Genomic DNA, 71039 nt, shown 5'->3' on the forward strand with positions numbered 1-71039 from the left:
AAGCAAACTGAACCTTAAACTTGCAATTAAGTGGCTAAAACACCAGACCAAACTTGATCTGCAACACCTACTACCTGGAAGAAATTACCCCCCCCTTTTCCCCCAATTCCTTTGAATGCACCCTTAGTGACAGACACTGTGTTCGACATGTCAGTGACGTGGATGGATGCGTATCTGACGGTGAGAGGACGCCATGAACGCACGCACGCACACCCAACCGGGGGCGCACCGCCACCGCCATGGTGTCACCTCCCCTAAAATAATACAGCGGACGCATCAGGAAGATCGCGACTCCCATGATTAGACGAGTAAGATTGTTTGTCGATCAGGTTCTGCTGGCGGGGAGCTGCGATGTCCATTTGTTTACGCTGTTCACGCACTGAAGAAGTAGAAGAAGGAGCTTTGTTTCGTGAACAATAGAGATTGTTGAGGCACTGATCAGTCTGACGAGTATTATTGGCTAGCACGAACAGGACGAGATCAGCTGATGAAACGAATGAGCAACCTACCTCCATGGTTAGGTCAATGCGGAGCTGTCGAGGGAACGAAACTCTATCGGCTAAGCCCCGATATCTCGTTGAGCCAATGGAAAACTTAGGGACAGCACGAGCCACTGGTGATTTTCAGCGACAGGACCTTTTGACTAGCAAATGGATGCTTCAGGACCAGAGCCTGACTTTGCTGATGACAAAAGGAGCTATGAAACTGTTGCCATACAGTATATGAACCGTATGGATCATTTTTCTTTTTCCAGTAGCATCAGGTAGGCGCCAGTAGAATCACATTCTTCAGTTGGATTTCTTTTCTCCTCTCCAAAGAGATGCATGAACATCCGAGAAATCCAGTCCATGTGCATGATTTCATTCTCCTGGACGGAAAGGAATAAGATGGGAACTATGATTACAAATGCTTCAGATGCAGGCTTTTCTCTGTGGCTGTGTTTAGATGCGAAGAGTGAAGCTGAAAAGCATTATAGTACTTTTCGTTTGTATGTGGTAAATATTGTCCTATCATGAGCTAACTAAGTTCAAAAGATTCATCTCGCAACGTACATCCAAACTGTGCAATAAGTTGTTTTGTTTACTCACATTTAGTGTTCCATGCATGCATCATTTGCTATATTTAATATTTCGATGTGACGGAAAGTTTGGAAAATTTGATGGAACTAAACACAGCCTGTAAAGAAAAAGAGAGAGAAAAAGGAACATCCCATGATACCGGCATGTCAATCAGCACAGCACTGCTCCAAATTTTAGAAAAGCAATGAAAGTTACTACTAGTGCTGAGATGAATGATTTCACAGCTTTGTTTCCCTGACATTTGTACGCACTGACATGGTCATGTCGAACCACTCTTCAGAACCACGCAATGGAAACCATCAGCATGCATGTGAGCCGAGTTGCTCAAAAGATAGCATTAAAAACGCCAGGAGCTGTTAAACTTGGAGTTTTTTTTCGAACCAAGATGCAGATTATATTAATTCAGTGGGAACACAGTACATCTTAGTTTTAGCAGAAACAATCCTGATGAAAAGCATAAATTACAACCAAGTCCCTGCTAGTTGTCTTCCACCTCCAGACAGAGGAGCTCGACAGCCTCCATGGCCTCCATGCATCGCCCAAGATCTTGAAGCCACCCAACGAACCGAAGCAAATCGAGAGGTGGACACCAACCGGTAAACTGCATGAGATCCGTGAGAAGAGAACTTCAGCCGTCGACCTCATCGATTTGACCCACCAGCCATCATCTTCCGCCTCAACCCGAGAAGATCCGAAGCAACCCAGAAGAACACGAAGAACCACCGCCACATGCTCCGTCATAGAGTCCAACCCCAAAGACGAGATCCATTCGCAAGGAAACGAAAGGACCCGACCCAATCTCACAGAGGATTTAAAGCGAGCGAACTCACTGGAAATCATCTGGAGAACCAAAATCCACCTCGCCGAATCGCTGTCACCAGCCATCAGCAAGAGGAGAACAAGCTGCAACAGCTCAGACTCCATCTCCTCCAGCCGACCGCAAGAGGAATCGACGGATTGAGACCGCCGGCACAACTTAGCTCCGCCACCCGACGGCGACGAGCAGTTATTAGGTCTAGATATGTAACTATCTAACCTATTTACAGCCGCACAGCGATTCCGCGGTCCATCTCCCTCTCTGACGCTCGGCCGGCCGTCGGAGAGGAAGAAGACCGGCGGAATCCCCGCGCAGCAATGGCCTCCGCCTCGCAGTCGCCCTGTTTTCGCCTCAGGACACTGTAGCGAGAGGATAAAAACGAGAGTAACAGAGAGCATTAATTGATGCTATGGTGCTGTTTGCCGTTTCTTAGGGGGCGTTTAGTTCCAAAAACAAAATTTTTTGGGTGTCACATCAGCGTTTGACCAGATGTCGGGAGGGCTTTTCGAACACTAATTAAAAAACTAATTTCAGAACTCACTTGGAAACCGCAAGACGAATCTTTTGAGGCCTTTGACCGCATCATTAGCACATGTGGGTCACTGTAGCACTTATGTCTAATGATGCCCTAATTAGGCTCAAAAGATTCGTCTCGTCGTGTACATCTAAACTGTGTAATTAGTTTTGTTATTTAATTACATTTAGTGCTTCATACATGTGTTTAAAGGGGAGGTGAAAATTTTTGGGTGAAAATTTTTGGGAACTAAACGGGCCCTTAAACTTGGAGTTGTCAACAGACATGGAGCAGGCAAATGGACGCCTGATACATGCAGATGCAGGCAGTACACACCGAACAGACCCTGATAAGTTTAGGCCGTGTTTAGTTCCGTTGCAAAAAATTTTATTAATTTGAAGTACTAAATAAAGTCTATTTATAAAATTTTTTGTACAAATGGGTTGTAAATCGCGAGACGAATATAATGATGCTAATTAATCCATGATTAATTAATAAGTAACAGATGGTTACTGTAGCATCACTGTTGCAAATCATGGATTAAATAGGCTCATTAGATTCGTCTAGCGATTTACAGCTCATCCATGCAAAAAGTTTTGTAAATAAATTTCATTTAGTACTCCATGCATGTGTCGAAACATTCGATGTGACATTTTTTTTCATTTACGGGGTTTACGGGGTCGGATCTAAACAGATCCTAGGAGCAGACGCTGATGAACACCAACCGCTGTAGGACCTGGCGATCTACTACAGTTTGGAGCAATTTGTCATCTGTCAACTAATCTCGATTTGGATCGGTGACGCCAAAAGCGCATTGTTAATCCAGAAATGACTAGACGCTTTTTGTACGAAACTGGATTAGGTTCCAGACAATGCTGCAAAGGTTAAGGCTTTACAAATAACAGGTGCAGTAGCAACAAACGGGAGGAGCCAAGCGCGTTTGCGCCAATGCTGGGACTGTTATTTGACAAAGCCCTGACATCAGGTGAGTTGTTAAATTTGACTGCATAACCAGAAGCATCACCAGTCCTCTCATGAAAGCAACCCTGCAGGTAAAGTGTACACAGCCCAATTGGTACTGCATCGTCCAGCATCCTGTCCATGTCGACCATAGCATAATTGATGAATATAGAAGCCATTGTTCGGTCACAAAATGCTAAAATCCCCTGGTCTGTTCATCAGGACCATGTGTCAGCTGTCTGATTGCGGCAAATGTGCTTTCCATGCTGAACAAGCATGGAAAACAACAAGGGCAGCTACCCATGGTTAGAGTATAGACCCCAGACCTAACACAACACCTACTTCTTACATCCGAATTCCTACCACTGTACCGCAAATATATAGGTTTGTGTTTCAAAATGTCTTGTCATTACAGTCTGATTCTGCATTATTGAATCAGTGATAGGCTCATATAGGTTGCAGTGTTGCACACGTTGAAATCCTTGCCCAGAACATGCCATTTTTTGAAGTTACAGACAGAATAGGATGCTGATGCCTTCTACTCTTCCTTCCAGCCCTAGAATTAGTGGAGGCATAAGTTCTTATAGCAACCTGAAGATCGATTATTAGGTGCTGATCTATTGTCTTTCGAAAAAAAAGGTGCTGATCGATTGATCGAGGTACATATGCTCTCTACCGATCAAGAACAGATGCATGCTCGACACACACATCTATGGAAAATTCCCAACACTCAACTAGCATAAGAACAAATACTCTTTTACAGGAAGGTTTCCCTTTGTGTTCTCTGAAAAAACAATTACAGCAAAAGGTTAGATATTGGCCGTGTTTGGTTACCCATCAAATCAAGTTTACACAAAAAGACGAACGTCCGCATGGAGTACTAAATGAAGTCTATTTGCAAAACCTTTTCAGGAATGAGTGTAACTTTCCGAGACGAATCTAATGACAGTAATTAATTGATGATTTGCTACAGTGATGCTACAGTACCATCCTCGAATCACGCGGTCAAAGGCCTCATTAGATTCGTCTCGCGATTTACACGGGGGTTGTGGAGGTGGTTTTGTAATTAGACTTCATTTGATACTCTAAATTAGCGGTCAAAGCATGCTACAGTAATTTCATGAAAAAACCCAAACACGGCCATTAACAGTGCAATACGTCCAGGACAAGAGACGATAGAAAAGACGTCGTTCCGACAATGCTGACTGTACACTGGGCACTTTGCAGTTCCCTGACAGCAACCCTATTGGTATTTTTAGCCGGACGGTTGAGTGCCCGGCGAGTCTACCGCTGGTCAACGGCAGCCGCGATGAGCTCTCCCGGCAGGCACCGCCATGGTGTCACGTCGGAGTAAAATAATGGGGAACTGATTAGAAGCGGCGTGGGCTGCATGATTAGGGCAAGCGATGATCGAGTCAAACACTGTTGCCGGCCGGATGGGTTAGCGTGAGGGGGAGGGAAAGCACGTACAATTAAGATCGGCCTGGCGCTAATCTGGCCATTAGCGGACGAGGAGCTAGCTAGCTTGATCTAGTCGCTGTGTCTTTCTGTACTACATTATTAGATTAGATGGATGAACACAACTTTTTTTTTTGAAGAGTCTTCATTTCTTTTTGCAGTGGTGCGGTGCATGCAGGTCGCTTGTTTTTGTTCTTCGATCGGTGGCGTATAGCTTGCAGTTGCAGTTGCAGGGGTTTGTGTGTCAGTCGTGGACAGTTGTGTGCAATGCATATGCCTTGCTTGTGGGTTTGGAAAGTGTGCTATTTTATTTTCAAAAAAGAAAGTGTGCTAAGAAATCATTGAGGTGCTCATTTAATTAGTTTTTAAAGTTTGTTTGAGGGGCAGCAAGGGTTGGAGAAAATATGTTTTGTATATTGCTTGATATTTTGCAAGGTGTATAGGCTTAGGGGGTGTTTAGAAACAGGGACTTCAAAAAAGTCCTAGGGACTTTTTAGTATTTAGAAGTATTAAATAAATATTAATTATAAAACTAACTGCAGAACCCTGGGGCTAAACCGCGAGACGAATCTAATGAGGTATCTTAATCTATGATTACCGAATGGTTACTGTAGCATCAATGTAGCAAATTATGAATTAATTAGGCTCATTAGATTCGTCTCGCGAAAAAGCACTCAGCTGTCAAAAAACATTTATAAACAGATTTTATTTAATACTATAAAATAGTAAGATTTCTTTTGATGTGATAGGGACTTCTGAAAAAAGTCCTGGAGCCAAACAAGGCCCTAGATAGTTTGTTTCAGTTTGTGAACTGAAGGTCCACTGAATATAAAAATTCGTTCTTAGTTTATGGAGAGACTCTTTTTCAGGTCAATGCTATTACGAAACTCAAACCTTTTAAAAATAGAAAGAACAACGAGCAGTGGCGTATTGGTCTTTTAGTGGCACATTGGTCTTGGTGGGGATAGAGTAGGACTGTAGAACACTAGAACGTGCCGCGCCGCGCGGGTTCATAATGGACGCATGTGTAAGTTTACAGGCTAAAAAAGGATGTTGAGAGAAAATTCCAATCCACTTGATGATATTGAGAAATCCACTCAATGGATAGATGTCGAGTTCAGATAAACAACATACAACAACGATGCCGTTGCCTGACCAACAAAGGTAGTTACTGCTCACAATCTCGCATCTAGAAGTTGCTTTCATGAGCTAATCAGCCTCGTCGTGCACAAGACCTACCCGCTTATTTTGTGAAGATGGTGCAGAGGAAACTAATACTCCATGCGGTCTGTATATTTGTAAAATCAAGTCATGGAAGAAAAAAAAACTATCGGTTACCATGTGGTTGTAAATTCTGTGATTCTTCTTGGATGTCTTAAATGGGATGGGAGATGAACTCAAAACAAAAGGAAAAAGAAAAGAGAGGGCGGGAGTAGGAGTGGTAACGGATCATGGTCTAGTGGTCTCTTCACAATTCAACTTAGCCTCAAAATTGTATTAAATTGAGCTGGCCTTTCATCTGCCACTTAGATTATTATCTAGTCTAAATTTTAAGATCCTTTACCACCCTGGGTGGGAAATTGGAAGCAGGAGCCAAAGCCCACCTCCACTTCTGAGCCTTACTAATCATGGCAGCCCATCCAAGTTGGGCTTCCATATAGAGCACCGCAACAAAGTAGACCTCTCTTCCTGTAAAAACAAAAAATAAAAAACAAAAACGACCTCTGAGCTGCCTCCGAGCAACAAAGAGCTGTATGTTTGAAGAAATAGTGCTGCTCCCCCCTAGATTCATCCTGTACACATCAGTCCATATACTCCAAATTATCCACTGTATGTTTGAAGAAAAGAATCGCCGTCCTCTCAGTTAACCACATCAAGCGCCAGATAGCACAGCTAGCGGGACTTGAACACTTGGAGGGTCATTTGTCATGTCATCACAATTTTGCACTGATCCAGCAAGATTTTGCTAATGAACCATGCAATGGCATCACCGACTGACCTCGTTGAGAATTTCATGAGCATTCTGTCAACGCAGCTGTGCCTTCCAGCAACAATTCTACATGTGTCCTCGGCAAAATTTTCCAGGTTCTGAAACATGGCATTGCAACAATAAGTTATGTCAGACTCCAACATGATAGATGGAGCTCACAATTGGAATAAGCGAGTCAGTCAGTAGTACTGTAGTGGCCACCATACATTAGTGCATTACTACCCTCAGAGTCCAGGACAACATCGTTCTCGTACATCACGGGACCAATTCACTTTCTGTTCTCCAAAAGCACACATCTGAGCTCTCCACAACAGATAACTAGGAGCTGACTACTTGATGGATCATTTCATAAACTGCACTTGTTGATAACCTTGATGTGTACGCCTTATTCTACCCGTATGTTATTTCAAGGGAATTTGAGGGAGAGAAATATTAGCAGATAAAAATAAATGCCCCAGCAGGATGGTTGATAATCCTAGTAAGACTAAGATAGCTGATTGGTAGTTTAATTGGAAGAAAGCTATAAAAACAACAGCGTGTACAGTAAAATAACTGGCTTAATGTTATAGCAGGCATTGGATAAATAGCAGCCAAGTCTTGTTCAGTATTTTCTTCAGGGTAGCTGCTTTCTCTATCTGGGTTAAAAAATACAGACTGAATCAGAACAAATAGACATGGTAATGTCAATCCATATTGAGCAAACAACTAAGACAAACTTTGATGCAAGGCATTTACAAATTTAATCTATGCATATTACTTATATTACACGATCTGCAGTTACTATGATGCGGTGCTTTCCTTAATGAACACAAATATGTTAGAACAAGTACCAGAATCGACGCTTGCAGATGGGTGACGACGAAGTGCTTTCTTCAAGAGCTAGCTGATGATGCCCCTCCCGGCAGCCATCTGTGATGCTGTATGTAACATCCCAGATTGGGTGTCAAATTTTAAGGATTGCAGATCGACTCGCAGCACGATAATAATTATCTTGGCTTTAAAGCGTGAGGATCAGTACTGAGGGAGTCCTTACTGAGAAATAAAGAAATCAATTGAAGTACTGAGGGATCCCCACTCCACTCCGGCAGCAGGTCCCGCCGTTCCAGTGCCGGAGCCCGTCGTCGAGGCGCTGGCGGAACCGGATCCTGGTGTAATGCCCCAAGTGCCGGTGACAAAGGGGGCTTGAAGGCGTACACAGAGAAGCCGTGTTCAGTAGGCGTGAGCGTGTGTCTTGCGTGCGTGGGGCCTACGGGTCAGGGTCGGCAAGGAAGGGTTATCACCCCGTGTCGTGTAAGAAGGAGAGACTACTTCTGAATCTGAAATCGAACTCCGAGTTCATCGGGCGACAGGGTCCTCCGCCCGTCCCCGTCCGAATCTGCACTCCCTTTTGTGATTTCTCACGTCGTGATTCGGTTGCGGCCACGGGGCATTACAATTGGTATCAGATTCAGGTTATCCTCGCCACACTACCGCTCAATTCGCCTGTGTTTATCCCGTTTCCCCGATCGGTTCTTCCTTCGATTTGAGTCCGATCCGCTCCGCCGAGTTTTCTCTTCCGATCTCGGCGTCCACTGCCAAGCGACGGTTAACTGCTCCTGCGCCGTCGCCCACAGAGTTGATTTCGCCGCTTAGGGTTCTAGTTTGGGGAATTGGGGGCTCTCGCAGAGAGCGCTTTCGTGAATTGGGTCTAGATCTGCGGCGTTGCGTCGAACTCCTCGGCGCGGTTCGTGGGTTCCGGCGTGTGACCGCTGCATCCCGTCGGCTTAGTGACGCTCTCGAGCCCCTCGGGGTAACATCAATTCGAGTTGCGCTCGCTTTGCTTCCGGTGTGGTCACCACGGCGCCCCCCAAGCCTTCGGTTCAGACTCAGTTTGTGCTTTCGGCGATGGAGCAATCGGCGCTGCGGGCGCAGGAACGCTGGGATCAGGTCGCAAATAACTTCGATCTGCTGTTCGCCAGGGTCGACGACATCCTCGGCACTCAGATCAAGTTAGAAGCGCAGTACGATATGACAACCAAGGTGGTCGAACAGATGATGAAGGATCAACAGGTGTTGGCACAACAAGTCGAGATTACGGGACAAGCAGTGGCTCGATTGACGCTGAACTCCACAAGGCCGCCCGTCGGCGAGCCACCAAGCCCCACGGCCTCTGAAGCTTCCACAGGCAACCCGTTTCATCACGGTCCCCAAGGTACATCTCATACTGCCCTTCCCCAGCGCCAGGATAGAGGTGGTCATCGTGGTGGTGCTGATGCGACACATCATCTCAAGCACGCTCTCCCTAAGATAAGTTTCCCATGTTTCACTGGCTCCAACCCACGGGTGTGGCGTTCCAAGTGTTAAGATTACTTTCAGTTGTACAATGTTCCGCCTGCGATGCAAGCCACTTTTGCTTCTCTCCATATGGATGACAATGCTGGGAAATGGTTGCAACTGTTTAAGAGGAAGTATGGTCTCACTGATTGGGCATCTTTTATTTCTGCAGTGGAGGAAAAGTTTGGGGCTGCTGATTACAGGGATGCTATGGGGGAACTGCTTGAGCTGACTCAGACAACCACTGTAGAGCAGTATGCTGCTGATTTTGAAAACTTGCAGTATGAAATCTGCATGCACAATGAATGGTTTGATGATTTGTTCTTTGTGTCTCAATTTGTTAAAGGCCTCAAGTATGAAATTGGAGCTGTGGTCCAGTCACAACTTCCTCAGACCATGGATAGAGCAATTTTGTTGGCTAAAGTGCAACAGCAAGTTCTGGAAAAGGGCAAGACTAGACTTCAGAAATCTTCTATTCCTACCAGGCAACATTCTTGGTCACCTAGACAAGAGTCTAAGACCAATGTTCCTACCCCATCTATGTCTAAGGAAAGAGTACTGCTGAATTACAGAAAATCCAACAATCTCTGTTATTATTGTGGAGAGAAATATGATCCTGCACATGCTGCTACCTGCGCCCAAAGGCCCAAAGCTCAAGTCAATGCACTTGTGGTGAATGATCTAGATATGCCCCTCTCTGAGGAAGTGGTTGCCCAGCTGGAGTTAGAAGATTCTCTCACCAGTGAATTTGGGCAGTTATCCCTAAATGCTTTAGCTGGGACAGATCAAGGGCAGACACTGAAACTTAGAGCTCTGGTGAAAAAACAAAGTCATGCTTGCTTTGGTGGACAGTGGGAGTACACACAGTTTTGTCAGCTCCCAATTCTTGCAGCAAGTTGGGATTACACCTATTCCAACAGTTCCTACTTCAGTAAAATTAGCTAATGGCTAGGTGCTGATTTCAGATCACTGGGTTCCACAACTTTCTTGGTGGTGTGATGGTTTCACTTTACATACTGATATGAAAGTGCTGGACATAGGTGCTTTTGATGCTATATTGGGCTTTGATTGGTTACAGAAAAACAGTCCTATGACTTATGATTGGGAGAACAAACTCATTCAGTTCACACAAGGAGGTCATGATATCAGGTTGCAGGGCATTAAACGACAAGATTCTGAGATTTCACAATTACCTGCTGATAAATTGTTTAAGTGGTGGAAGGGCAATGATGTTTGGGCTATGGTGATGCTAGTTCCTGAGGTTCAACCTATCCATTCAGATGTTTGTCACCAGGTGGAAAAGCTGTTGGATAGATATCAGGAGATATTTCAGGACCCCAAGAAGTTACCTCCTGAGAGAGCTTATGATCACACTATACCATTGCTTCCCATGGCTATTCCAGTTAATGCTCGGCCATATAGGTACTCTCCTTTGCATAAGGATGAGATTGAGAGACAGGTGAGAGAAATGTTGGATGCTGGGTTGATAATCCCGAGTACCAGTCCTTTTGCATCTCCTGTACTATTGATTCAGAAGAAAGATGGGAGTTGGAGGTTTTGTGTGGATTACAGACGGTTGAATGACATGACCATTAAGAATAGATTTCCTATGCCTCTTATTGAAGAAATCATAGAGGAGTTGGCTGGGAGCTACTACTTCACCAAGTTAGACATGAAATCTGGTTATCACCAAGTTAGAATGAAACAAGGAGATGAATATAAGACAGCTTTCAAAACCCATCATGGTCATTATCAGTTCAAAGTCATGCCATTTGGTTTGACCAATGCCCCAGCAACCTTTCAGTGCATCATGAATGACGTGCTGGCCCCTTTCCTGAGAAAATTTGTAATGGTATTCCTAGATGATATATTGATATACAGCCCAGACTTGGATAGCCACTTGGCTCACCTGGAGCAGGTGCTAGAGAATTTGAAAACCAACCAACTTTACTTGAAGAAAATCAAATGTTCTTTTTCTCAAGAACAAGTGGAATATCTTGGACATGTGATTTCAGGGAGAGGAGTTGCTACTGCTAGTGACAAAATAGAAGCCATGCTGCAATGGCCTGTTCCCAAAACTGTCACTGATGTGCGAGCATTTCTGGGATTAACTAGGTATTACAGACGATTTGTTAAGGATTATGGTTGCATTGCTAAACCATTAACTCAGTTGTTGAAGCACAAACAGTTTCAGTGGTCTCCTGCTGCCCATGTTGCTTTTGAACAACTGAAACAAGCTATGGTTAGTGCCCCGGTCTTAGCCCTGCCTGATTTTAAGGAGATTTTTGTGGTAGAAACAGATGCATCAGACATTGGAATTGGTGCCGTACTTATGCAAAAAGACAGACCAATTGCTTTCTTGAGTAAGGCTTTTGGTGGCTCACACAAGCATAAATCCATCTATGAAAAGGAGTTCCTTGCCCTGATCATGGCAGTAGAGAAGTGGAGGCAATACTTACAACGGCAAGAATTCATCATTAGAACAGATCATCAAAGTTTAGCTTATTTGACTGAGCAGAATCTACATTTTGAGTTGCAAAGAAAGGCGATGACACGTCTTATGGGGCTACAATTCAAGGTGTTGTACCGCAAAGGCAAGGACAATTCAGCCGCGGATGCACTTTCTAGGGTGGGTCATTTGATGGCCATACAGGCCATGTCTTCTGTTCAACCACAATGGATACAAGAAGTAACAAATTCTTATGTTACTGACAAGGAAGCACAAGATTTATTAGCTCGTTTGACCTTGGTCAATCCTGATATTCATGGATTTTCCTTGGATCATGGGATCATTAGGCAACATGGCAAGATTTGGGTAGGGCACAACTCAGCTGTTCAGACCAGGATCATAGCTGCTATGCATGCAAGTCCTGTGGGGGGACATTCGGGACAGAAAGCCACCTTCCATAGGGTCAGCAATATGTTTGCTTGGAAAGGGCTGAAGCGAGATGTGGTCAATTTTGTGCAACAATGTGGTGTTTGTCAACAAGCCAAGCATACTCACACTCATCCAGCGGGTCTATTACAACCTCTTCCTATTCCTGAAGGAGTCTGGAGGGACATTTCATTGGATTTTGTGGAAGGTTTGCCAAAGGTCGATGGTTACAGTGTAATTCTGGTGGTGGTGGATCGATTCACAAAGTATACCCACTTTCTCGCTCTTAAACATCCGTATACTGCCCTTTCAGTTGCCAAGGTACTGTATGATCAAGTGATCAAGTTACACGGTATGCCGCAATCTATGATCTCAGACCGTGACAAGGTGTTCACTAGTACAGTTTGGACAGAGTTATTCAAGATGGAAGGTGTTCAACTTAAGTATAGTACAGCGTATCATCCTCAAACGGACGGCCAAACGGAATGAGTCAATCAATGTTTGGAGATGTACCTTCGGTGTGCAGTCAGTCAATCTCCCAGACAATGGAAGGCATGGTTACCTCAAGCCGAATTCTGGTACAATACGACTTTCCACTCCTCTCTGGGCTATTCTCCATTCCGAGCCCTTTATGGGTATGATCCTATGGTGGGGGCTATGTTGGATGCTACTGTCAAACCTCCGGCCTCCATTGCAGAGTTTGTTATTGATCGTCAGTTGCAGTGTGGGTTACTGCGCGACCAACTGGCGCGTGCTCAACTTCGCATGAAGCAAAATGCAGATCGCAAACGCACAGATGTGGAGTTTTCGGTGGGCGACCAAGCTTTGCTGAAGTTGCAACCGTATGTTCAGACCTCAGTTGCCAGTCGTCCATTCCCAAAGTTGGCACTGAAGTACTACGGCCCCTTCGAGGTTCTGGAGCGAGTAGGCGCGGCAGCTTACAAGCTAGCACTTCCACCTGACAGTCTCATCCACCCTACCTTCCATGTGTCGCAACTTAAACCTTTTCGTCCAGATTTCACACCAGTATACTCTACTCTTCCTTCTTCTGTGGATTTACATTCTATTGAATTAGAACCTGAGCAGGTATTGGAGCGCCGACTGGTGAAGAAAGGCAATGCAGCAATTCCACAAGTGTTGATCAAATGGGCTCGACTACCTGCAGCTTCTGCTACTTGGGAAGACTACAATGTTGTCAAGGCGCGCTTCCCGGCTGCACCGGCTTGGGGTCAAGCCAGTTCTCCAGCGGGGGGAGATGTAATGCCCCAAGTGCCGGTGACAAAGGGGGCTTGAAGGCGTACACAGAGAAGCCGTGTTTAGTAGGCGTGAGCGTGTGTCTTGCGTGTGTGGGGCCTACGGGTCAGGGTCGGCAAGGAAGGGTTATCACCCCGTGCCGTGTAAGAAGGAGAGACTACTTCTGAATCTGAAATCGAACTCCGAGTTCATCGGGCGACAGGGTCCTCCGCCCGTCCCCGTTCGAATATGCACTCCCTTTTGTGATTTCTCACGTCGTGATTCGGTTGCGGCCACGGGCAGGGGCGGAGCCAGGATTGTGTTTTTTTCAGTGTTAGGGGGGCCAACCATATAATTTTTTATAAAAATTTAATTAAAATTTAAAATTGTAGTGTAAATTTGGGGATGATAGGGGGGCAGGCCCCTGCCCGCCCCCCGTCTCCGCCCCTGGCCACGGGGCATTACACCTGGAGAAGACCACCGTCATCGCCGACGGCACGGCAACCATCAGGGTCGGTAGCCAGCTCTTCGCTTCCTGATCTGGACGACGACATAAGTCCAACGAACGGCGGAGCGGAGCGGTACAGCACCGCAGAGGCGAGAGAGACGACCCTCTCAATGGCTCCGGCATGCGCCATCGACGTCCGGTGTCGGCCGCCGGCAATAATATTTTTCAGAAAGGCCCCTGCAATGGATCACGATCTAAATATTTTCAGAAAACTCCCAAGCGATTGTATCTGCTTCTCCGTCCGCTCATCCATGTCCGGCTGGCCGCTGGCGGCTGTCCGGCTGATGCCGCGGATTTACCTTTCCTGAACGGGATGATCGGTTCATTTATAACAAGAGTTCAGTGTTGAGGCTTCCATTGGTCGATTCAGAAAATATGAATGGAACGTCAGATAGCAAACGAAGTACTAGCATAAACAATTTGATTCCCCAATGAACACTGAACATTGCAAGAGTTCAAAAGCACAAAATATCATGTATACATACTTTCTGTTATATGCTTGCTGGTACCATTATCCGGCAAAATCTGAAAACAGCAACCCCACAGGCCACAGCTGAGGCATGACTAGTGCAAAATGTACATTTCAGGCATGGGTACCATGCCTGTTGCAAAATGTACATCATGTACGGATTATTCCATACACTTCATGCTTGATAAAATGAGGCATTAGTCCTCAGGAAACTAATGTATGGGTATGGATACAACTATTGGCAGATCGCTTGTGTTCTTAGGCCCGTTTGGAGGGTTGCCTAGGAGGGCGGAGCCGGAGCTGGAGCAGGCAAAGCCACGTTTTGTGGCTCCGCCAGAGCACCGCACAAAAGGGCTCCGCCGGCTCTCCTGCGTGACCGTGTGGTGCGGTTCGGGTTGGAGCTGTTGGCGGAGCCCTCCCAAACGGGACCTTATATGTAGGCGACACCTTTAGGTTCTAGTTCACTTCCTAGTTCTTCATTAGGAATTTTGGACAAAGTAGCATGCATAATGAACTCGGTGAAAGTTAAAAAAAAAATCTTTCTTTATCTCAAGTTAAAAATTCTCTATTTGTCTCTTTAGAGAAATTCCACCAAACAAATGCTTAAGGAACCTCCATAGTGCAGACTAGTGGCATCTACATTCAACATTTTGTTTATCCAAGGTACTAGTAATTATTTAACCTTCAAACAAGTCACTGAGTTTGCTCTTCAGGTTCAGCTCCAAGTCCTCAAGATCACCTCTCACAGACTCTTGCAGGCTGTCCCGGTATGCTCGGTATGCTTGGACAACATACTCTATGACATTTGTGCGAAGCTCGACGCGAAGAACTGGGCTACACACCTTCCAGTGCAGCTGGGATTTGCATACTTTGTTGAGAACCGACTCAAAATTCCGTAGGGGACTGGGCGTGGGGTAGAAGATCTTGAGGAAGCTGTTCTTGAGCCTCTTTTGGGAACTGGTAGTTGCAGTCTCCAGAGGATGGACTACCTGTTTCCATGATGAGGATAGGTAATCCCTCATGTACTGTTTTACTTTGTTGTGACGCTTATTGATCCACTGGGCTCCTACCATCAGGCGCACATCCGATTCTTCAACTTGTCGCAATACAAAATCTGTGTTGTTCACCAGAAATAGAAACTTCAGTCCTTCAGATACATATGAGCTACATTCCTGAACCACTGATTCCAGATCAGCGATGACCCCGGATACTAGACGACCTGTCAGATTCACGCCCTCAATGTTCAACAGATCATCAGCCTGGCCTTGACATAGAATGGGATCAAGGTTTCCAGTGTGATTTACCAGTAACTTGATGTATTTCATCAGGAATTCAGTTATTGTTAGAACGCTGCCTTGCGTTAGTTCGTGCTGTGGTCTGTAAGTCTGAACCAAGATTTTCAGCTCAAGAAGCATTCCCTTTGCAGAGTCCTTCAATGCTGCAACTACTCCCCCGACCTCTATCTTCACAAATTCTGCACCAAACACTCTTGTGAGGATTGGGGTGGCGTCAAACAGTGCTCTGTGCATGTTTAATATGCAAAAGAGCTTCTCAGGTGATTTCTTCACCTTAGCAACTTTGGAAGCAAGACTGAGAAGGAGACGAATGGGTTCCTTGACTGCCTCTGAAATATGATTCTGCTTGGATTCCGTAAGTATTGCATCAAGAACCCTGATTGTAAACAACAGCACCCGATGCCATCTATAGATGGGCAACCATTGTTTCTTTTGAAAATTCTTGCAATCTAATCTGAGAACTGATTCGATACCCATCTCGACACATTTGGTGTGAAATGCCTGGTGGAATTCTTGTGATTGGCCAGCCACATTCAGATCGCTAGCTGTTCCCCCCTTAAAAGTGCTGAGTGACTCGTGATCGAAGACAGCACTGAACCTAGTGTCATGCAACATGGAAGTGGTGTTTTCCAGAGAAAGATTATCTAGCAGTGCGACATCAAATCTGCTGCCTGTGCTACACGAATCCCTGAACAATGAAGACGAGGTATCACTGGTGTTATTGCTGCTACCCGAGAGGCTCTGGGAGGTTCCGGAAGAAGCAGGTAAGTCGTATGTTCCAGCCGCATACACATTGGCATGCTCCCGCCTGTTTATGCATACAAAAGTATGTCTTAGATATTGTAATTCCATTTTGAACTATTTTGGGTGCATTTGAAGTTCTGCAAACATAGATACAACACTAAGGTTAAAGAACTACTGGTTAGATGACTAATATTCTTTTTGCTTTTTAAGAAAATTGTAGTAAAATGCATTAGCACAACCAGATTAAGAAAAACGGTCACTGTTGTTGTTATTACTGGATAAAACCAAGAAGAAAGTATACTCTCAGATGGTGCATGGTTCGCTCAAGGTACGGGAATCTAGCAAATTAGTTTGTTTGGATTGGAGGTAGTGAAACTAATTTGCTGCTACATAGAAATTATCACCATGTCAAGACATATTTTGGGATGACCTTTTTTTTTAACCGAAAAACCCGGGTGTGGTGATAAATGGGCAAGGGCCGGGTCGCCATCCCCCCAAGGGCGCGTCGTATCATGACCTGGGTACGATGATAAGTGAGCAAGGGTCGGGTCGTCACCTGAATGGCGCGCTACATCTACGCCCGGGTGTAGTGAAAAATGAGCAAGGGTCTTTGCACTTCCCTCGACGGGTGCGAAGGGTAAGGAAGCTAGCCGAGCCAACTAGGATTCGTATAGGTAGCTGGAACGTAGGGTCCCTAACGGGTAAGTTGCGAGAGCTAGTTGATGTAGTAATTAGGAGGCGTGTAAATATTCTATGCGTTCAAGAGACTAAATGGAAGGGCCAGAAGGCGAAGGAGGTTGAGGATACTGGCTTCAAGCTTTGGTACACGGGAGCAACTCCGGGTAGGAATGGTGTAGGCATCTTGATTGATAGGAACCTTAAGGATGGAGTCGTAGAGGTTAGAAGGCAAGGCGACCGGATTATCCTAATCCGGTTGGTAGTTGGAGATTCGGTTTTGAATGTGATCAGTGCCTATGCCCCTCAGGTAGGCCTTAGTGAGAGCACCAAGATACAGTTCTGGGAAGATCTAGATAGCATGGTTAGTACCGTGTCTACCAGCGAGAAACTCTTCATAGGAGGAGATCTCAACGGCCATGTGGGTGCGACTAATGTAGGGTTCGAGCGAGTGCACGGGGGTTTTGGGTATGGTAGCAGGAGTCAAGAGGGGGAGGATGTGTTGAATTTCGCGTTAGCCTACGACTTGTTGATAGCGAATACCGTGTTTAAGAAGAGGGAATCCCATCTTGTGACTTTTCGTAGTGGACAACACTCGAGCCAGATCGACTTTATCCTTACTAGGAGGGAGGATAGACGTGATTGCTTAGATTGTAAGGTGATACCTGGGGAGTGTGTTGTCCCTCAACACAAGCTTGTGGTGGCGGACTTTCATCTTCGGGTACGTATCCACCGGGACAAATGTACTAAGATTGCGAGAACAAAGTGGTGGAAGCTTACAGGGGAAGCGGCACAAGCGTTTAAGGAAAGGATGCTAGGTGAGGGGCCTTGGGAAGAAGGAGAAGACGCAGATGACATGTGGCTAAAGATGGCAACATGTGTTCGGAAGGTGGCCTCAGAGGTGTTTGGCGTGAGTAAGGGAGGCAAACAGGAGGGGAAAGACACCTGGTGGTGGAACGACGAGGTGCAAAAGGCTATTAAGGAGAAGAAGGAGTGTTTCAAGCGCCTCCACCTTGACAAGAGTGCAGCCAACATCGAGGGCTATAAATTAGCGAAGAGGGTTGCAAAGCGAGCTGTGAGTGTAGCAAAGGGTAAGGCGTATGATGACCTGTATCAGCGGCTAGGCACGAAAGAAGGGGAGAAGGACATTTATAGGATGGCTAGGATCCGCGAGCGGAAGACAAGGGACATCAACCAAATCAAATGCATTAAGGATGGGACAGATCGACTGCTAGTGAAGGATGAGGAGATCATGGATAGATGGAGAGAGTACTTCGACAAGTTGTTTAATGGAGAGAGTGAGAGCCCTACCCTTGAGTTAGATGACTCTTTTGACGATACCAACAGACGTTTTGTGAGGAGAATTCAGGAGGTAGAGATCGGGGAGGCTTTGAAGATGATGAAGAGAGGTAAAGCGATGGGTCCTGATGGTATTCCCATTGAGGTGTGGAGATGCCTAGGAGATAGAGCAATAGTTTGGTTAACTAAGCTTTTTAATCTTATTTTTCGGTCAAACAAGATGCCGGAAGAATGGAGGAGAAGTATATTAGTACCTATCTTCAAAAACAAGGGCGATGTTCAAAGTTGTACTAACTACCGTGGGATTAAGCTGATGAGCCATACGATGAAGCTTTGGGAGAGGGTTATCGAGCATCGCCTAAGAAGAGGGACAAGTGTGACCCAAAACCAATTTGGGTTCATGCCTGGAAGGTCAACCATGGAGGCGATTTTCTTAATACGACAATTGATGGAGAGATATAGGGAGCAGAAGAAGGACTTGCACATGGTCTTCATTGACCTTGAGAAGACATATGACAAAGTACCGAGAAATGTCATGTGGTGGGCTTTGGAGAAGCACAAAGTCCCAACTAAGTACATTACCCTCATTAAGGATATGTACAAGGATGCGACGACGTTTGTCCGGACATGTGATGTCAACACCACTGACTTTCCTATTAACATAGGCCTACATCAGGGGTCAGCATTGAGCCCTTATTTATTTGCTTTAGTGATGGATGAGGTCACAAGGGATATACAAGGTGATGCCGCGACCTTATACAAATCTCTCACTTTCTCTCCGGGATAAATGCATTATAAGGCTGTCTCCAACAGCTCACCTAAAGCACGACCTAAATGCAAAATAGGTCATGCACAGTGCTTTGCGTTCCAAAAACGCGCTCCAACAGAAGACACAAACGGAGTACCCATTTTGGGTACGAGGCGAGCCGGAACGCAAATATGCGTCTCTCTCTCCACGACGCAATTCTCTGGCAGTGGTGGGCCCGTAGGAGGTGTTGGGGTGGAGCGGCCGGCGCGGCGAGGAGCAGCCGCGGCGGGGAGCGGCCGGCTCAGCGAGGAGCAGCCGCGGCGGGGAGCGGCCGTCTCGGTGAGGAGCTGCCGCGCCGGGGCGAGGCGGATTCGTGGCGGCGAGGCGAGGAGCTGCCGCGCCGGGCGAGGCGGATTCGCAGCGACGGCCGGCCCGGACCCCGCTTCTCTTCTTCCTCATCGTCGGCAATCACTCCCTTCTTCCTCAAGATCCTCCTCGGACGACGGCCACGACACACTTCGCGGCCATCGCTCCGACGCCCACGGAAGGCGGCCAGCGGCGAGGCTGCGCGGCGGGCGGCGGGCCGCGGTCGAGCGAGGAGCAGCGGCTGGTGGTCGGCGAGGAGCGGCAGCCGGCGGCCAGCGTGGCAACCCCACAGCAAGGCAGCGCGACGGGGAGGCAGCGCAGCGGGCGGCGGGCTGCGGCCGGGCGAGGAGCAGTGGGCGGGGGTCGGCGAGGAGCGGCGGGCCACGGCCGGCGGCGCTTGGCTGGGTGGAATGGGTGCCCTTGTTGGAGAAGGAAGATTTTAGGTGAGAGACTTGTGAACTGTAGCACTAACTAAACCATGAAATAGGTTTGGTTTTTGAGTGTTCTTGTTGGAGATAGTCTAAGATGCTGCACTGCCTGTAAGAACATGAACAGTGTAATACACGCCGGGAATTTGAATTGGTGAGCTGACTGCGTTCTTTACGAAACGACAATGGCTATTGGGATCGGACCAATGCGACCATTGCGACGTCATTTGGGATCGAAGCTATGCAAGCCGTGCTGTCTGCTAGAAAACAATCAGCTAGCTACCTGCAAAAACTATGCAAGTCTTTGGTATTTTGTTGCTTGCATTGTCCCGGATATCCCAATGGAGAGATCGACATGCTCTATGCATGCAAGCAGCTGAATATTCACCAATCTTCTCCGCCCAGAAATGTATGACAGGAACCTGAACACTTACTTATCCCGTACATTCTTCTGACCGGAGACGGTGCTTTGTCCTATCCTAGTACAAATACAAATACTAACAACATACGTGTTAAAAAGGAAACTGATTGGGTCCCAACTCCCAACATCCACAGGGACAGGAATAGGTGTATGAAAAAAAAAACAAAAAAAAACCTAGAAACAGGTGCATGCGAATTTGCATTGTTTAGCTTTTTATTCGCAGGATGGTAGGGATTTTATTCAACCTTTGGACATTGTTCCACTACAATCAGTTACAGAGGGGGGGGGGGGGGGGGGGGGGGGACGCACACAGTTACACCAGTGAAGTCTGGAGCACAGTTTACTCTGAAGTCTGAACTATCATCATTAAAATAAAAATGGTAGGGAAGCGACGAAAGGACTGGGGCTTCGATTCCTCGTCTTCAGATCTTGTTGAAACTGCGATATCTGCTCACCCTTCAAACAGTTCGCTAACTTTGCTCCTAAAATTCCTACCAACGCCCGCCGAAGACTGTCTCAGCGTTTCCAAATACGCCTTGCAGGCTTGAGCAACATGCTCCGAGATGTTATCACGGAGCTTGGACCGAAGAACTGGACACGGCACCTTCCAGTTCATCTGAGAGTTGCAGGTTTCCTTGAAAGCAGAATGGAAACTATGCAAGGGGCCTGCGTTTGTGTGGAAGATACCGAGGAGCCCAGGCCGAAGTCTTTTACGAGGGGGGCTTGCTGCAGTCGTCAGATAATACGTGACCTGTTCCCATGTCGAGGACATGTAATCCCTCATGTGCATATCAAACTCATCCCTGCGCTGCTTAAGCCACTCAGATCCGACGACCAGCTTTATATCCGAATGCTCCATCTCCTGGATTATGAAGTTGCCATTGTTCATCAAGAACAAACACCGGAGTCCCACAGAAGCATATAATCTAGACTTTTGTTCAATAACTTTATTCAGGTCACCAACAAGCCCACATACCAGACGACCTGTCAAGCTTATTCCCTCAAACAACAGACCGGTGTTCCCCTTTGAGAAAAACAGATCACTGTTCTGACGATAGTCCAAAATGGTATCAAGTGAACCAGCATGATTTATCAGCATTTTGATGTATCTCATGACGTAACTGGTTATCAGTAAGATGCTTCCGTCCTGTGCTACCTTCTGTGAGCTGTAGTTCTTGATCAACTCTTTAAACTCTCCAAGTATTCCCCTGGCAGAATCATTCAGTACCGTGTGGACGCTGTCGATTCTACTGAGAACATCTGAAGGCAAAACTTTCTTGAGAGAGGGAGTTGAATCAACAATTACTCTGCACATGTATAATGCACAGAATAGCTTCTCTGGCGACTTCCTCACCGTAGTAACAGCTGACGCAACTTTGACAAATCGATCTATAAGTTTCTCTGCAATTATAAAAATCTTGTCGGGTGTAAGCCCATTGTGTTTCAAGCAGTTCTGCTTAAGGAGTTGCAGCACTTTGTTGAGAACGCTGACAAAATGCTCAAATGCAGCAGGCCAGGCCTTGATGGTCTTCCAGTATTCCTCCCCGCAATTCTCGGGGTCTGCTCCGAGCACCGAATCAATGCCACCAATGAACTGGCACCTACTCACTATCTCTGAGTATTTGAACTGGAACTCCTGGTGCATTTCATGTGAATCTCCGACCAAATTCAGGTAGCCGGTTAGCTCCCTGAAAGTATCAATTGATTCGCCGAGAATAACAGTGAGCCTGCTATCACCAACTATGGAGCCAGCGATCTCAAGAGAGGGGTCATCCAGCTGTGAAGGGTCCAAACTATCGGGTGTGCTCCAGGAATCCCATAAAATGGAGTGAGAAGATGGTGTGCTAGGCGAATCCCACATGAAAGAAGACGGGCTGCTGTTGCTGCTGCACGAGAGGGAGAGGCGGCAACTGCTTATGGAAGAAGGTGTCCCTTTTATTTCGAAAGCAAAGAAACTGCCATCCTGTTGACTGCACAAAAGGAAGGCGCTGCGTGAGAAATATTTCCTTGATTGCACTAACGTGCAGCTTTTCTGAGGCCTTATGGAAACGATTTACTTGAAATCTACACATCAGTACCTAACAGAGATGAGCCTGCCTTTATGCATAAACAAGATGCTGCAGGACGGGTCAGCTCCTTTCTTCAAAGCTGCTGCCAAGTTTCTCTTCGACCTATTTACCCTGCGATAGAAGATGCAAGTTCCTCACTAAATAACCACAAGAAGTAGAAAAGCCTCAGCAGCTACTGTAGTAAAATACGCACCAACTTTTGCCAATACCAACGATGATCAGTGTGGTGATCTTATGTTCCGCAATGAGTCCCAGAAGCCCAGCTGACATATTGTCGTTCTCGGTCATCAGCGCCTCTGCTTGAATCTAGAAGAAAAATTTATGCCACTATTAATTGATAGCTCACCAGAGCATGCCACTAAGAGAAAATGATTCTTGATTCATCACTCGCCTCTGCTCTAGTACAGATTTCCTTGTATCCCTCTAAGGCTTGGAGAGCCTGATCCCTCTGTTCATCCCTATAACCCTTGACAATATTATCTTTCAATATGCTTGCATGTACCGTACCACCCACTGAAACAAATTATGATAAATGATGTCAAAACAGGAAATGTATAACCATGTAACTTCTCTAATAGTCATACAGAGAGAACCAAGAAAAAAAGCTGCATCATTTATATGTTTCAATTTCAACAAGGAGAGTTTCTTACTGGTTGGGATTGGGATCATCATTGCCGGCCGGTGGATATGGACAAGGACTACTTTTCTCTGAGGCGGAACAAGTTGCAAAGCCTGTTGCAGTTTGTGGCCATCCTCCATGGACAACACCAGGTGTACCTTCTCTTCTTCCCCACTTGCTTCTGGTGCTAAAACTGCCTGCAACAGCTGCATCGGCCGGTGCTCCATATCCGCTACCATATCTCCAGATTAGATTCTGTTTCTTCAACATCTAAAGGAGCTGCTGATGATATGTTTATATTAGAGGCCGGGCGTTTCTCCTTGTTCCCCTTCACTATTTTCTATGTTACATTCTTGTTCACTAGGGAATGATTCTACAATGATGACTGGTGATGAAGTCTCTTTCAGGGTAGTAAGAAAGAGAAGGTAACCCCAATGTCCAACCAGGAGAGCCAACAAACAAGGCAACAAAGATTGGGCTCATTATATGGTTTAAAAATAACAAAGCTTGGTACACATGTGAAGATAACACTCCTCACATGTGAAAATAACAAATGGAAATTTGAGTTTGTACCGTCTGTACCTCAAAGAAGGAAAATATTGTTATTGTTGTTTTAGCTCTCATGTCTCTATCCTCCACGCTTGCTGGCTTCGGTTCTAGGCCTGAAAATACCAACATGTAAACCATCCCAACTGAAAATACGAAGGCCTGAAAACTAGAACCTTATACATCCAACACGGGAGATAATCTATAAACTTCTCAAGCATTATAAATTGGGCGTATTCCATAACAATTCTGGCAGATCCATTTTTCACATGATCTAAATAATTTGTAGATATTACCTGTCAAGAGTAAGAAAGTTGAAGAAACATATTCTAAAATGGTAAATGAAGGGAAGGAAGTATGTATTTACATAAGTATTCCTTTAGTTAATCTGAAGCTGGTACACACAGTTCCATCATTTATAGGGACAAAAATTTCAAGGACAGAAAAAAAAAAGACAACATCTGCAGGCTCTAGTACACTGCTTTCTTCATTTGTTTTCTCCTTTTGCACCGTAAGAAATATTTACCCTTCAAACAATTCGTTGATTTTGCTCTTCAACCCCAGCTTAAAATCTGCAGCAGTACCCCTTCCAGATCGTTTCAAACTTTCCAGGTGTGCATGGTAGACTGGAGTAACAAACTCCATAATTTTTTCTCGAAGCTTCGCGGAGAACTGGACAAGGTACCTTCCAGCACATCTGAGTGTTACAAGTTTCATTGAATGAACAAGTAAAATTCTGCAGGGGAGTTGGATCGGCAGACAGGAAACTTAGAACATTTGTCCTTAGAACATTTGTCCTAAGCCTTTTACTGGGTGATATGCTTTTTGTAGTTAACAAATTCAATGTAACTGGTCCCCATGCTGCAGTTAGGTAACCCCTCATGTATTCCTTGATACAGTACTGGCGTTTTCCAATCCACCTGGATCCTACAATTAACCGTACATCCCATTGCTTGATTTCCTGTAGTACATAATGTGTGTTGTTCATCAAAAACAAACACTGGAGTTCTTTAGAAGACAGTAACTTGGATTGTTTCTCAAGCGCTGTATCCAAGTCAGCAATGAGCCCAAGTACTAATCGACATGTTGAGTTCATTCCCTCAACTGTCAACAGATCATCACTGTGACCATGTCGTAGAATGGTATCAAGTGAACTCCTATGCTTTACTACCAACCTGATGTACCTCATGAGATACCCACTCCGTGCTGTGATACCTCCATCCTGCACTGCTGTTTGTGAGCTATAAGTTTGAATCAAGATTTTAGTCTCTTTAACTATTTCCCTTGCAGAGTCGTTCAGTTTAGCAAGAAACCCTCAGCATTTCTACTGATAGACTCTGTATGGAACACATTCCTGAGAGTGGGGATGACATCCGCGAGTGATGTGTACATGTTCAATATGCAGAAGAGCTCGGGTGGCTTCCTGATCTCATGGGCACAGATAGCTGAAGCAGCAGTGAACAGACGAGTCAAAGGTTTTCTTGCTGCTTCTAAAAGATCTTTGTGTATGAATCCATCACAAGAAAGATGCTTCTGCTTGAGTTGCATGTGCAATGTGTTGATAATACTGACAATATACTCCAACACTGCAGGCCAGCTCCTCATGTACTTCCAGTGTTTTTTCCCCAAATTTTGGCAGTCGAAACCAAGAACAGAGTCAAAGCCGCCAACAAAATCACACCTGGCTAAGATGTCACAGTATTTGGAATGAAATTCCTGGTACAAATCTCTTGAGTTCTCTGCAGAAATTCGCCGGCTAACTAGTTCTTTGAAAGTGCCAAGTGAGTCGAGACCAATTACGGCATTGAACCTGTTGTCGCTGAATATGTGCGTAGGATTGATATCAAGAGAAGGATCATCCAACTGTTCTGCATCAAAGGTGTTGGCCGTGCTACGAGAGTTGAAGAATGAAGAGGATTTACTGGTGGTGGTGTTGCTGCTGCCTGAAAAATGGCAGCCTCCCAAAGAAGACATCTCATTTTTTCTGGCTGTGCAGACATCAACACGCTGATGCCTGTTAAATAGCAAATGTGTAAGAGAAATATTGACAGTTCTTTACAGCAAAGAAGAAGATTTTTTCGGTTCAAATAGATGCTAAAAAGTCTACTAAGATTTCCCTATGAGAAAACAATTGGCCAAAAACTAATTTTATGCTTGTAGGGTAGCATAACCAAAGATTTTGACTTGGCAAAAAAGGCACAGTTGACCTTGTTTCTAGAGATCAAGAGAAGCGGGCATGTGTAACTTCATTTATGAGATTTCTACACGTCATGCTTTCAGGTTTTACATGTCAACATAGGTATTTCTTTAATCATATGTAAGAACTAAGTGGTTGCTGAAAAGAAACCATGTGATAAAAGAACAGGAAATTTGCCTGCTTGAAATGAGACTCCCGTCATGGAGATACATAATGTTGCATGAAGGATCAGCTTGTTTTTCCAAAATGATTGCTGTCTTGCTCTTCCAGTCATGTCTTTTGTATCAAGGATGGGTGGTCACATAAAACAAGTCAAAGAATCAAACTGGATGATGTTCCATATTTCTCACTAGCAAGTTGCAGATGTTTCTTGTACAGTAGTTTAACATACCTGTTTTTGGCTCCCAAGACGAGTGTGGTAATCTTATGCTTGTTGATGAGCTCCACAATTGCAAGAGCAACATCATGTTTGTCAATTATCAGCGTCTTTGCTTGGACCTAAATGACATAGATGAAACAGTGTACTTTTTGCAGAAAAATGGAAACATTGAAGGCATCCTGATTCAGCATTCACCTTACAGTTTTGCAAGCACTTCTTTAAGGAGTCCTTAACTATGTTGTCCGGATACGCGGATATGGATACCGGTACGCGATACGGGATACTCTGATACGCCATTTTTCTAAAAACAAGGATATGGGGATACGCCAATATATATAAAAAATAAAAATAAATAAAAGTTTCAGGAACTAGAATGTGAGAAAATAGAAGTTCCAAGGACTATAATGCGTCATAAACTCATATATTCATATGTTCTATAATTATTAGAAAAGTGAAGGGGCAAAGGAAAAAAGAACCAACCTTATCTTACCTGTTCGTCTGTTCCACGAATGGATGTCGGTCGTCTTCTTCCCCAACCTCCGGCACTCTCTCTCTCTTTCTTTGTGTAGCGGCCAACTCCGGCGGCCGTGGCTCCTTTCCCTCTCCGGAGGCCACGGCTCATCCTCTCCCTCTCTAGCGGCCGCGCGGGCCGTCCAGAGGAGCGCTCCGGCGGCCGTGGCGGCCCGCCAGCGGCGAGGTCCAGCAGCGCAGCACCACCCTAAATAGTGCTTTAACAGATGTGCGGGCCTCTATCTGGACAGGCCGCGCAGCCGCTGGAGCAGTAGGAGGCACGGACGGGTGGGCGGGCGGAGGTGACGGCAAGGGAGCGATGAGCGATGGGGAAGGAGCAGGAGGAGGCACGGGCGGGTGGCCGGGCGGCAGTGACGGCAAGAGAGCAATGAGCAGCGGGGAAGGAGCAGGAGGAGGCGTGGGCGGGTGGCCGAGCGGCGGTGACAGCAAGGGAGTCGTGCGAGGATGCTGCGGGCCTGCGGCTGCGCGAGTGGGGATGAGAGGGTGGCACAGCTGAACGGAGGACCTTTATACGAAGCGATTGAGTGGTGTTGTTAGGGTTTGAAGGTATCGGACAGGTATCCACAGGTATCCCACGAGTATCCGATTTATTTTTATTATTTGAAAATACCTAAATAGTCCGATACTTACGGGATACGTATCCGGGAGTATCCATGGAGTATGGGTATCCGATACTGGTACGTGAGTTTTGCGAAGTATCCGCGTATCATAGGTCCTTAATATTGTTTCCGATACTCGCGAACAAGATCTTCCCTTAACATACTTGCAACCATTGGAGCTCCCAGTCCCACTGAAAATAAATGGCTATAGAATTTAAGAGGTATAATGCATATCCATTATACAACAACAACATAGCATTTTTTCCCAAATAAGTTGGGGTAGGCTAGAGATGAAACCCGAAAGAAATAAGTTCAAGGTTCAGGCACATTGATAGCTAGTCTCCAAGCGCTCCTATCCAAAGCTATCTCTTTAGAGATATTCCAATCCTTAAGGTCTCTCTTAACCGACTCATCCCACGTCAGTTTAGGTCTACCTCTACCCCTCTTTACATTATCGACCCGCTCAAGAACCCCATTACGCACCGGCGCCTCAGGAGGCCTTCGTTGGACATGTCCAAACCATCTCAGCCGATGCTGGGTAAGTTTCTCCTCAATTGGTGCCACCCCGACCCTATCCCGAATAACTTCGTTCCGGACTCTATCCCTCCTTGTGTGCCCGCAAAACCATCGCAACATCCGCATCTCTGCTATACTCAGTTGCTGTACATGTCGCATTTTTGTAGGCCAACATTCAGCACCATATAACATCGCCGAACGAATTGATGTCCTATAAAATTTACCTTTTAGCTTTTGTGGCACCCTCTTGTCACAAAGGATGCCAGAAGCTTGCCGTCATTTTAACCAGCCAGCTGAAATTTTATGCCTAACATCTTCATCAATGTCGTCATCCTTTTGTAACACCGATCCTAAATACCGAAAATGCATATCCATTATCCAATAAAAATAAATGTTAGGCTCCAGTGATGTGACCCAGCCATGAACGGTGCAGTTCTTACCATGTGGGATTGTTGTGGCTGGCTTGTAGATGTGGAGAACGACTAATGGTTTCTGGGGTGGGATGAAGTCCTTAGCCCATAGCAGGAAAAACTCGCACTGCTTCTCGTCATTCACTGCCAGGTACACCTTCTCCGTGGCAGATCGGGAAACAGTTGTCTCATGCATCAGATCAGGTGGCCTTCGTTTCCTTTAATGGACTAATGTGCAACATCCTTGCAGTAGTTAGCTGTTAGCTCCTCACGCGCTTCCTCTGCATAAATAGACTGCAATTCTTGTTCGTGTTCCCCAATGCCTTTCTCACTCGCAGATTCTTGAGACAAAGGAATCATTCTGTAAGGATGCAGTACAGAGGAAGTTTCTGCCAGGTTGCTGTGAAGGGTTTCGCAAGTAAAGCCAAAGTTACCTCCAAGGGGTTCACAAGCAAAGCCAAAGTTTACTGCTTGGAGAATCATGTAGTAAATTGGTACAATATCACTTTTGTCAGTGGACTAAATATCAAACAGTAACTGAAATTTCGAGGCCCTCAAAAGGAAGTTACTTAGCCAAGAATCCACAAAATAGAAAAACAAGAACTCAAAGTGGCTGTGAATTCTAACGGAAGGACGCAAGATGCATAACTGGAGGGGGGAAAAAAGGCTCCTGCATCTAAATATTCCCCTCTAATCTCAGTTGCCCATGAATGATGTATCTCATGTGTGATAAACAAAGTAACAAATTGCAGTGTTATGCTCTAGCAATGAGGCAGTGACGACTCTTGCTACCACTACCTATGTAGCGCTTTTAACAAAAGCTGAACTTGGCAGCTTATGTCATGCACGCAATGTGTGATAACACCTCTATGCAGAGTGCAGAGAATCCATGAAGCATGAGATAGCACATGCTAACCTTAAAATGTTTTGATGCCCTCTATTCCTCTTCAGTAGTATGTCTCATCTGAGGCTCTGAGCTTCAGGTTCCAGGCTTCTTAATAAACCCTTTTATAGTCCAGGCAACACCATTTTCATTTTCTCAAACTCCATATTTCAATTCTTCCAGATACACATTGAGTTTAATTGTTTAAGTAGAATTTCGCATGCAGTGTATGCATATAGCATGATTTCGCATGATTTGGCTAAATACTCTATTCTACATGTAAACTAATAGCTCATGTATTCATCCTCTATTGATTGAATTGCACACCTTTCGGTGGTGGCAGTGATTGATATAACTGGGAATATTTAGTTTTAAACATTTACATACATGGGTTCAACATTTACATGCATGGGGTTCAGGTTTATTCTGGCATAAACTGCACAGCATTGTTGATTTGGCAAGATGTACAGTAATTAGTCCTCATCTCCCTCGAGGACTGTGATCTCATTCTCCAAACACATCAATTGGAGTTTTTGATTTGGCAAGATATACAGTAATTAGTCCTCATCTCCCTCGAGGACTGTGATCTCATTCTCCAAACACATCAATTGGAGTTTACTTTAGCTGCCTGGAGCCCTAAACTCCATCATCATGTTCTGGTCTTCTGGATTAACTGTAATGCTGAAGCGAAGTAACATATGAACAGATGAAGACATAGATATTCAATATTTCGGTTTCCCTGGTTCCCTCACTTGAATGCTGCAGTAGTGCAGTGGATATCACATCCTCGTAGAGCTGGCAGATGATGCTTTGAAGCGAACAGGTGGTGGAAATATCCAGGGAACTGGAGCTGGCCATGATCTAAAACCTGAGATGCAATTGTAACACCAAGTATCCTCATGATTGTTTCCTTATGAAGCTTTGGAGAGAAGTCACCGACTCGAATTTAAGGCACTGCAGTTATGTTTGCCGACATCCTATTGCAAATGTATACAGGACCTTAAGCACCAGCTTCATGTCAAAAATCCAAATCTCCATTCCACCGTCTTACTTCATTCAGCAAGACAGGTACCTAGAAGAGGTACAGGGAAGCACAATTATGAGAAATGACAAGGTTGAGAAACTAGATCTTAACTATACTAGGTAATGAAAACCATAACTTGAGGTTTAAAGCACTGTGGTAACATTGCAAGACGTCACATTACCAAAAAGGGATAGAAGAATTATGGCTAAATGGCTCCCTCAGTGCAGCCACTTCACAACCATAGTAAACAAATTTTACTACCGTTTTTCAATGCAACTGCAGGGAATTGCTTTTTCGAAATGAAAGATGGGACCAAGAGGGCCTTCTTCAGAAGCAACTGCCTTTTGTCTAATGAACCATGGCCTCCAAGCCACCAATGCAGACATCAGATACCAAGGACACTAAGAGCATCTCTAAGAGTACCCTATTTCTCTTCCCCATCCTTGTTTTTTGGGGGAAAAGTCAAAAAAACCACTCTCCAATAGTTCTCCATCTTAATTCCCTATCTCCTAACAATTGGCCAATTGGGTTCCCTTGTGCGTAAAAATTCGCGCCCCATCGCCCCTCCCCCGTGACTTTTTTTTGTCGCTTCATCTTCTTCCCCGCGCCATCCCTCCTTTGTGCCATGGATCCAATCCATTCTTTTGGTTTTTTTTCCCATGTTAGGATTTAGGGTTTAGTTTCTATGGCCGCCGCCGCCGCCGGTGGCCTGTCCGCCATGGACTGCGCCCGCCGCCACTTCTTCCCGCACCGATTCCGGCCGCCACAGTGCATCACCGGCACAAGTAGTAAAACGGAACCTTCTTGTCGTCCTCTTTCTTTTCTCCCAAATTCCAAGACCTCTCGTGCCCTAAATCACTGGCAATCTAACCTGCAAGAAGCTCCTGTCTGCCAGCCATGGAAGTTTCTCGTGGAATTATCCTTGTGGGGCCACAACTTCTCATTTTTTGGAGTAAAAATAGGGAACTATTGGAGATAGACTCTTTTTTGCCTCCCTATACCTATTTGGGGAGTTGGCAAACAACAAGTTTTGGGGAAAAAATATTAGAAACTCTTGGAGATGCTCTAAGGAACTGGCAAGCTGGGAGAGCAGTCTTCATAGAACTACCTAGCATTTAGCTAAGCAGTATTCCAGAGGGCAAAGTGGAAAAGATACTGGGCGCAACATCAGTTTGAAAAATTATTTAGTGCCAAGGCATTGGATGACCAGAAGATAATGGAATCTTGCAGTAGTTGAGTTCATTAGTAATGTCATTTCATGAGACTATTCTTCCCCAAACATATATAATAGATGTCTATTCTATGCTGTTTTTTTTTCTCTGAAATTGGTTGTGTACACTGAGGTACTGATATACTCCCTACTCTTTTTACAAGGCTTATTTCCTTTTGTTAGCACAAACCTTTGACCAACAGTTACTCTATTAATGCAAATGTTTGTGACATAAAATTGATGTTATTATCAGTATTTTAAAATCAAACTTGATGTTATGAGATCAGTATTCGAAAATACTTATGATTGAAATTGTGTCCTGTAAATGAAATATTAATGGAGTAGCCATCGGTCAAGGTCTTGTCCTAACGAAATGAAATAAACCTTCTAAAAATGAAGGGAGTACTATCTATTGTCCATTATTACTAAAAAAATGTGATATGAATGGTTCAGTCGCTCTATGAAAAAGAAAATGATGCCAGAAATACTCAAAGAGAAATATCCATCCCTCAATCTAGTGGACTCTAATCACAATTAGACCATAAAAATCAAGTTCAATATTCAAACTTATTAAATACAAATGGCAAGCAAAAATGTAGTGTTCATTAAGATTAGTTTTGAGGTGAAAAAGGTTAGGAGCCTTTATTGTAATAGGAGTACAGGACCATGCCAGTATGCCACACAATTGAATAAGCCAATTGACCTATTATTCCAATCATGCAGAAAACCAGGCTAGACTACTGTACAGCTGTCACACCATGCCCGTGGGATAAAATAAGATGAACTCATGTTAACCATTGTACAATAATTCTAAAATTATCATGCACTAGGACGATAAAAGGCAATCCGACGATATAGTGTAAGAGCATACCACACAAGAACAGATGGTATCACTTCAGTATAGTGTGATCTGAGATAATGGCAATCTCTCCCACTCTGGACCTTGCCTCTCATGAAGCCACCGGGTCAACAATGGATGGCACCCAATCAAACGAAGAAATTCCAGGGACAATGGCATGTTTTTCGGTAGTGATTGAAACCCTGGGCAGTGCGAGATGCCCAGTTTGTTAAGGGATGTCATTCTCATGAGCTCAGTTGGCAAGGACTCTGTCGTAACTCTTGTGCATCTCTCAATGATCAAACTTTTTAGGAAAACAAAGTTTTCCAGGTTAGCCAAGGAGGAAAGCATATGGCAATCCTGAAAGCACAAATGCCGGAGTGTTTCAAAATGCCTTGAACCTTCTGGCAAGAGAAAAGATGTGATATTCTTGCAGTCAGCTATGTCTAATGAGGTGAGAGCAGTTAAGTGCTTGAAACACAAACTCAGCTGTTCATCATCCATGTTGCACTGTGATAGTCGCAGTTTTCTTAGTGATGTTAGCCACAATCCTTCAAGCACCAAACCCCAACAACCTCTAATGTTTAGAACCTCAATAGCCTCAAGGTGTTTCTGATGTAAGAACTCTTCTCCCAACATGCTTGCAGAAGAAATTTCCAAAACAAATTTACCTGATTTAGATGAACAGTAAGGGGTCAATTTGAGATTAGAAATCTTTTGAGTTCCTTCTATTGTGACACTTTTTGTTGTAGGAGGAAGCCAGGGCACTTTGACCATTTTTTGACAATTTAAAATCTTCAATTTGCGCAGGTGGGGAAAATAGTCGCCATTTCCTCCGGTCCAACTAATTAAGTTTGACATGTCATCTAATTCAAGATCCTTCAGTGATGTAAATGTCTTAGTGCCATCACCATAGAATTCAATTCCAATTTGAGTAACAGAGGGCATCTCCTTTAGGTGCAACACCTTCAGAGACGGAAGCTGTCCAAGTGGAGGAAGCAGCTTCCACCTTCTGCAGTTTGTCAGATACAAGGATTTTAGATGGGATAGAAATCCCACCTCAAAACTTTTCAGCTCCAGCCACCTTGGTGATAATACCCCCTTGTACCTCTTGATATGAAGCTCTTCAAGGTTTTTATAAGGTTGTAAGCATTGTAATACTTCAGCATCTATGGAGGGGCCAAAAGCTGAACCTGCAAAGGTCCATTCAAGTTTCAGAATTTTAAGATACTGCTTATTGGACAGTTGCGCATTGCGAGCTTCGTCCTCGCATTGAACATTTTCCAGATTCTTGATGTGAAGTAGACCATGAAGGTCTTTCATATCCTTCAACTCCTCTAAGGTATGCCCGCTTTCTGTTTTAACATGAAACTCGATAGACCCTTGAAGTTTAACGAGACTACCAATACCTCTTATCATTGAAATGTACTTTAAATCTACGCCAAGATGCCGCAAGCTGATCAGCTGGTGGATACCCTCAGGCAATGCATCTAGTTGACACTTCTTTGGAATATCGAGAGTTTGGAGATGCAGTAACATGCTCACAGATTCAGGTAGCACCTTGATAGTATCAGGAAGTGCGATGTAGCGCAGATGAATTAGATAACCAATTGCTTTAGGTAGCTCTGATATAAGACATCCAGTGAGATCTAAAGTGCGTACATTCTTTAACTCAGAGAGAAAGTCAACTGGGATAGTACTTGAGGTCATCGACGAATCTTTGTATACAATTAATGTCCGTAATCTTCTCAAGTCGCATTGCTTCTTGAGGTGTGAGAGGAAGTTGCTTGAAACAGATATGTGTCTAACACTAGACGGTATGCTTTTGGACATGTTGCCTTCTACCCTTGCACAACCAGAGTGGGAAACCGTTTGTGCCAAATCATGAATCAGGTCATGCATGACATAGTGCATTCTGTTTCCCTGCCTAAGAGTATGAAAGAATGATCTTGCCAACAGTTCTTTGAAATATTCTATGCCTAAATCCTCTAATAAGCTCCCACTTTCAGTCTGAACGAAACCCTGTGCTATCCACATTCTGATCAATTTCTTGTGGTCAAACTTCCAGTTCTTTGGAAATATGCTGCAATACGCAAAGCAATACTGCAAATGCTGAGGGAGATGATAATAACTCGATAAAAGTGTCGAGACAATGTCATTATGAATATCTGTCCCCGAGATACTGTTCCAATCTCTTTCACTTCGAGTGTTACTGAGCGTCCCACCGATCATTCTGGCAGCAAGAGGGGATCCCTTAAGATTGGACGCTATTTTCACCCCAATCCTCTGTAAATGCGGGTATTCGCAACTATCCTCACTACCCAGTGCACACTTCTTGAGGAGCCGCCAATTCTCTTCCGGTCCCAACCCACCCAACATCATTGGGATCCTCACACCTAGCATGTCAGCAACCACCTTCATTCGTGTAGTCACGACGATCCTGCTCTCTTGCTTCCCACGCTGCAGAGGAGCTAGTAGGTTCCTCCACCTCTCCCTGTTCGCCGACATTTTCATCTCTTTATCATCCCAAACATCATCTAGGACAAGCAAGAACCTCCTCCCTGCAACAGCAGAAACCAGCAAATTTTGCAACCTGTCAAAATTCACTATCCCATCATAGTCCACCTTCCAATCTGCAGCAGCCTGCAGGATCCCCCTAGTAAGACTCACATCATCCACATGACTCGAGGCACACACCCACATCCGGAGATCGAAGTGCTCCAGAATTATTGGATGATGAAACACCATCTGAGCCAGCTTTGTCTTGCCGATCCCACCATCTCCAACAATGCCCACATCCGGGACACTCTGGTTCCCGAGTTGAGCAGAACCATTGCAACGAACTAATGTTTCGACCAGGTGGTTGAGCTCGCGTTGGCGGCCAAAGAATGCGTCGTCAGCCGGCATGATGGAGCTAGAGTTCCTGGCGAGCCGGTTCCCACAGTGCGGAGAGCAGGCTCCGTCGAGACCGACGAGGGAGGCGATCACGGCGTAGTCCGCGCAGGCGGTGGCGAGCTTATCGAGGACGGAGGGCAACCGTTTGAAGGGGTGGTCGGAGCATACTGATACCAGGTGGCCGCAGACCGAGCCGGGGGAGAGATCGGGGCTCGGTCCGGTGAGGGCATCCGCAAGGCTCCTGTAGCGGATTTCGTCGAGGATGTTGTCGGCGTCGTCCGCGGCGTCCTTGAGGCGGTTGAGCCAGGCGAGAAGGGCGGCGGGGAGCGGGCGGCACCGGGCGCGCTCCACGGCGGAGGCGGACGCGCTGAGGCGGACGATGTAGTCCACCAGGCGCTCGAGGTCGGCGGAGGCGGACCCCGAGGGGAGGTAGCGGAAGAGGTCATCGGCGCAGGAGCGGATCCCGGCGCTCAGGCTGTCGAGAAACGGCGACACCAGCCACCCCGCCGCCGCCGCCGCCGCAGTGGAATACCCCATGGGAGTCTCCGGGACTCGGCGGGGAGCTCGAGGGTGTCGAGGTGGCGCGATGCGCTGGCTGGTTGGAGTGGAGTGGGAGGCGGAGGAGCCATCGGCGCGCCGGGAAAAGGAGGAAATCGCGAGAGGCCGGCGGCCTGCGGCGTTGGAAACTTCGAACGTTTCTGTCGTCTTGTTCTCGCCTTGTTCGACGGAGAAGGTTTCTGGGGCGGACTGGACAATGGACATTCCCCGTCGGCAGACTTTCATGGGCCCCCCAGTCTTTACGAATTACCTTTGGGCCCTGATCTCGGTCTGTTGGGCTAGGCCGTTTCTTTGCGTGGTTGGAGCGGTGCAGTGTTTGGAGGCCCAATGTGGCTGTGCCATTGGGTCCATCCTTTCAACGCACCGTCAAATTTGGACTGATTTTTTTCTGACAAATATCTTTCTTTCTTGGTTTGAAGTCTGAATGAACTCGATGCGGATGCCGGAATTTACTTGGGTTGATGTTTAAAAACAGAAAGAAAGATCTTGTGAGTTAGCCCCCGATTCTATGCCTCATGCTGGTGAACCCAAAACAAAAGGAAATGCTGAACTAATTGAAGTCGAAATCAACGGAACAGGACAGCATGAATCCGGCAGATCAAGATGCAGTCAGTGCCACGCGCTCCAGCCACTGGATCGGGTCGCCGCCACCACATTTGCGCCGTGTTTAGTTGCAAAAATTTTACGGTGTAAAACACTGTAGTACTTTCGTTTGTATTTGGTAATTATTATCCCGTTATAGATTAATTAAGCTCATTAGATTCATCTCGTGATTTACAAGCAAACTATGCAATTAGTTTTTTATTTCGCGTAGATTTAATACTTCATGCATGCGTTAAAAAATTTGATGTGACGGAGAATCTTGTAAAGTTTTGGAATTTTGGATGCAACTAAACAGGGCCTTGATTTGATTCTGCGGCTCTACTGGCTGCGGCTGCGGCTGCGGCTGACGTCTCGTACGGCTAGATAGCTGCTGCTCGATCTCCAGTCGCTCGCATTCGCATCATCAGAGGGCCCAGGCTCGGGCGCGCGCTGCCACGGCCCCGCGTCACCATCAAAGCTAAGCTCGCAGTCGCAGCAGATCGATTCGAGAGAGGAGGAGGGGGGAGTCGATGGAATGCAAAGTCCGGGGGCGCAGGGAGGACGGAGGACCTGCTCAGCTGTTCCCGCATCGGCCGGCACATCACTCCGCGTGGGCGCGCGCGCACAGGGACTGGGGGACTCGGCAGCTAGCGCGCGCGGCCGGCCGGGCACGTACGTGCGCGCAGGGTCGTCGGTGGCAGTCGTCACCCCCGGCCGGCGCCCCCTATGCCATGACCATGACCCATCGCAGACGCATACGGCAGATCCAACATGCTGCTGAGCATCGTGGGAGACGCATCAAATCCTCCATACGTGCGCTGGTGCCACTGGGTGGGCTCGGCGCGCCAATCATGACTCGGTTGGTCCGTCCCGTTCCGTCCTGTGGCCTCCTGGGAGGCTGGGTTCCCGTCCACGGCGCCGCTCGCGCTCGGCGGTGGGCAGACACGCGCGTGCTCCTCCGCATTTATGCAGCTCGGAGTTGGGTGAGATCTCCGATTCCATCCGCCTCGCCGCCGGTTAATGGCGCCGCGCGCGAACACCGTGTGGCTAGGGATGCAAGTCTCTTTTTTTTTGTCACTGGATCGATCCAAAATTTAATAAAATGAACTACAATGGTATGCTATGTAATTAATTTGAGAAAAAAATGAATTGGAATGAGAAAACCCAAAAACAATAATGAATACGCACTTGCATCCCTACCTGTGGCAGATGATGCCGACTCGTTTGACGCACTGCACCGCATCTTGTTGGCTTCAACTTCAATGGCAGGATCGTATGTGCGAGGACAAGTTGACAATGCATCGTCTTCCTCGTTAGATCATCTGCTACGCATGGTGCTACAGCAGTAGTACCGCCCCTATACCGATCCGGCGATCCGTGTCCACTGATCGCGGGTCTTACCATTATCGCAGCCTGCCTGTAACAGTGCACTGGCCTCGTACAATTACTGTGGAAAACCAGAAGCTAAGTGTGTCAACTCTGAAGCTACCGCCGCCGCCGCTGCTGGAGATCTCGTGCTCTCGTGCGCGCCAGGGATCGGAGCTGAGCGCGTCGCATCGCAAGATGCTCTGCGCCGCTGCCCCGGCAGTTGGCTAGCTAGAGACCCATGCCATGCATTACGGTGGTGGTGTGGTAGATGCAAAAGGAAGCGACTGTTACCGGGAAGCAGCTAGCCGCGCGCGGGTCCCACCTGTCATCCAGTGAAAGGGATCCGTCGTCCATGTGCCCAAGCACTGCACGTGGGCATGTACGTTCACCGACAAATCGAACCCGCAGGCTGTGGATCTTATTAATTACGTACTGCTATATAATATACCACGGGGTGCAGGCATGGTCGCATGTATGTTCTTGTAACACCCCGATATTTGCCGGGGTCGCCAAGGCCAAATTGACCACGGCGCCGCTCGCGCGCGCGCCGCGCGTCCGCGCCAGTGCCGCCACGCGTCGTCATCCCCTGCACGCTCGACGAGGATGGCCGCCGAACCGCCACGGCGATGCCGTGACGACCCGAACGACTGCACCTCACCCGTTCTCGCGTTCTTGACCGCCTAGACCATTCCCGCAAGCTCAGAGCCGTCCTTGACCTTCTCTTCGTCGCTCCTGAGCCCGAGAGCCGAGCCCCGCGCGCCCCTTTGCCGAGAACAGTCAGCGCCGCCCGCCATTAGCGCCGCCGCTTGCCGGTCTCTTGTGGAGCTCTCTCCTCCACCCTTCCTCGCGCCCAACAAACCCCGCAAAGAGCTTCCTTGACATCTGTTGGTGCTCCCCGACCCGCTCGCCGCCGCCCAGGCCTGCTGCACCGCCGCCGCCGCCGCCTACAGCCGCCGCCGGAGTCCTGCTCCGCGGGGAAACCCCAAGCCGGCCTCCCCAACCCTGTCCAAGACCATCTACAGGTCCCTCTCGACGTCCTCTTGCTCCTCCCCCTATCCCCCCTCGCCGCCGGCCGCCGTAGGTGCCGGAATCCGGCCACCACTGCCTCCCCTGTTTCAAACCCCGACCAGGGACCCACGGTGAGAAGAAATAGAAGTTCAGGGGTCTAGATGCAAGATTTCCTTTCCTTTTTCTTTTGTTTTCAAAAACAGCAAACTTGTAAATTCCATATAAAATCGTAGAAACATCAGAAAAATGCAAACTAAAATGTTTTGGAATCCTTAGATCAAAACCTACAACTTTTGTTACAGCTACCTGTTCATATTATGCTTCTATTTTAATCTAGGAAAAAGATTAGATTACATAGGTTATAATTATTCTATGAGTTCTACTCACTATCTATGGGTTATTTTTGGTGGGTAGCTACTTCATGCTATGCTTAGATTTGTGTAAAAATTTGAGTACCAGTTAATACTTTTAACTAGGTGAAACCCTAGTCTAGGCTAGATCTAGTAGAATAATATATTCTTTTATTTCTGGATGTTATTATTTAGATATATTGATGAAACTTTTTCTGTGTATTTCCAATACTAAATGAACACCACTGTCCAAATCTAGTTAATTATAGATTTGTGTAGCTATTTCTTTTATTTAATCCTTGTTTAGTAGGCTTTAATTATGAGAAATAATTTATATTGTTTTTAAATCATGAAAATATTTCTGAGTGTTATTTTTGAATAGCTTAGCTTGTCCATGAAGTTTGAGCATCAGTTCATGACTAGAACAGAAGTTAAAAATGAATCTTTTTAGATTGATGTCTGTTTTGTTTATTTTCTCAGAATTAATTCTGTGTAGATAAAATTATGAAAATTCACAGTAGTTAATTCATCCATGTGTCGACCTCCTATTAAATTTTCAGCTTCTGTTTTGCTCTGGTCTGACCTGTATAATTCAATCTTGTTCTAGGAGTTGTCTGAATGAATGAATTGTTCGGATTAAATGGATGCATGAAATGACATGATTTTTACAGAGTAGATTGCTCTTTGTGCCTTCTGTTTTTAATATTTTTTTCTGAAATTTTTGGTTGTTTATGTACTGAGTTATTTAATTATTAATAAGCCATGACCTACATGTTATAGAAATCAACTACTGCTTGTTTGTGCAGTTAGTGAACTTCTTTTGTGCCGTTGATCATGATGCCATGGGTAGTTAGAAATGTAGTTAACTACTCTATAAATGATTGCCCATGTGATATGATTGTTTGCTACTTGTTAGACTACAACTTTATCGTGAAGGAAAAATAATAGCATCTATATTGTTGAGCAACTCAGAACTGTGCATTCATACATATGCATTGCTGCATTTCATTTAGGTACGATAGATGAACCTCGTGAGGGATGTGACATTGAAGCCGAGCCAGAAGACGGTGAATGGTGGACCCATCTAGAAGATGGATGGATGGATTCCGATGTGCATGACCGAAGGTAGGTGCTCGCCAAGCGAGTATCATCTAATTAACACTGACTCAGTGTTCATCCCAGGCAAGCCCCGGTGCACATCCGTTTATTTCAAACTATGACACCTATATTATGTTTCTATTACTTGTGCATTAGGTTCAGGAATTATTTGAAACCCTAGTTGCATGATCCCTAGGTCTCCTCGAGTTATACTAGTATGTAGAGGATGATAGAAATGCTATGCTTAATAAGATCTCGGTAGAAGTCGAGTGATTTCTGGTCACTCGCGAGATATAGGATGTATCGTTATTTTGAGTATATGGAATAATGGAATAGGTTGGAGAAAGAGAAGAAAATGGAGACCGGGCGGGGAAAGGCTAGCCCGTCTGTGTCGATTAAGGACCGTTCGTTGTCCGGCCCTGTGATCGAGTTTGAATTGTACTAACCGCATGCCGGGAGTAGGAGGTAGTCGAAACCGGTAAGCCGAGTACTGCCCTGTTTCGAAAGTACAGGACTCCAACTCACCTCCTGGGGTAGTCGAGTAGTCGCGGAGAAATGGGGTTGCATATGTTTATTTTTGGTGGTCTCACGTTGAGCTCGGCTGACCATATGATGGTGGGGCAGTCCTGTAGTTCGAGACGGGGAGGGGAATGGTTGGTTTGTATTGTCCGACGGGGCAAATACGTGCCGTGTTGGTTAGGTCCACCTTGCAAGGTTAAATCGGATCTATCCGCCGTACGTCGCATCTCGGATATGAGCACCTTGATCACAGCACCACATCGTAGAGATGCTATATGGAATTTAAATGATGGTTAGGAATTAATTATCTTGTTTTAATATTTCAATGTTAGCTATGGTTGCTTAGAAGGTGCAAATACTAGTTGATGGTTTAAACATATGGAAACTTGGAGCTAAAATATTGAAATTAAGGATCCACTTTTAGAAGCTTTTTATGCAAAATAACCACCAGCCAAATGCCTTGCATGTCTAGATTTGTGGGCTAAGTTATACCCACTGGTCGGGTAAGTCTTGCTGAGTATTAGTATACTCAGGGTTTGTTGTTTACCCTGTTTCAGGTATAGAAGCTAACCAGGATTCGCATCAGTGGGCTCGATGTGACGTCCTCACGTGTTCATAGTTATCATTTCATTTTATTGGTTCTCAATCAAATTTCTTCCTCTCAGGTCATATTCTCATCCGCTGCTGTCATTTAATTTATGTAAATTCTAAATTTAAAGTGATTGTGTAAATATATATGTTATTATCTATTTTTGTGAAATTATATTATGCTGGTACCGTCTGTGCTCGCCGTCGCGCGAGACTTCTGGTGTGTTTCGATCGGCCTGTGGGTTGGAAACAGGCTGTCAGGTTACACTTAATTAAGCTAATGCGCCTGATGCGTTCAAATGATGGCCATTACGCTTAATTAAGCCGTTTAACTTGGCGGTTCTGTCACAGTTCTAGTAACCAAGAAACAAAAGGAACCATGTTTTGTGCTCACGCCTTAACAAGCGTGCATCTCGACCGCCAAGAAGCTAGCTTGTACTAGAACCAGATCGTTCATCGTGAGTTCGTGACCGTGCTCGATTCGAGCAAGGTTCAAACTTCAAGCCATTCGGCCGGCGTCGTCGGCAGCTGAATCCCCGGGGGCCGGCGCCGGGGCCGGATCAATCCGGCTACGGCACCATCCGTCCGTGCAACGCATGGATTCGCCGCCCCCAACACGGCATGTGCGCACGGCCCTGGCACCACCACCGGGGCACCACCGCGCTGCCGTCCCCCGCCTGCAACGCAACCAGACCACCAACTCCCCGCGGCCGTGCCTGCTGCCGTCCTTAAGTGCGATGCCACCGCTCGCTCGCCCGTTCTCCCCGCCCAGCTCGGGATGGGCGCTCGCCGATCGATCGAATCCACCGGCATCGGCGCCGCTCGCCGCAGCTCGGCCGCTCTCGTCTCCCTCTCTCTGACGAGCGGGGAGCCCTGCCTGCCGCTCTGCCGCCCCAGCCCAAATCTCAAGGCCCATGACACGTCAAAGCTGCTGATTTTCTTTTTCTTTTTGATTCCCACCCTCCTCTTCCGGGCCGGGCTGTACTTTTTTTTTGTCCAAAGAAAAAAAAATCCCGCCTGCTCCGGGGTCAGGCGCTGCCGGCCCACTTGCTCTCGCGTCGCGTCCCGATCCCACACGGCCCGTACCGCCTAATCCCGCCTGCACCCCGTGATTAGATTACTCACCCATCGGGCTCAGATGCTGCGCTCGCCTCTAGATGCTCTCAAGTCAATCTTAAACTTAAATTTGAATCGAGGCCGTGTTTAGGTGTTTTGAAAAAAAAATTGTGATGGAATCTTACTAATTTGAAGTACTAAATAAAGTCTATTTATAAATTTTTTTGCACAGATGGGTTGTAAATCGCGAGACGAATCTAATGATGTTAATTAATCCATGATTAATCAATAATTATCGGATGGTTACTGTAGCATCACTGTTACAAATAGTGGATTAAGTTGGCTCATTAGATTCGTCTCGCAATTTACAGTCCATCCATATAAAAAGTTTTATAAATAGACTTTATTTAGTACTCTATGCATGTATGAAACATTCAATGTGGAGTTTTTTTTTTGCATTTACGATGTTTAGGGTGGTAACTAAACAGAGCCCGACTCTCATGCGAACCGCGCGGCTTTCTCCTACTCTCGTGTCCTGGCCTTGCCGCGCCGGCACGGCGCTCGTACGAGACGCTGTGTCTGTGTTAGCCGCGCAGTTAAGAAGAGACAGCGATCCTTCAACGCCAAACCACGGTACAACCACAGCCTCTCCTTCACCATACCTTACCTTTCCAACGCGGCGTACCAGCGCGGCCATTACTAGGGTGTGGGGTTACTGTTACCGGCTGCCGCGCCGCGGAGTTTATCCGGGCCTGCATCCCTTGCCCCCCACCGCCGCTGGCGCTGGGGGCTAGCTGTGGCTCGCCAGTCGCCCACAGCCACAGCTCGGTCGATCCCATGATCCCATCCCATCCATCGCGGCGGGGCTGGCTGATGGTTGCAAATCTGGTTGCAGGCGCCGGGGCAGGGACGACAGGCACGGGCGCATGGTCCAGCCCCATCCGGTCCGGGTCCAGCGGGGAGGGGATCCAGTGCCCGGCGGCTCCGGCTGCATGCCGCGGGCGCGGCGAGGGAATGCCGCCGCCGAATCGAGCAGCAGCACCAGCGATTCAAGCATGGGCGACGGCACGGGGGAACCTGTAGAATAATGCGGCCGCCAGCGAGCGAGATCCCAGCATGTGCGCCCGGTGCGCGGCGCAGGCGTCCGCCGGCCGGCCCGTGGGAATGGATAGCCGGTGTCGCGCGCCCTGGCCGAACGAACCCCATGCGCCCCCGCGCTGCAGCTTGTTGCGTAGCGCGTGGCAGCATGCGCTGCTGCTGCCGCTAAGCTGCTTATCCCTTGGGCCCGTCCCCGGCCGATGGATCGAACCAATTCCTCCGCCCGCTGCTCGACTCGATCGATGCGGGGCAAACGCTGCAGAGGCCACGCCCAACGGCGGCCTGCCACCGGCTTTTCCCCAGCCTTTTGCCCCCAAATCATTTGGCATCTCGTCACGTCCCGTCGTCCCCGGGCACTGGCCAGAGTCACCACAGACCCATCATCCCATGTTTCACCATTTCACACACACTTGCACACCAGTGGCATGGATGATGATGAGTGTTACCGTTTACTCGTACATGGATGCTTGATTCACGGTCGATCAGATGCATAGCTTTGCGCCTTTGCTGCTTGAGACTAGGAGCTAAACAGAGGTTGCAGTACAGTAACGAGAACGAGCTGAGGAAGCTACTTGTAGTAGTCGAATTAGAGCAGAGGAAGGAGAAAAAGGAAAAAAAAAGGAAGAGGGGGACGCAAGGTAATAAAGATGTGGAAGAAGGAGCCTAGAGCTCGAATTTGTATGTACAACGCTGAACGCCCGTGTTCCGGTCTGCTCCGCCGGTGCCGGTATCGTACACCTTCTTGGAGAAGAAGGTCCGGAGTCCGAAGAGCCCCTGCGGCGGGTTCCCTTCCTCGGCGGCGCCCTCCGAGCAACCCGCGCTGTTCCGGCACCCGGCCGCGGGCGCGGCCACGCTCGGCGACGCCTTGTCGTCGGCTGCTTCGGCGGCGGCGGTTGGGGCGGGCGTGGCCTTCTTCTTGGCGCTGGCATGCTCATGCTCGGCGGCGGTCTGCTGCAGCTTGTTGCGCCGCAGCTGCCACACTGCGCTGGGGCGGCCGACGCGGATGCCGGTGCCGCCGGAGGCGGTGTTATTGTTGTTACGGCCCTGTCCGGGCACCAGCCTCCGCAACATGGACGAGGCGCTGCTGCTGCTGCTGCTGGTGGTGGCGGCGGTTGCAGGGGTGGGCAACGGCGCCGCCTCGGCGGCTGTAGCATCTTCTTCTGGTGCATGTGCTGCGGCTGCGGCGGCAGGAGCTGCAGCAGCTGCTGCTGCATCCGAAGCGGCGGCGGGAATGGCTGGCGCAGGTCCGGAGGACTCTCCGCGAGAGTTGCTACGGGAGCACGGGGCGCTGCTCACCTTGCGCGGGGCTGGCGCCGGGGCCGGCGGCGCGCTCGCGGCGCTGGCATTCGCACTGGCATTGGCGTTGGCGCTCCCGCTGGAGCCGGCGCTGGCGTTGGGATTCGGATTTGCTGGCTTGGCCCTGCTCAAGGAGCCCGTCGCCGCGCCGCCCGCGGAGTGGCCGGCGGAGCGGCTCCTGGAGAAGGGCCAGATGTTGATGTTGATCAGCTCGGCGTTCCCGCTGACGCTGCTGACGCGGCGCTCCACCTTCTTGCGGTCCTTGGCCTCGCCGCCGCCCGCCTTGAAGATGTCCTTCCACTTGAACGTGACCGCGGGGAGGTCCGGCGTTGGCGCGATGCCGGACTCCGCGAGCGGCTGCGCGGCGGCCTCGCCTTCCGCTTCCGCTTCTGGCAGCGGAAGCGCCGCGGAGTCCGCGTCCTTGGAGTCGGCCCCGGCGCCCTCGGCGTCGCAGCCTTCAGCGGCAGCAGTGGCGCCGTCGCCGTCTGGGGCCGCCGCCTGGAGGTTGTGGAGCGGGAGCACGACGCCGCCGGAGAAGAGCTCGTCGGCGGTGAGCAGGGCCGGGGCCGGGAACGCGGACGGGTTCCTGCCCACCATCCAGAACTCGAACTCGGGCGACGCGGTCGGGGACGGCGACGACCTCCCGGACTCGGCGCCGCTCTCCGGAGGAGGAGGAAGCGCCTCCACGGCGTCCGCCATTGCCGCTTCCTTCAGCAACAACAGCGCGGCGCCACCGGCCTGTCAGCAGCTTTACTTCGAAGCGGCGGCGTGGATCTGGGAGCCACAGACAGTCGAGGCGGTGGCGGCGGTAGCTGCAAGCGGCAATGGGGAATGGATTTCAGGCTCTCAGCAGGATGCCATGGGCTCGCAGGGGCATATCGCACAGTGAGCAGCTGCAGAGCAGGGGCGGGCAGCAGGGGAAGCGGGGATGGAGGAAGAGCGGGGAAGAGAAAGGCGTGGGCTGCGACCTGACGCGTATTTATCAATGGCATCGAGGAGGCGAGTGGATGGGTGGTGTGTGTGGCCGCGGCTGCCGATTTCCACCTCGCCTGTCGCGAGACGCAGAATTGCATATGCGCTCTGAAATCTTTCTCTGGTGACGCGCTCTTTATTCGCCCGTTTCTGGGGACGACCACCAGGCCACCACACCACGTTTACTTGCCCCCTCTCTCTTTTTTCTCTCTCCTCTCTCCGAAGCAAGCAAGCCAGCAAGGCGAGGTGAAGGTGAAATGTCGGGGCGAGTGTGACATCAGTGCCGTTAAGTAACTGTTCTGTTCACATCGAGCTAAGCTAGGCACCACATGTCCGTACTGTCTCCGCGCACTGTTACGGCAAGCCCAGCTGAGCCGACTCACTTCACCGAACTCAGGTCCGGTAAAAACGAGCTCACACGAACACCAACGAGATCGTAGCAGCATTCGGACATCGTTATCAGGGGGTTGATCTGCTGCTGATGGTGACGGGGCCGCGTTAGTTATCGCCGTTTGGTGCGCAACAGTGCTGGTACCACACAGTACGACCGCTGCCAGCCACAGCTCGTGCCGTTACGGGTCCGCCACAGGTGAGCGGCCGCCGCCAGGCCTCGGTGCCCGGCCGGCCTGGGCGAGGGCGACCTCTCACCTCTCAGGCAGGCAGCGCCCTCCTGGCCAGCGCCCGCACCCGCGCGCTCCACGCCAGCAGCCGCGCCTCTAACTTAACCCCGGTGGTTACCGTTAAGCAGCTGGCGACCTGCTGCTGATCGGAATTAATTATCCCGCTGACCCGTCGCCGCCGTGTCAGCGTCGCGGGCGCCGCCGCTGGCCGGCCGGCTCCAATCATACGTGCGTCGCGCACACCGCCGTGCCGGGCCTCATGTCCGGGACCGCGCAGCCGGTGGTTGCCGGGCTTGCGGTTGGGCGCTCTCGGCCCGAGCCGAATCTAGCAGCAGTTGCGCTTCCCTGTCCAACGGCGCGGCGCGGGGAAGCAACCGGGAAGCGTCGTCGCGCCATGGACCGACCGATTTGAGCAGACAAGGGGGAGTGCGGGGAGGGAGGACGGGAGACTGTAGCGTGGCGGTGCTGACCCCGCCGGAACCGAATCGAATCGGGTCACGCGCCTGCGCTACCGGAAAGGCGGAGAGGAGAAGGTGGTGGAGGAGAAGGTGGTGGAGGAGGAGGAGCGGCTGGCCGGCCGGGTCATCACATGGTGGCGCCCATGCATGCAACTTGGCCGCCGACCCTCCCCGGCCGGATTAACCAACCGCCGATCAATCATGCGTTCTGCTACCACGAACGGCTTAAAAAGGTGCCTGCCTGCCTCGGATGCCCAACAACAAGAAGCGCAGTCCACAGAACCAGCGAGCTCTCCCAGCTCAGCTCAGCTCTCGCCGGCAATGGCGTGCAGCTACTAACTGCTGCTGCCGAGTGCCGACTGTACACACCCTTTCGCCCTTGGATCTCTGCTTCCTCCATATCTGCGCGCACGCAGTGTTGTTGTTGTGATTTCACGAGGTAACAGAGCTACTACCGGTGGCAGCAAGTTGGGTCGCTTTCGCGTCAGCCTCTCTGCGCCTGCTTACGATGATTCCGTGCAGGCCGGCAGGCTCGTGTCAGCCGGAGTACTCGCTCCGTCACATAATATAAGCATTTCTAATTATGTACCAAGTTCATCGCATTTTCTATGTATCTGGACAAGTACTTGTCTAAATACATTAGATATATTATGAACTTAGACATCTAAAAACATAGCTAGAAATGTTTATATTATTTAAGAGAGGGAGTATCTTTTCTTTGGAGGGGAGGAGATCGTGTCAGGTATCTTCTGCCACCTCGCCATGGAATTCCGTGTCGCGTCGGATGCTTTTCTGCTTCCTTGCTGGGTCCTACATGGGCCCGGATTTTGTACCCCCGGTCGGAGTGAGACGGAGGCCCGACAATTTTGTTCATGGCCCGGCCCGTGCTCGGTTTTGGTGAACAAAACCGCTGGGGTTATGCTGCTAGCTTTGAGGGCGTATGTGGGCCACATATTTCGAGCCCAGAGCTCATGGTTCCACTGTCTAGGCCCAGTTAAAGAAACGTTCAGGCTTTGGACCCATGCCCGTGGCTCAACTATTTCCTGGGCTTTTCTGTACAATAAATTTGACTCGTGGATTTTTTTTGGAAAAAATCCATTTTGCCTCCTTGAACTTTGGGCCGAGTTCACTTTTCCTCTCTGTACTTTGAAACCGGCTGACCAGCCTCCTCGAACTCCCGAAACCAGTCACACGACCTCCTTGAGCGGGTTTGAGGGCGGTTTTACTATTTTTCTTTTATGTTTATTTTAACTAAATTTTTGAAAAATCATAGTAAATTACAAAAAATCATAAAATAGAAAATGCAATTTTGTTGGACTCCGTATGAGTAGATATACGCAGTGAACATATTATATGGTATACTTTAATATAATTTTTTGCTATTTCTTTATATATATATATATTTTTCTATAATTAATTTATAGCTACAGTTTCCGTCATCCAATTATTGCGAAATTTTTATGATGGGCTAATCATTATATGATTGAGCTGCAGTAAAAAAAATATAATTATTGAATCATGTATGACTGAGTTATAGATTTATCTAGGTTTATCTATAGATTCGTCTAGATTTTTCTATAGATTTATCTAGTTTATATAGATAAATCTATAGATCAGTCAAACATTATCCAATAATTATAAAAAATTTACTACAGCTCAATCATATAATGATTAGTCCGCCATAAAATTTTTATCGTAATTGAACGACAAAAACTGTAGCTATAAATTAATTATAGAAAAATATATATCTAAAGATATAGCAAAAAATTTGTACTAAAGTATACCATGTAATATGTTTGCTGCGTATATCTACTCATCTGGAGTCCAGCAAAATTGAATTTTCTATTTTATGATTTTTTGTGATTTACTATGATTTTTCAAATATTCAGTTAAAATAAACATAAAAGAAAAATAGTAAAACTGCCCTCAAACCCGCTTAAGGAGGTCGTGCGACCGGTTTCGGGAGTCCGAGGAGGCTAGTCGGCTGGTTTCAAAGTACAGGGAGAAAAAGCGGACTCGGCCTAAAATTCAGGGAGGCTAAAAGGATTTTTTTTTTGCCAACCACATGCCCACGCAAAAACCAGGAACAACAGCAGGAGCCAGAAAGTCGTTCACTTGATCCGCCTGAAGGCGTCTGTAATCATCAATACTGTTCTATTAATTATTGACCCCCCCCTAAAAAAACTCGTGTCATCATCCAAACAACAAAGACAATACAGTATTGTAGAAAAGACCTTTGGTCCAATACATTAGTCCCGGCTACCATTGGACCTGGGACTAAAGCCCTCTTTAATCCCGGGTCCAACGGCTAGGAGGTGGCAGGGACCTTTGGTCCCGGTTGAAGCCTCCAACCGGGACTACAAGTCACCCTTTAGTCCCGGGTGGTGGCTCCAACCGGGATCAAAGGTTCTGGACTTTTAGTCCCGGGTGGTAACACCAATCCGGATCATAGGATGACCCTTTGGTCCCGGGTGGTGGCTCCAATCCGGACTAAAGGGTCTTTCTCGGGTTAATTTAAAAGGAAATCATCTCATTTAAAGTCATGTGGGCTGTGTAGGTGGGGTGGTAAAGAAACTACATGCGAGCCAAGACATCTGGAGTTCGATTTCTGAGTTGTGCAGAATATTTTTTTACCTTGCGCAGGGGCTTTAGTCCCGGTTATTTGACCCGGAACTAAAGGGTGCACCCTTTTGTCCCGGGCTCCCGATCCCGGTTGAAAAACCGGGACCAAAAGGAGTTGATAACAGGGATAAAAAGCTTGTTCTCCTGTAGTGATATCTTCATGAAATCCCATTTTGAGTTCGTCAGATGCATGCATGGACATCGCTTTCCTGCTGTTTAAGAAACATCACCTGGTAACTTCTATTGTCTCCCCCCCCCCCCCCCCCCCCCCCCCCCAAGAGATTGTTGGAGAGTAGGTCGGGTCGCGTTTTTCGTATTTTCGGTAGCCTGTAGCGCCTAGGAGCTAGCGAAATTTCCCAAATCCTGATCATGGCCCCGCACGAGTAGTCGCATTACCTTTCTAATGACGTCTCCTGCCAGGCTGCCACACCATTGCGTGGGCTATATTGAGTGGTTTACCTGCACGTAGCCCGGCAACAAGCGTCGTCGTCACTGCTTACTCAAAGATTCAACTAATCTTCTGCAGCTAGGTCGCCCCCCCAAAAAAATAGTAATCTACCCAGGAATTCAGAGCATGGATCGATTTGTGCGACGAAATTCGTCCAAAACGATGATGCTATAGTATACTACTCCCTCTGTTCCAAATTATAAGTCATTCTAAGAATCTTGGAGAGTCAAACCATCTCAAAGTTTGATTAAAATTATAGAGAGAAATATAAAGATTTATGACATCAAATAGATGCACTATGAAAATATAATTAACAAAGAATCTAATGATACTTAATTGGTATCATAAATGTTATTATTTTGTCATATAAATTTAGTCAAATTTGAAAAACTATGACTCTCCAATATTCTTGAAATGACTTATAATTTGGAACGGAGAGAGTAGCAGCTAATCCCACGATTCAGATCAGCTGCCAGTCGGGAAAAAAAAGGATCAGCTGCCGCCTTACTGACAGAGACCACCCAACCGATTCAGGGGCCGTTTAGTTCCTTCCCCAAAATTTTTTTATGTCACGTCAGCACTTTGACCAGATGTCGGGATGGTTTTTCGGACACTAATTAAAAAATTAATTTCAGAACTCACTTGGAAACCACGAGACGAATCTTTTGAGGCTTTTGACCACATCATTAGCACATGTGGGTTACTGTAGCACTTATGGCTAATCATGCACTAATTAGACTAAAAAAATTCGTCTCGTCGTGTACATCCAAACTGTGTAATTAGTTTTGTTATTTAATTACATTTAGTGCTTCATATATGTGTTCAAAGGGGAGGTGAAAATTTTTGGGTGAAAATTTTTGGGAACTAAACGCTCCCTCAGACCAGCCGGTACTGGTTGCCATTGCTGAGGGCCTAGGTGTATCTAGTTACCTAGGGTGAGTTAAGATCCCTTCCTATAAAGAAGATTATCGGCTCCAGATTTTGGCAAGAACCATGTCGAATTGTCGATCGGGATATTCTAATTCTCTAAGCACCCTGGTGATGGTGACGAATATAATGCAGTGCACGAAAAGAAGAAGCTAGATTTGATCTGTTCCAACCACCGGTCTACGAAGGAGAAGGCATGTGTGTGCAGCTGCCCAGTCAGCAACCAAACCACGCCCAGGAACGAGGCGGGTAGGCATGGTGGCGCCATCGGATCCCGCTGCTCGGATCGGCGCACGTCCGCAGGCTTACAGCGACGTCGGCGACCACGACCGGACCTGCTGCGCGCGTGGATTTGGAGGTGAACTTTCCTTGTGACAGCGACCACCGGGTAGCCATGGGGTGTGTTTAGATGACACAAAAACTCCAAATTTTCCATCACATCGAAATCACATCGAAACATTAAATATAGCAAATGACCCATATATGGAGTACTAAATATAGGTAATTAAAAAAACTAATTGTATAGTTTTGATGTACGTTACGAGACGAATCTTTTGAGCCTAGTTAGATCATGATAGGACAATATTTACCACAAACAAATAAAAATGTGCTACAGTGTGTTACAGTGTCCGATGTGACTTTTTCTACCCGTTTTCCGGGTATCTAAACACAGCCAATTGTTTGTTTATGCGTCCCGAGACCAGACAAATAAAACTGCGTAGCTGCAGGTAATTAGATCTTATTGGTTAAGCCACTTTGACGCCGTTGCAGCTAGTATTGGTCAAGTCACTTGATGCGCGTGGTAGCAGTGAGAGCTAGCCAATCGAACATCTAGCTACATGGTTGCCAAAAAAAAAAAGGTGGTGCCATCGATCCTCGAGGAGTTCAGAATGGTGTTGGGCTGCCTTGCCTTGAGTTTGCAATGCCTGATGTTTAGTAGTTAGTAGTACACGTTACTGCTACCATTAGATTAGCTGATTAGACCATGTGCAGATGTGATATTAAACTGACGCGTCTCTGACTCTCTGGATCTGAAAGCCGCTAGACGCAACACGTGGGGGTGTGGTTGTTGCTTTCAATCCGTTTGCATGCATGCCTTTCTCTTCTCTTCACCATGGAACAAGGATCGTCCAATCGATCGACTGGCTAGCCGCCGGTATAGTAGCCCCCAGCTATAGGAGTAGCTTGCTCTGCATTGAGAATCCCTACAGCTTCAGGTTCCAAGAGTGCATGCAGGTTGATGCTTTACCAATGCTCTGCACCGACCGCCCGGCCTGTTGCCTGTTTAGGTATCTGTATCTCTCCACAGGACCTCGATCTCGATAAACTGGTGTCAGATGCGCTGTCTCCAACCCTTGCAATTGCAATGCAGGAGGCAACCAGGCACCTTCATTTGGCACGTAGGAGTACGAGATACACACACTGTTGCTGCAGGTTATTAGTTGCAGCTCGATCGTGAGGGGAACTCTGAGCCTAGCATCGATTCAGCGACGGATCGAAGATGCTGTTGCTGTGAACGAGAGGCCGGCCGGCTTCAAGCCATCAGCATGAGTAGGGTACGGTGAGAAAAAAGAACGGATGCGAAAACGAGCGAGGCCTACTGCTAGCCGCACGCATGCTCGGTCGATGCTCATCGATCAACGCGCGCGGTGCGGGCGCACACGCATATTTTTGGCCGGAGGTTTCCGTAGTTCCGACGAAACGACGACGCCTGCCCGGCTTCCAGCAGCATCGAGCTGTGGCACGCGTACGCGCGCGCGTAGGGAAAGGACACCAATTCATCAGACCTCAAGACAAATCTGTTGGTTCCTGTGCCCTTGTTACTTGCTCGGCGTACGTCGGCAGTGCCATCTTTCATGTTCTTGTAATCTTGTTCTGATCCTAATGGAGCAGTACCGCTCTAGAAGCGTGTCCAAAAGGGCAGATTATTCTCTGGAGCAAAAGAACACATAGTGCCCTAGTTGCACATCTATACAAATCCAAATTGAAACGACTTTTCTCGAAGATAATGTTTGGCAAAAGAGAGGAATCTGCCAAAATTCTGCTTGCATCAGGTGATTCCTCGTTTTTACCAATTCAATTCCCTCGCTGTTCACCATCTGCTCCCCTTTTCTTTCTTGTTACGTCCCCTTTATTTTTGTTTAGCTTAAACCAGATCAGGGAGAAGCGCAAAGTATATATGCTCAATCAAGTGCAAGAGAAGAAAAATAGCAAGAGAAGAATACATTTCATTTTGGATAACTTTATAACAACATGACTAATATGTATTTACAGTACAGCTGCTTTCATGTTTGTGGTGCTTTTTATATGGTCCCGATTAAGCTAGTGTATGTATTGTGTTTGCAGAGGGACCTTGAATCACAAGCAGAACCAAAGATAAGATTATGGAAAAAGTCCTAAGACCAAATGGGAATTTTGTAGTCCCTCCGGTAAGCAAAGCTTGATGTTTCAGACAACTGAAGTTTTGCTGGAGGCATTACATTAGGCGAGGCTTTGTAAATCCTACCCATTGTGGTGTACGCGGCTGGCCACCATTAATGGCCCCTTAGCTTGATCTGAACTACTTTTGTCTGACGATGCCTGAGCTAAAATGGTAGGTCTCAATGAGAGGTGTCATTGTAAAGTTATCAAGATTGAAAATTTTGTAAATATGTAGTACTCTTGAGGAGCTCTTATTCCAATAAGGGAACGTATCAGGTGCAAACCAACTTCTCCGTGCAAACTATGAAAACTTCAATCTTTGATCAACATCCAAAAGATATGGGAGATTGAGTAATTTTTCCAATCTGGATCCGCCCTTGGATTGGGTAATCACACTTCCTCTCTCGCTCCTCATAAATGACTTTGATATGTCAACTATAATTTGCTAATGTGACATAATATTTAATGCTCATGACACACTCCAATCTCTCATTGAGATTGGCTAATTATTAGTTATTCGCATTAATCGCACGCATGCATGCCGGCCAGGGCGTGTACAGCAACCTAGGACTGAGCTGCAGACATGCATGCGTGTGCGGACCCGTGACAGCCGTAGCAACAAATCAGTTGGCAACTAGCAAGAAACGGACCACACACAACACTAGCTATGTCTGTACTGTATGGCCGACCCTGAACGGGGGCTAACCGGCTGCATGCAGCGAGTTGTTCAACAACAACATGCCTGCATCCATGAATAATAGCAACAAACAACGTAACGCGCCTAGAAAAGTTGGCGATCGACATCTGCGTCCATGGCCGCCTGAATGCACAGGTAATCACTTTCATTTGAGAACGACTGGCCGGCAGCAGGTACGGCTAGCAGAATTCATCAGGTTCCAGTTCACAGAACGACTAGCTAATAACTAAGCTAGTAGCTATAGGACGAATGCATTAGCAACTAACTGACGATGTACAGGTTCTCGCTCATCGATCTCTCGCGGAACCAAACAGAAATGGCGAGATGTTTGAGAGCCACGAGGCGATCGACGACGCATGCAAGACGCTACACAGATCGCAAATGGTGACATCCTGTCTGCGTCTGTAGTTGGCGACTCTTAATTGGCTGCCGCTGTTACTAATGCGTGCTACCCAACCAGTTGCATTGCTTAGGTTTACGAACCAGGGTACTGACACATGCATAAAGTAATACTACCACCAAGCTAAAATCGTTCAGACTTCAGAGTCGATGCAAAGGTAACATATCGCATAAACAAGTTAATTCATCAGCTGCAAATAGTAAACCGCGGGAGAAATCTGTATTCCGATCGAGGAGTGTTGATTGGTCGGATGCGCGCGCGCGCGCCCCCCCCCCCCCCCATGCTGCCTGTACATGTGGTATCTGGGCTGGTCTGTCTGGTGTTTGCACTGATGTCGTCGTTCATAGGATGATTACACTATATATTTATTCCAACTTGGGATTAATAAGATCTCATGTATAGGATGCTACCCACTTCATCTTTGATATATCAACTACTGATGCATAACGGCAGCCACAGATTCCACACAATAAAGTATAGCAGAGCTTCTATCTGCCGGGTCCAACTTCACTGACTTGAAGAAGCGAAGGCACAACGATGAACAGTGATCTGAGTCTGGATGAACAGTGACCCTACCGTAAATCACTGTTGCTATCTGCCAGCCACAGAGGAGCCCGAGTTTTGCAGATTGACCCCTGAAATCTGCAGTTAATAGCAAGTAGGTCCATGCAGCCTTGTTTCTCCCATAGAATCGCCGTTTTAGCTCCGTTTTCCGCATTTCTTACGTTGTCGTAACCATAACAATGAGCCCTATCCTTTAGTGCGTTCTTTTTAAAGCCTTTCTTTTGTTTTGGTGTATTATTCTTAGTTGTATCTTTTTGTTTGCTTTGTATGGTTGCTCGTTGATTGCTTCGAGTAGAAGGATCGCTGTTCGACGATTGAAGAATCAAGATTTCCAAGTGAGTCAGAGCGGAAGAGCAGTAAGAGTAGCTTTTCGTTGGAGAAAGGCAAATGACCCTAACCATCTTTCTGTCTATGCTTATTTACAAGAGTATTATGATGATTTAATTGGAACATGGAGAACCACCCAAGAAAACCGTACAACCACAATACTACATGGCTCTAGTCTTGGCTGATTAATTAGAGACTCTAGCTTGTGACAGTCTTACCGAAAGGGCAAGAGGGGATGCATCAATGGGGTATAGCTCGGTCCTCTTGGGGCAATTGGTATTTTTTTGATGGTCCTTTAGCAAGGTACCACCTCATTAGGACAGTGTTATGATCACTTTGGCTTGAAACCTTAGCGGATTGTCATATGTTAGGGAATCTTTGTAAAGGCCTCGTAGCGTCCATATGCAATCACACCTCGGAAGTGTGGTATTGTGCCTGATCAGCACATATGCGTGGTTGGGTTCAAAGTTTTTTGGAACTTTTATGCGAATTGTGGTGAAAGTGTACAACCTCTGCAGAGTGTAAAACTGATATATCAGCCGTGCTCACAGTCAAGAGCGGCTTGGACCCTCACATGATTAATTTAACTTAAAGATGGATTTAAATCACTTTCTAGTTATTTCTTGTGGCCTTGCTGAGTACCAACCATAAATGTACTCACCCTTGCTTACTGCTGCTCAGAAGGAAAAAGGTGTATCAAGTTTCCTGAAGATGTTGCTGAGTTCTAGGCATACGCAACCCCCAGTCGATTGCCTGTGAAGTTTGGAGCCTTCGTTTCCAGAATAAGCTGTATAACTCTGATAGTCTTTTATCTGTTGTATTTTCTCTTTTCGTGATACTGTTACTGATTATTCACTTATAATGTCTCTATATGTATGAAACTTGATCCTGGCATACATATAGCTATGCATTCGGTTTTGTCTTTAAAACCGGGTGTGACATTTGGATCTCAGAAATTCCTCTTTCTCCCAAGTAGCTTCATCTTCGGAGTGATTGTTCCATTGCACTTTGTAGAATCGGTTGGTTGTGCGGTGAGTAACTCGATCCTTGCGATCAATAATCTTGATAGGATGCTCAGGATAAGTGAGATCAGACTCTAGTTGAATTGAGTCACTTTCAACAGCTTCAGTCGGAACTCTAAGGCACTTTATGAGTTGTGATATATGAAAGATGTTATGAATTGTAGAGAGATTTGCTGGCAGATCCAATCGGTAAGCCACATGACCGCATTTTTTCACAATTGGATATGGACCAATGTAGCGGGGAGCTAACTTTCCTTTTATTCCAAACCTTTGCACGCCTTTCCAAGGTGATACTTTTAAACAGACATGGTCACCGACTTCAAAGGCGAGTGGACTACTCCTTTTATCCGCGTAGCTCTTCTGCCGAGACTGCGCGATCTTTAAGTTCGCTTGGATAATACGGACTTGTTCTTCGGCTTCTTGAACCATGTCAGGTCCAAAGATAGTTCTTTCTCCGGCTTCAGACCAAATCAGAGGTGTTCGACATCGACGACCATATAGTGCTTCAAATGGTGCCATTTTATTACTTTCTTGATAGCTATTGTTATAAGAAAATTCAGCTAATGGCAAGCATTCATCCCATTTCTGCGGGTAAGCTAAGACACAGGCACAGAGCATATCTTCTACAATCTGATTTACTCTCTCCGTTTGACCATCTGTTTGAGGATGATAGGCTGAACTGCGAATAAGATGGGTCCCCAAACAAGCATGCAGTTGCTCCCAAAAGCGAGCAACGAACTAGGTCCCTCGATCTGATATGATGGTCTTTGGCACACCATGTAAACACAGTATGCGATCCATGTACAACTCGGCATACTTTTTTGCTCGATAGATAGTTTTAACTGGAAGAAAATGTGCTGATTTGGTAAGGCGGTCTACAATGACCCAGATCGAATCATAACTCTTTTGAGTTCGAGGTAAACCGACTATGAAATCCATGCCGATATCTTTCCATTTCCATTCAGGTATACTAAAAGGCTGTAGAGTTCCAGCCGGCCTGAGATGACTAGCTTTGACTCTCCGGCATATGTCGCATTCTGACACATATTTGGCTATTTCCCTTTTCATCCGGGTCCACCAAAATTGTTGTTTTAGGTCTTGATACATTTTGTTGCTCCCAGGATGGATGGATAGTCGTGAGGTATGAGCTTCATCAAGAATCTGCTTTCTGAGCTCAAAATCTTTAGGCACCACTAATTGGCTCTTAAACCATACTACATTCTCACTATCTTGGTGGAAACAATTTACTTTCGGATCTCCTTCTGAGATTCTTCTCTGAATTTCCTTTACTCTTTTATCTTTCTTTTGTGCTTCGATGATCAGATCACGAAGAGTAGGAGTGAGTTCTAGATGGGCCAATGTGCCATGTGGTACAATGCTCAAGTTCAACTTTTCCATTTCAAAGCAGAGAGATTCACTTAATGGTATAGCCGAAAGACAATGACAGTGAGCCTTGCGACTTAGTGCATCCGCAACTACATTTGCCTTGCCAGGATGATAATGTACTTCGAGCTCATAATCTTTAATCAACTCGAGCCATCGTCTTTGACACATGTTCAGATTAGCTTGAGTGAAAAGATATTTGAGGCTCTTGTGATCTGTATAGATATTGCAGAGTGTACCGATAAGATAATGTCGCCAGATCTTCAGAGCATGGACTACAGCTGCTAATTCAAGATCATGTGTAGGATAATTTTCTTCATGACGCTTGAGTGATCTAGAAGCATAAGCAATCACCCGATATTCCTGCATCAGAACACAGCCAAGTCCTGTGCCTAAGGCATCACAATAGACATCAAATGGCTTCGCAGTATCAGGTTGGGCCAAAATTGGAGCCAAAATGAGAAGTGTTTTCAATCTCTGGAAAGCTTCTTCACACTGGTTACTCCAATAGAACTTGACACCCTTCTTCAGAAGCTCAGTCATAGGTTTAGCTATTCTGGAGAATTCCGGAATGAACCGACGATAATAACCAGCTAAACCCAGGAAACTGCGGATTTGAGGAACTGAAGTTGGACCTTCCCAATCCAGTACATCTTGTACTTTGCTGGGATCAATAGAAATACCTTCAGCGGATATGACATGACCTAGAAACAGAACTTCTTTCAGCCAAAAGTCACACTTACTGAATTTGGCATATAGATGATGCTCTCTGAGGCGCTGAAGTACAATATGAAGGTGTTGAGCGTGTTCTTCCTCATTCTTGGAGTAGATTAAAATATCATCAATGAATACCACGAGGAACTTGTCTAACTCTAGCATGAATACCGAATTCATGAGGTACATGAAGTAGGATGGAGCATTGGTTAATCCAAAAGACATTACCAAATACTCATAAAGACCATATCGAGTGGAGAAGGCTGTTTTTGGTATATCTGCCGGTCTGATTTTGATTTGATGATAGCCAGACCGAAGATCTATTTTTGAGAACACTTTAGCTCCAGCTAACTAATCAAAAATAAGATCAATACGAGGGAGTGGATATTTGTTCTTGATGGTTACCGCATTTGGGGGTCGATAATCCACACATAACCTCAACCCTTGTTCTTTCTTCTATACAAACAGAGCTGGGCATCCCTAAGGTGAAGTACTCGGTCGAATGAAACCTTTATCTAGCAAATCTTGTAACTGGATTTTTAATTCAGCTAACTCACTCGAAGTCATTTTGTAGGGCCTTTGAGATATTGGTGTTGTACCAGGTTGTAATTCAATAACGAACTCAACATCTCGATCTGGAGGCATGCCTGGCAATTCCTCCGGAAACACATCGGAGTATTTACAAACCACATGAATTTCTTTTAATAGTTTCCCTTCCAAATGATAGACTGTACTTTCTAGGATCTCATAACGAGAAAGATGAACATTCATCAGACCATATGTAGAACAGTTTAACCGAATGATGCGAGAAGTGGTATTAATGATAGCACCGTGCTTTTTCATCCAACTCATTTCAAGTATGACATCTATCCCTTGACTTGGAAGGACAATGGGAGTGATCGGGAAATTTTTTCCACCCAAATTAAGAGTCACATTCCGAACTACCCTGCCGGTAGTTATCCGTGTGCCCGGTGTCAGAATAATGTAGGGTCTTTCTAAGTATGTTACTCGTAATTGATGTCGAGCAACACATGCTTCACTGATAAAGGTATGGGATGCTCCAGAATCAAATAACACAGTAGCAGGGCAGTGATCAATGGAAAATATACTAGCCATCACTTGAGTACCCTCAGGAACATCCACCAGTGTGGTGTAGTTCACACGTTCGGTTTTAGCAAGTATGATCTTCTTCTTCTGATCTTGCTGACTGGAATCTTGACCCAATGCGGGAGTCTTGTAGTTATTCTACCGAGGTGGCATAGGGTAGCCACATGCGAAGTGCTCCAGATTACCACAGTTGTAACAGGGGTAGTTGTTGGGGCGTGTAACTTGTGGCACTAGAGGCCGCTGCCCCTGCTGCGGTGGTAGAAGACGTGGTGCCCATTGCGGCTGTTGCTGTGGTGGCCTAGCGACCCAACGACCTTGCTGCGGAGGGCGGCTTGGAGCCTGCTGAATTCCTGTCTGAACCAGCTTATACCTCTGGGGTGCATTGCTAGAGGACCCCACAGGTGCCTTTCTTTTCTTGTCAGCCTTGTGTGCTAGCGTGACATCTTTCTGAATGATGGCCTTATTAACTAGCTCAGTAAAATTGTCACAAGTAATGAGAGCTAGCTTTTCCTGAGACTTTGTATTGAGTCCCCTCCTGAAACAATCTTGCTTCTTTTCATCAGTATCCACATGATAACCACCATATTGAGCTAACTGATTGAAGGTTTGGACGTATTGAAGAACAATTTGACTTCTCTGCTTTAGTGCTAAAAATTCCACCATCTTTCTCCTCATCAAGATAGTAGGGATATGGTGGGCTTTAAAAGCTGCCACGAACTCATTCCAAGTAGGATGCGTACCAGCGGGGAGTAGAGCCTTGTGATTAACCCACCATATCTTCACTGGACTTCTCAGCTGTTGCGCTGCAAAGGCGGCTTTGTCCACTTGTGTGCAATTGAGGATACTGAACTTGTCCTCAATGGTGCGAATCCAGGCATCGGCTTCAAGGGGATCATCTGCTTTGTGGAACAGAGGTGGTTGGGTGGCTAGAAAACTGACGTAGTCAGTTTCTGCTGGTAGTGCTTGTCGGCCTATGTCAGCATTGCTTTGCACCAGTCGCCTCAACAATTCGGTCTGCTCATTGCGGTCAGCAATAAGAGCCGCAATAGACGAAGCCAAGGAGGGAGGTGGCGGTGGCTGTGCTCCTTGACCCCCGTTTCCACGGTTAGCAGCGTTGTTATTGCCCATCTGCAAAAGCACCATCCCTTGGTTAGCCATTCCGCTATCGGGACTAATCCATGCAAATAAAGGATGTGCATAATTAATATGAACACACAGCATGAATCGTTCCCTTCGCGATATGGTTCACTAAGAGAACAAAATGGCTTGCTTCAATTGGAAACTGCATCTATTCGGATTCGAACAGCAGGTTGGTAACTCGGCTAGCCACAAAGTTGTAGTCCTGAGGTTGCACAACTATTAACTACGAAGCTACCAACCAACTCGAAATATGCAAGATGCATGCACGTTCTATCGTTCTCACCCAAACAATTACCTATTATGGTATACGAAGACGACTAGTGGCACAAATACATACTCTCCCTATATATACTAATCGTTCCTACGATCAATGATTTCATAACGCGCTTAACGTGGTTAGTTTACCTGCAGAAAAACACAGAGTATATATAACTACTTCTGGACCCTTCATGCCAGCACTCACGAATGGCCCCCATGTGTCCTAAGCCACATGGGGAAGGCATATGCAGTTTCCCATATATTCACACATACTTTACCATCCACTATAGAAATGACACCCAAACGTTCGACGCTGAATGGGCAGCGTTGCATACATCATAATAACATATTCACTTCTCGTACACTCGTCTTACAGGACATCCAAGGGTAGACGTGTCCCAAGGATCACGGTCATGGCCAACCGCATGACAGGTTTACATCTCGTAACATTGCCTTACGAGATGACCGTGATTATAATCACACGGTAGAAAATCCGCGCTCCATATCAGGCGACAGATAGCGACAACCTCGTTTGAATTGAGCCTTATCACCTCCTTGTATGCTCATCATACGGGACCCGCGCACGTATAAAACACGTGGGCTATTCTAAGGACTACCAGAATGCTTACCTTGCTTACCTCAGCGTAGGTGCGTCGTTACAGAATAGTAATTGTGCACAAAAGTAAGGTTTAACGAAAAGTAAATGCTGAAAGTGCTGGAATAAAATAGATACTTAGCTGCCACCTAACTTATAACATAATTAGGGCATACGAACTATCTATCCTATTCCTTAGCGCATCTAGCGTGAACTTTTCGAAAAACCCGAAATATTTGTAAGGTAAGAGTTACTAAACGTAATTAGGCACGCCAGTAATCACCTCCAGTGCAATTTAGAGCTCTGATACCAGCTCTAAATTAAACCGGCTTAAGTGCACTAACCATCATCTTAATACTTAATCAAGTTACTGTGCACTTAAAACAATATAATCTGACAGGCTGTCGGGTAAATCCCGATTAAACTACTGTACTCCAGGATCACAATTGCACTAGTAGACTCGTACGAAGATGAGCACAGGTGATACAAGCATACAACAAAACCAAACTAATTTACAACACTGAGTTTTACAGATAAGTTCGATATATCAAATACGGTGTTTTTAAACGTACAGTGGAAGTTTAAAACGGGGTTTCAAATACAATACGGTAGAATCAAACGACGATATAAGGTGAACTCCACATCCTGCCCACGATGTGATGCCGATCTGCCCGACCTTCACGGAGAAGACAGGACCCACTCGACAGTCCACCCAGGAGGAAGTGGTTGACCAATCCAAGTCACACAGACCTCCTCGAAGTCAGCGGGGACACAACCTGCTCAAAGGGGTTACAACAACAACTCTGAGTATACTAATACTCAGCAAGTCTTACCCGACTAGTGGTATATACTTAGCCGACTCCTAGACATGCAAAGCTTTTTGGCTCTGGAGTTATTTTGCTGAAAAGCTACTAATAGTGGATCCTTACTTTCAGTATTTTAGCTCAAGTTTATTTTACCAATACCAACTAGATTTGCCTGAACATCTAGAGCACGCATGGTTGATCACATTATCTTTTCAGAATACCACAGCCATATCTCATATTCTCAACTTTCCATTACCAATTCCATCATTTACTACGATATCACAGAGAGATCAAGGTTCTTATATCCACGAGTCACGGCGAATCGATTCGATTTAACCTTGCAAGGTAGACCTAACCAACATGACACATGTAAACCCCGTCGGGCCACACGCATCAACTGTTTCCATCGTTACCACGATATCTGAATCGCACCTGCTAAAACCCAAGTGTCGGGCCCCTCGTGGTGAACTCCCAGAGAACCCGAAGGTGGCATCCATCCAACACCCGCCAACTCCCACGCCCAGCGTAGCAGGTAGGGATTCAAAGTATCGTTGTAAAGCACTACTCACAATGAAAGACATGGACTAAACTCCAAAAGCGTTTACAGAGCAACCTTACAACTAGGGTTACAATAGCAATGGTTTAGAACGGATGTGCAGCTTTTGGTTCTAAGGCCTTTTTAGCCTGAAGTGTTTCCTATCAAGCAAAAGTTATGAACTCGCTTTGAAGGATTAACATAACTCTAGAGCAGCATGAATCAAACAGGAGCTTGCTTGATTGAGACTACACATGCATGGAAACATTAACTAGCAACAAGAATTATCGAAATGAAAAGAATCAAGCACTAATAGATCCACACACATGCACATAGGCTATGCACCTGAAACTTTTTCAGTGGACTACACATACCAAGAGTAAGCCACTGCCAAAATTTCATAATTTCTAGAGCCAAGGAACTACCGACATTAAATAAACTAGGTTAAACGCAAACTAAATTTTTAACAGGGGCAAAGGTGACATTTCACATGCACAAGTATTTTTCCTCTGAAGAACTTGATTTTAGAAACCTAACAAAATTTAGTTTGCATTTTTAGGATTTTTCTGCATTTTTGTAGAAATTATCAAACTTTTCAGCTGAAAACAACAAAAAAGAAAAACAAAACTGGAGCCGTGGGCCCCACTCGACAGAGAAAGAGATGGGGAGGGGCGCTCCCCTGCTTCACTGCCCGCCCCGGCCGCGCGTCGGCGGCGCGCCCGCGCGAGCGCGGCGGCCATGGGCCGGCCGGCCGGCGGCGCAAGCAGGGCAGGGCCCACGCTCAGGGCCAGCACGCCCGCGGCCAGTGCAGGGGCGCGCACGGGGGCGGCCTAGGGCAGAGCCGGCGGCGGCGTTAGCGCGGCGGCGGCAGCTCGCGGCGGCGCGGGGTGGCGGCGCCGTTCCAGCCGCGGCGGGGCAAGGCGGCCGCGGGGAGGGGCGGCGCAGCACTCCGGGAGGCCAAGCGGCCCAGGGGCGCACGGCGGCGCTGCGGGAGCCCGCGCAGAGGCGGCCCGCGATGGCACAGCGGCGGCGCTCGGCCATTCACGGCGGCGCGGCGGTGGTCCAACGTCGGCGGCCGCGGAATCGAGCGGGGATAGGGTTGGAAAGGGAGAGGACAGCGCGGAGAAGCTCACCGGCGACTCAATTTGAGCGGAGGGAGATCGGAAGGTGGAGCTCGATGGCGAGGCAGAGCTTCAGCACGGAGCAGCATTGGCGGACGCGGCGCAGGTGCTGATTCGGCCTAGGGTTGGCTCGAACGAGCTCGGGAACGGGACGGCGTGCGTGCTGGGCAAGGCGAGGAATGTCGAGGGAGGTCGAGGCGCGAGGAAATGGCGGCGAGGCGGCGGCGGGCGGCCAGCACAGCTCCGGCGACGGCGAGCAGCGGGGCTAGGGTTGCTCGGCTCTGCTCGCGGCGCGAGGAAGGGGAATGAAAGGGAAAACGGACACGGCTCTGGGAGATGGGATAAGGACAGCGTGCGAGCGCGACAGGCGAGGATCGCCGACGGCCGACGCGTGGCGACCCCAACGTCGAGGCCGGCGAGGCACTGACCAAACGGGGGCACAGTAACCGAATTTGTGTGATTTTAGCCGACTTTGACCGTCCAAAGCTCCAAATTTTACATTGGAACAAGAAATTTGGCCAAAATAAAAGTTGTAGAGGACGAGAAAATCTACAACTTTGCTTTTGGGCGAAAGTTAAATTGAAGCTCGGATCAGAGACAGAAACGCGATCGAACACTGCTAAACGATGTTTACCGCGCGAACTCGATTAACGCTAACAATTGTGTTTAACCTTAATTAGCGATTAATCACGGCATTAGCGTCAAAACTAACACCGGGGTGTTACAGGAGCAACCTAACAACTAGGGTTACGATGGAAATTGTTTAGAACTGATGTACAGGCTTTGGTTCTAATGCCTTTTAGCTTGAAGCGTTTTCCTATCAAGCAAAAGTTACTAAACTCGCTTCGAAGGATTAAATACAACCCTCGAGTAACATGAACTAAAACAGGAGCTTGTTTGGTTGAGATTACACATGCATGGAATAATTAACTATGAACATTTATAAAAGAAAAGAGCATCGCTAGGAACAAATTAGAAGCAAAAACCTAACTTGCATATATGATCTACCAACAAAAAATTACCAGCTTAATGTGATATTGATAAGGCATGCCATCTAATTTTAATAAAATTTATTGCTGATAGAAAGCATTTATTTTAACTCTAGCAAGTTAAACTAAACATAAATAGATTTACACAAAAGTGCACAGCACTAGCACAAGAAATTTTTACAGTGGATTACATAGACAAAGATTAGGCTACTGCATAAATTTCATAATTTTTTGACAAACCGAACAACCGATACAAAATAAACTAGCTTAAGCACCAACCAAAATTTTAGTAGGGGCAAAAGTGACATTTCACAAGCATGAGTATTTTTCCTCTGAAGATCTTAATCTAAGAAACACAACAAAAATTAGTTTGCATTTTTCAAATTTTTCTGTGATTTGTTATGCATTTATGAAAATATCAGCCGAAATAAATAATTTGAAATAAAATAAAAACAAAACCAAATAGGGGCTGACGACTGGGCCCCACCCATCAGTGGGAGGAGCCCAGCCCAGTTCCCCTGCTTGCTCTGCTCTGCCCCGCCAGCCATGGCCGGCGCGCGGCCAGGCGGGCTCGCTGCGGCGCGGCGCTGCTCCCGCCGGCGACGCGTCTTGGCCGGAGCAAGGCCAGGGCGCTGGGGAGCAAAGGCACACGCAGGAAATGGCGCAGGGGCGCACGCGGGGCATGGCGGCGGCGCACACGGGGCAGGGGTGGTGGCGCCGCATTCCCCGCCGGCGGCGAGGCTAGCCGGCGGCGGGGCGGGCAGGCCGCGGTCAGGGCAAGCCGAGGGGGCGGGGGCGCTCGGCCGCAGCGCAGGGCCCCGCGCAGAGGCGGCTCGTGGCGGCGCTTCGTCAGCCACGGTGGCGCGGCGCGTTCCCGGCGGCGGCGGCGCGGGGATCGAATAGGGAAGGGGCCGGGGAGGTAGAGTGGACCACGGGGAAGCCCACCACGTCGTCCAATCGAGCGGAGAAGGGCCGGAGGTGGTTCGTCGACGGAAGGGCGGAGCTTCGGTGGAGAACGTCAATGGCGGCCGGCGGTCTGAAGCTCGATCCGACCGGGTTTGGGCTTAATCGAGCTCGTGGAGGGGCGGAACAGGTGCGGTGCGAAGCTAGGGAGCTCGGGGCGTGAAGGATTCGAGCGGGGGCGGCGAGGGGTGGCCATAGCAATGCTGGCGGCGGGCTCTGCTCACTCTGCGCGGCTCGAGCTCGAAGAAGGAGAAGAAGGGGAGGGGAAAACGATGTTGGGCGCCGTGAGCGGATAAGGACAGTGCACGGATGGCGAGGATTGCCGGCGCACGCGACACGTGGAGTCGCCGGCGTCGGTCGCGGTATGGGCGTCGGCGAGAACAGTGATGCACAGGAAACAGCACAGTAATCATTTTGACTGGATTTTGACTCGCGTTTGACCATCCAAATCTCAAAATTTGATATAGGAATTTGAAATTTGGCCAAAATAAAAGTTGTAGAGGAAGAGAAGATCTACAACTTTGCTTTTGGGCGAAAGTTGATTTGGAGCTCGGATTAGGGAGAAAAACGCGCTCAAAGTTCGATTAGGGTTGAGTACTAATGACGGTCATTAACCAGCTAATGACATCGCTTAGCCCTAAATAGAGATTAAACACGTAATTAGTGTTACGATTAACACAGGGGTGTTACAATTTGGCTAGTATGTTGGATACCTCAACCATTTAGCTAGCTTTTTAGTTCTTACTTTGTCTTTTACCTAGTTATTTTGCTATAGTTTTTAGCTCATCTCTCGGAGATGCTCTAAGCAAGCTAAATCGCAGCAAACTAGAAAGGTGGGAACGCACAGTAGTCTTTCCAAAGAAAAGTAGGTCACACACAGTAATAGACAAAACATAAAGAAAACATAAATATATCAAAGTAAGTGAGAAAAAGCGAAGGGCCTATTTGTTTACCCCCTCGGGTCATATAATTCAGCTTATTTTAACTTTATAGTCTAGCTCATATGAGCTCATGTGGTCAACAAACACCCCAACTTTCGTTTCATCAAGAAAAAAAAAACACACCCCAACTTATATAACCTAGGCCACCCCAGCTCTCATATAATCCTGCAGAGCTGCCATGGACCGGCTTATTATGTCAGCTTATTTTAGACCAGGTGGAAAGCCTGTACTACTACTACTACTACTATTATTATTATTATTATTATTATTATTATTATTATTATTATTATTATTATTATTACTACTACTACTACTTAACACTAGTACGAGGGAGAAGAGAAACGTACATATATATACTTAAAAACATTCAAATTGCTAGTGATGATTAAGGAACACGGCCCTTCCTGTTGCATTGCTATCTAATAAAGAACGACCAGACTTGTACTACTCATCTAGTTAACAGCTAAAAGCATGAAAACTCCAGCGCACCTTTATAAATATAATTCTACCTGCGTGCAAGATGCTGCCTCATCAGGCCCCGGTGTCACCGTTAATGGTCCCTTAACCATCTAGTTTTTTTATGTCAAGGTAAACCATGCGAAACAATGAGGGCTCACTGATCTCGCATCGCATGTTAATTAGTACTATATGTACGAGGTCGTGCATGTGTGCGGACCACATAATGACAGTAGAAAAAGGAAATCAATTACTCATATATTGGCAAGTAGCAGCAGCTAGGAAATGGACCACGCATGCAGGATGCCACCAAATAGTATATCTTATTATTACTCCTCCATTTCAAATTATAGGTCGTTTTACTTTTTTTGATCTCAAGTTTGACCACTCATATTATTAAAAAATTTATGCAAAATATCACTTCTTTTGCTGTGGGTTGCTTTATTATTACAAGATCTTCAAGAATAACTTAAATTTTGCAATGTTTGCACAAATTTTTTTTGAATAATAGCTATTGGATTTACTTTGTTTCTAAAAATTTTCCCACCTATGCTATTATAAACAACCTAAAATAACCTCCTACATCTACATCTTAATTACCTTATCTACCATAATAGGAAAAAATAGATCCAGCCTAATTTATATCCTATATCTATATCTTAATTATCCACATGCGTCATTATAGGAAAAATTAGATCCATCCTAATTTAGATCTTACAAAAATAAGTCTATAAAATAGTACCAGTTACATCTACCCTAACTATCTTTCTTCATGTCTTCTCCACATTTAAATCAAAGAGTGTATCCCAAAGGACTAATAAGTTATACGTGTACATTTGTCTATGTATAAAAAAGCTGCTGTCCTTTCCAAAAACAAAATTCGACGCTTTTGTGATGAGCATCATGGCGTGGTGTTGACCTAGATGACTGGCACTAACATTGAGCTAGGATTTCCAGCGCATTAGTCATGTTTGTGATGCATACAAGTTAAATATATTTACCTGCAAAAGAGTTAAAACATATTCGGATTCTATGTATTATAGTGTATAAATAAGAACTCTATTGTCTACTCCCTCCACTCCAAACTATATGTCATTTTAGTTTTGTAGCTTCTCTATGGTTGATCAAGTTTATAGAAAAAATCCATAAATATCTACAATACTAAACTAGGTTCACTAGATAGACTAAAATAGGTCTCGGTCTATATTTAACATAAACTTAGTCAAAATTTGATGAATTTAATTTTTGTACAAAGGCAAGATAAACTACAATTTAAAATACGTTAACTAGGAGCATATAACAATATAAATTACTTGTATGTGCGCAATTGCAGAGGTTGATGGACTAGTATAACTAACCGGCACACTAACATGCATGTACGACAGTACGAGGTGGATGGTTCTACAACATGCCTGCATGAATAAATACACCAACAAAAGTTGGCAAGCAAGTACGGATGCAGCTGCAAATTGATTTGCTTGTCTGCAGCATGGTACAAAAACGGCCTACCTCTGAAATTAATTAGCAGTATGTATTTTGCATTTTCCAGTTTTCAGTGATAAACATAAATATACCTGTGCTTGGGATACACAAAGTATGTAACTATAAAGTTCACTAGAAAAGTATACTTAGTTACCGAACGAACGAAGAAAACAACGAAACTGGAACCTATCCGCAACTTTAGATAGTGTTATATACTTGTAATTTATTAGTGCCCAGATAGATAGATAGATAAATAGATAGATAGATAGATAGATAGATAGATAGATACTCATCAGATGTGTGGCCTTGAAAAGCCACTTGGCTTAGCTAGCTAGGTTACAGAACAGTCAATTAAATTACGTAATTAATAACTAAGGTGATCAACGTGGCCCCAAGCAATTAGTGCAGCTGCTACAGGCGCGATCGAGTTGATTAATTAGTGCACGAAGCATATAGTAGTACTCCCTCCATATTGAAATACTTGACGTTTTGGACAAGGTTTGAGTCAAACCTCGGGAATATAAATGATGAATAAATCTCAAGTTGTTGAGTTTGAAAATATAAAAAATATATGAATAGATTCATCTTGAAAAATACTTTCATAAAAATATACATATATCACTCTTTGATAAATATTTTAATATAAATAAGAAGTCAAAGTTATATTTTGGAGACCGTGCCCTTGTCCAAAACGTCAAGTATTTCAATATGGAGGGAGTATAGACCTAGGTCTTAATCAAGAAAATTAACAAAAAGAACAGAGATCAGTGTACGGCCGGCCGGCCGGCCCTCGTGCCGAAGACGACTATCACCAGTTATTCTATAGCTAGGCTGCTCTTTCTTTGAGGGCTACATAGCTTAAATACTAGGCCGGTGACTTTTGTTTCTGCAATAGCTTCCTTTGCGAAAGCAAGCAACATGCATGTCGGAGTACATCACTTCAATATCTACCACACGCACAGACATAAAGCGAAGCATGCACATACTATATGCCATTAGTACTTAGTCGTAGTGGTGGTGTACTTTATTTCTCTGCATGTTTGTAAGATTGGGGACGATCGAGTGACTTGCGTGCAATAATTATATATGTTGGAGCTAGCTAGGGATGATGACGAGCACATACACAAAACAATTAGTATGTGCAATTTAATCCATTTGCGTATGTTGTTATTGAAGTACAGGAGATAAGAGAGTGTACTTTCATCTCACGCCCTGTACCTATTTTATTGTTGCGAGTTGCATTCTTTGACGCTGGTTTTGTCTGGTTAGACTGACTTCAACAACGGTAGGGAAAAGCAAAATTGCATCGCGCACAGTGTTTTTGCGATGAAAAACGACATCCAACAGAAGAGGCAAACTGTAACACCCAGGTGTTAATCACCATAATTTACACTAACCACGACCCTTAGATTAAATTGGCACGATCAAAACCGAGACTAAAAACTTCTGCTGGTGATTTTGGCCCGACCGGTCTGACCGGTCGGGGCAACCGGTCTGACCGGTCTAACCGAGTTTTCACCATTTGGGTCCACAGCATTTAAACCACACACTCTCTCTCTCACCAACTTCCTCAGTGTCACCCCCGACGCCCCAGCTCTTTCTCACTCTCTCTCTCGTGCTCTCTCTCTCACCCAAACCCTAGAGCCCAAAACCTCCCCCTCCATTTGATTCCAAGGCCTAGAACGGATCAAATCGGCGTGGGAAAGCTTCATCTCCTCGATTCCTTCCCTATGGTAATGTGGATTCAAGCTCTCCACGGGGAAAAGTCTCTCTCAAAGTATTTTGCTTGGTATGAATCGATCTCCTTTTCTAGATGTTTTTAGGTGGTTTTCTCTGGTCAAAAGCATCCACATGAACCCCTGAACTAGATCCTAGAAGGTATTTGGAGTTGCTGGGCGATTCTAGGTTCTGGTCTGGCTAGGACCGGTTTGACCGGTCGGAGGGACCGGTCTGACCGGTGTCACGGTGGGTTAAGTAGGACCGGTCTGACAGACCGGGTATAGCGGTTGCTGGGACGGGTAAGTTGGGGTTTGTTGGTGAGGTTAGTTGGAAATTTGTTTGGTTAATTGTTAGTGGTAATTTTTATAAATCATGCATGCATTCTCATGTCATATGCATATGCATATGCATACGTGTAGCAGCTGCGACAGAGGAGGTCGTGTACGAGGTGGTTGCGGAGCCACAGGAGCCCCATGGGCAAGCCCCACAGCAGGAGGTTCGCGAGGAGCCGGCCCAAGGCCCGGCTAACCCCAGCACTGTGCAGCAGACTCAAGGCAAGCCCCGGTACACATCCTACTAATTTAAATTATGACACCCATATATATATCTATTACTTGTGCATTAGGTTTAGGAATTGGTTGAAACCCTAGTTGCATGATCCCTAGGTTTCCCTGGGTCTTATACTAGTATGAATAGGTCGTTAGCACTGCTATGCTTAATAGGGCTCGATAGAAGTCGAGTGATAATTCTGTCACTCGCGAGATATAGGATGTTTTTGTATTACAGTATATGAATTATTATATTCAAGATGGAAGGTATGGAATGGGAGACCGGATGGGGGAAGGTGTAGGCCCATCTGTGTCGATTAAGGACTGTTCCGTTGTCGGCTGTGCTGATCGGGGATTGAATTGTACTAGCCGCAT

General features: G+C 46.6%; 5 protein-coding genes across 6 annotated transcripts; 1 reads left to right on the top strand and 4 right to left on the bottom strand.

Moving 5' to 3' along the window:
- Window positions 1-7014: 7014 nt before the first annotated feature.
- Window positions 7015-16615, bottom strand: LOC120709094 (exocyst complex component EXO70B1-like). Its single transcript, XM_039994616.1, has 4 exons — window positions 13707-16615; window positions 7852-7963; window positions 7649-7735; window positions 7015-7453 (listed from the first exon to the last, which is right to left on the bottom strand). The coding sequence occupies exon 1, from the start codon at window positions 16361-16363 to the stop codon at window positions 14894-14896; it is 1470 nt and encodes a 489-aa protein (XP_039850550.1). The 5' UTR covers window positions 16364-16615; the 3' UTR covers window positions 7015-7453; window positions 7649-7735; window positions 7852-7963; window positions 13707-14893.
- On the top strand, window positions 8703-13778 carry LOC120710307. Its single transcript, XM_039995940.1, has 6 exons — window positions 8703-9009; window positions 9304-10002; window positions 10097-12214; window positions 12320-12358; window positions 12704-13092; window positions 13632-13778. The coding sequence occupies exons 1-6, from the start codon at window positions 8703-8705 to the stop codon at window positions 13776-13778; spliced, it is 3699 nt and encodes a 1232-aa protein (XP_039851874.1).
- Window positions 16616-20481: 3866 nt separating the features above from the next.
- LOC120709096 lies at window positions 20482-23610 on the bottom strand. Its single transcript, XM_039994619.1, has 6 exons — window positions 23463-23610; window positions 22912-23159; window positions 22653-22774; window positions 22455-22567; window positions 22271-22372; window positions 20482-22162 (listed from the first exon to the last, which is right to left on the bottom strand). Exons 2-6 carry the CDS (start codon window positions 23117-23119, stop codon window positions 20644-20646), a joined length of 2064 nt encoding a protein of 687 aa, XP_039850553.1. The 5' UTR covers window positions 23120-23159; window positions 23463-23610; the 3' UTR covers window positions 20482-20643.
- Window positions 23611-23768: 158 nt separating this feature from the next.
- LOC120709095 (putative disease resistance protein RGA1) lies at window positions 23769-35620 on the bottom strand. 2 transcript variants are annotated; one of them, XM_039994617.1, is made up of 2 exons: window positions 32047-35620; window positions 23769-25440 (listed from the first exon to the last, which is right to left on the bottom strand). In XM_039994617.1, the coding sequence occupies exon 1, from the start codon at window positions 35443-35445 to the stop codon at window positions 32071-32073; it is 3375 nt and encodes a 1124-aa protein (XP_039850551.1). In that variant the 5' UTR covers window positions 35446-35620; the 3' UTR covers window positions 23769-25440; window positions 32047-32070. The 2 variants fall into 2 exon arrangements, with proteins under 2 accessions (XP_039850551.1, XP_039850552.1); XM_039994618.1 differs by lacking the exon at window positions 23769-25440 and adding an exon at window positions 29252-30013.
- Window positions 35621-43559: 7939 nt separating this feature from the next.
- Window positions 43560-45431, bottom strand: LOC120709097 (myristoylated alanine-rich C-kinase substrate-like). The gene has a single exon (XM_039994620.1). It carries the CDS (start codon window positions 45126-45128, stop codon window positions 43797-43799), a length of 1332 nt encoding a protein of 443 aa, XP_039850554.1. The 5' UTR covers window positions 45129-45431; the 3' UTR covers window positions 43560-43796.
- Window positions 45432-71039: the final 25608 nt, after the last annotated feature.

The sequence above is a fragment of the Panicum virgatum genome, chromosome 5K, assembly GCF_016808335.1.
Source record: "Panicum virgatum strain AP13 chromosome 5K, P.virgatum_v5, whole genome shotgun sequence".
In the NCBI taxonomy this organism is placed as follows: domain Eukaryota; kingdom Viridiplantae; phylum Streptophyta; class Magnoliopsida; order Poales; family Poaceae; genus Panicum; species Panicum virgatum.

Bases quoted from the DNA above. Each gene is read 5' to 3' on its own strand.
- LOC120709094 (XM_039994616.1), bottom strand. From the start codon at position 16,363: ATGGAATTACAATATCTAAGACATACTTTTGTATGCATAAACAGGCGG.
- LOC120709096 (XM_039994619.1), bottom strand. From the start codon at position 23,119: ATGGTAGCGGATATGGAGCACCGGCCGATGCAGCTGTTGCAGGCAGTT. The intron at 22,775-22,911 runs GTAAGAAACTCT...AATTTGTTTCAG, and splicing joins GATGATCCCAATCCCAACCA to TGGGTGGTACGGTACATGCA. The intron at 22,163-22,270 runs GTACTGATGTGT...CCTTTTGTGCAG, and splicing joins GGCAGGCTCATCTCTGTTAG to TCAACAGGATGGCAGTTTCT.
- LOC120709097 (XM_039994620.1), bottom strand. From the start codon at position 45,128: ATGGCGGACGCCGTGGAGGCGCTTCCTCCTCCTCCGGAGAGCGGCGCC.
- LOC120709095 (XM_039994617.1), bottom strand. From the start codon at position 35,445: ATGGGGTATTCCACTGCGGCGGCGGCGGCGGCGGGGTGGCTGGTGTCG.
- LOC120710307 (XM_039995940.1), top strand. From the start codon at position 8,703: ATGGAGCAATCGGCGCTGCGGGCGCAGGAACGCTGGGATCAGGTCGCA. The intron at 12,215-12,319 runs GTTTGCCAAAGG...CTGCCCTTTCAG, and splicing joins TTCATTGGATTTTGTGGAAG to TTGCCAAGGTACTGTATGAT. The intron at 13,093-13,631 runs GTATTGGAGCGC...TTAAAATTGTAG, and splicing joins TTGAATTAGAACCTGAGCAG to TGTAAATTTGGGGATGATAG.